General features: G+C 32.2%; 7 protein-coding genes, 1 non-coding gene and 1 pseudogene across 10 annotated transcripts; 6 read left to right on the top strand and 3 right to left on the bottom strand.

The window, feature by feature from the left end:
• Positions 1–2,538: 2,538 nt before the first annotated feature.
• Positions 2,539–4,488, bottom strand: LOC124912841. Its single transcript, XM_047453486.1, has 3 exons — positions 4,329–4,488; positions 3,514–3,588; positions 2,539–3,398 (listed from the first exon to the last, which is right to left on the bottom strand). The coding sequence occupies exons 1-3, from the start codon at positions 4,486–4,488 to the stop codon at positions 2,539–2,541; spliced, it is 1,095 nt and encodes a 364-aa protein (XP_047309442.1).
• A 19,915-nt stretch (positions 4,489–24,403) lies between these two features.
• On the top strand, positions 24,404–26,642 carry LOC124918319 (BAHD acyltransferase At5g47980-like). Its single transcript, XM_047458511.1, has 3 exons — positions 24,404–25,012; positions 25,656–26,167; positions 26,245–26,642. Exons 1-3 carry the CDS (start codon positions 24,461–24,463, stop codon positions 26,468–26,470), a joined length of 1,290 nt encoding a protein of 429 aa, XP_047314467.1. The 5' UTR covers positions 24,404–24,460; the 3' UTR covers positions 26,471–26,642.
• Positions 26,643–29,700: 3,058 nt separating this feature from the next.
• TRNAT-UGU lies at positions 29,701–29,772 on the top strand. The gene has a single exon. It is a non-coding gene; the product is annotated as a tRNA-Thr (tRNA).
• Positions 29,758–31,058, top strand: LOC124918312 (protein MHF2 homolog). Its single transcript, XM_047458505.1, has 6 exons — positions 29,758–29,884; positions 29,979–30,027; positions 30,327–30,367; positions 30,521–30,560; positions 30,627–30,680; positions 30,775–31,058. The coding sequence occupies exons 1-6, from the start codon at positions 29,864–29,866 to the stop codon at positions 30,876–30,878; spliced, it is 309 nt and encodes a 102-aa protein (XP_047314461.1). The 5' UTR covers positions 29,758–29,863; the 3' UTR covers positions 30,879–31,058.
• A 568-nt stretch (positions 31,059–31,626) lies between these two features.
• On the bottom strand, positions 31,627–35,318 carry LOC124920411 (protein SIEVE ELEMENT OCCLUSION B-like). The gene is made up of 7 exons (XM_047460898.1): positions 35,067–35,318; positions 34,868–34,981; positions 33,744–34,192; positions 33,553–33,662; positions 33,290–33,432; positions 32,714–33,196; positions 31,627–32,458 (listed from the first exon to the last, which is right to left on the bottom strand). Exons 1-7 carry the CDS (start codon positions 35,271–35,273, stop codon positions 31,841–31,843), a joined length of 2,124 nt encoding a protein of 707 aa, XP_047316854.1. The 5' UTR covers positions 35,274–35,318; the 3' UTR covers positions 31,627–31,840.
• Positions 35,319–36,762: 1,444 nt separating this feature from the next.
• On the bottom strand, positions 36,763–38,345 carry LOC124912818 (annotated as a pseudogene).
• Positions 38,346–43,509: 5,164 nt separating this feature from the next.
• LOC124920409 (serine/threonine-protein kinase AFC2) lies at positions 43,510–48,148 on the top strand. Of its 3 annotated transcripts, XM_047460895.1 has the most exons (12): positions 43,510–43,701; positions 45,543–45,732; positions 46,008–46,034; positions 46,121–46,274; positions 46,374–46,422; positions 46,518–46,632; positions 46,848–46,939; positions 47,025–47,181; positions 47,262–47,326; positions 47,419–47,516; positions 47,599–47,701; positions 47,780–48,148. In XM_047460895.1, exons 1-12 carry the CDS (start codon positions 43,600–43,602, stop codon positions 47,924–47,926), a joined length of 1,299 nt encoding a protein of 432 aa, XP_047316851.1. In that variant the 5' UTR covers positions 43,510–43,599; the 3' UTR covers positions 47,927–48,148. The 3 variants fall into 3 exon arrangements, with proteins under 3 accessions (XP_047316851.1, XP_047316852.1, XP_047316853.1); XM_047460896.1 differs by lacking the exon at positions 45,543–45,732 and having other exon boundaries at positions 43,562–43,701; XM_047460897.1 differs by lacking the exons at positions 43,510–43,701; positions 45,543–45,732; positions 46,008–46,034; positions 46,374–46,422; positions 46,518–46,632 and having other exon boundaries at positions 46,124–46,274.
• Positions 48,149–50,009: 1,861 nt separating this feature from the next.
• Positions 50,010–54,215, top strand: LOC124920408 (quinolinate synthase, chloroplastic-like). Its single transcript, XM_047460894.1, has 7 exons — positions 50,010–50,830; positions 51,192–51,476; positions 52,151–52,372; positions 52,457–52,636; positions 53,067–53,561; positions 53,696–53,857; positions 53,947–54,215. Exons 1-7 carry the CDS (start codon positions 50,081–50,083, stop codon positions 54,016–54,018), a joined length of 2,166 nt encoding a protein of 721 aa, XP_047316850.1. The 5' UTR covers positions 50,010–50,080; the 3' UTR covers positions 54,019–54,215.
• Positions 54,216–55,381: 1,166 nt separating this feature from the next.
• Positions 55,382–56,831, top strand: LOC124918302 (manganese-dependent ADP-ribose/CDP-alcohol diphosphatase). Its single transcript, XM_047458498.1, has 2 exons — positions 55,382–55,449; positions 55,686–56,831. The coding sequence occupies exon 2, from the start codon at positions 55,717–55,719 to the stop codon at positions 56,680–56,682; it is 966 nt and encodes a 321-aa protein (XP_047314454.1). The 5' UTR covers positions 55,382–55,449; positions 55,686–55,716; the 3' UTR covers positions 56,683–56,831.
• Positions 56,832–71,901: the final 15,070 nt, after the last annotated feature.

Here is a 71,901-nt window from a genome sequence, read left to right as displayed (position 1 = left end):
TAAAAGAAAATCAAAATTACTATTAATCAATAATTTTTAAATAAACATAATCTATATATATAAATCATTATATATAAATATAATGATGCTTAAAGTCAACAAGTACAAAAACTAATCAACGTCATTAATTCTTTAATGATATAAATAAACATTATTTAATTATTATATATTAAAAAATAAATTAGGTGAAAAATATTTTTAATAAGAATAATATATATATATATATATATATATATATATATATATATATATATAAAAGAGGAGAAAAATAAAATATATTTATATAATATTTTGAGAAAAATTAAGATAATAAATTTAATAATTTTTATTATATATATAATGTGTTAGGATCGGGATCGCCCTTGGAGGACCGGGGTTCCGGTTTTATAAGTGAGAACGCTTACAACACAATACACACTGATTGGTGATAGTCCGGTTAAAGACTAAAACCGCTAAACACTGCACAAGATGTCACAAACTCTTGAACCGGGTTCAAGGGCGAAAATGTCTATTTCAGCTTGAAGCAACACACAAGATTTGAATGATATTTATAAGGAATCGGTTAGAGAGGATAGATAGACTGGTTTGGTTAAGGAAGAGTATTATGTTTCAGTTTGATTTGAAGTAAGTGATAGTTCGGTTTAGAATGAGTAAGCTGGAAATAAAGAAAATAACACGAGACAAGATTTTTTATGGATGTTCGGAGCAAACACTCCTACGTCACCCCTTCTTCTTAGTTGATGAGAAGGATTTTCACTAACTTGAATGTTACAACACTCACACAATGCTGAACGAGTCTTAATCACTACTCGTCGGTTACACCACTTCACTCTGATGTAATACAATAACTCAATACAACAACAATGCTTTCAAGAATTGAAACTACTATTTAGAGTCGTGCGTGAGATTTCCTTTTTACTGTTGGATGTTTAATTCTCTCTCTCTCGTAAGATCAGAACCCTTGGCCTTTAATGAAGACCCTTTGTCTTCCTTTTATAGTGGAGAATATCCTAACGGTCACCTTTTTCTCTCTCCGTTGGATTGGTCATCTGAAGCCACGCCTGTTCAGATATGTTGCGAGCACGTTTAACCTTTCTAACACTTGGTAAACATGCGTGCACCGGTCAGGTTCTGATGACGTGAGCGGCTTACATATTTGGACACATGAAAAACATGCACGCTTCGGCCGTCTGATTCAGATTTTGCTTCGGATCTTGGATAAGCAGATCATCATTGTTTTTATGGCATGCTTCTGATCCGGATTTTATCTTCTTGTATATTTCCAAGAAATTTCTATCTTTGTCATATTACGTCATCTTATATTTCAAAGTTTTCCGTTGATCTTTTCGTAATATGAGCCGACTGGAATGGAAGGTTATTGATGGCCGGTCCGGTTAGAATATTGAAGTCGGTTCCTCTTGATCATGACTTGATCATTTGGATCCGGATTACTATGGTATGTGCTTCAGCCGGTCTATGCGGCTTGATCTGTACCTGCACATGGAAATTGAGATTAATTAAGTTCTCTGACCGGTTTAAAATTAACATACTTAATTTTCCTTACAATTTCTCCCTTTTTGATTATTTATTTTTGATTATTTAAAATAAATATTCAAAAATTGTAGTGTGTGCCCGGTTTAAAAATTAATCTACTTAATTTTTCTAACATAATGTTATATATCATTATTAATATAAAAATTATATTTAATATTAGTATAAGAGATATAATTATTTTTATTATATTTTTATGTGTATGAAAATTTTACATAAATTATATAGTTATTCAAAATCTAACTTATAATATATATATATATATATATATAAAGTTATAAAATAATTTCAACAATCATAAATGATCTAGCGGTTAAAGTGTTAACCTTTTATACTAGAGATTAGGGTTTGAATCCCTCCAAAAGAAGTAATTATTATATGTTAGTGCACGAATATTGGTAATTAAAACGGAAGCGAGAATGTTTGCTTGAGTAACGTAAATATTGGTGAAAAAAATTTAAGGATTTGGAGGAAATGTTGGCATGATTAATGCAAACATTTGAGAGAAAGCCTAAGGATTCGTCCACTGAGGGTGATTTCAGTGTCGGCCCAATATGTTTGAAGGCCTTGTGCGAGATATCAAATGCGGCCTAAGTACTCCAAAAAAAGAAAAACATCAAAACTACAAACATAATATCACAAATAAATATCTACGCATACCAACAATTAAGATCACAACAACAAAAAAGATAAAAAAAAATCAAGGCAAAATTTTATGGTAAAGCTTATTGAATTTACTTCAATAACAAATGCTCTTGTTACATTATCATCAAAAGGAATGTCCAAAAGTCGGAAATCTATTACAAAGACACGACATGCAATACAATTCTACTAGAATTTCACCAATTTGAATCAGCCAATGCAATACTATTTTCTGAAAATCGATCTTCTTGCACTCTTAAATGCGAAATCATCAATTAACCTATCATAGTCAAGCTTTTCCAAGAACTCATGTTCAATAAAAATCAAATCCAAAGCATTTAGTATTTATTGTGACATGGTCGAACGCAAGTAAGATTTCAATATTTTTAGCTTTGAAAAGCTTATTTCAGCTGATGCTACTGTCACTGGAACTGTTAACATAATTCTATATGCAAGACAACTAGTAGAATAACAATTAGCTCTTTTCAAGAAATTTAGGATTGCACTAGTTGAATCAAGCTCATTTGGTAAATGTTTTTGTAATAGTCCAAATTCATTTAATAAATCATCACCTGTAATGTCAGAAGTGTGGCCATTCTCCAGCTTCTTCTCAATGTTGTTGCAGCTTCTTTTTTGGTTAACAGAATCCAAGGACTTTAGCTTCTCTGCCGTAAATAAGAACCCAAATGTCTCCTCATGTTGCTCATATTGCTCAAACCTTTTCTCCAATGAACCAATTGCTTCATTAATTATGTATAAAAAGTAATGAATTCTGAAGGATTCTTGACTTGATTCTTCGCTAGGTGGTTCAGATGGCTGATTTTCAGAGTCAATCTCATCAAAATATTTTTTCTTAAGAACTTTTCTTTCCCTTTTCTTCTCTGGAAACACTAGATCAATATACAATTCAACAACAATTTCTTTGGCACAATTCAACGCATTCTCAAACCCTACTTCTATGTACTTTCTAAAGAATGCAATAAGTGTCTTCACACTATCCATTGCTACACCAATCCTCATATTTTCATACTGCAATTGTTTACTGACAATATTCACTTTAGCCAAGATATTATACCAGATAACCATCCCTACAATAAACTCAAATTTTCCAAGTTCATAATCTGCTAGACACTTGGCTTCACTTTTAATACCAGAATCTTTTGTTTTCTCGGCAAGCTGATGTAAAGCTTCTCTTATTTCAAGAGCTTGAGTAATTATTGCATTCACACTAACAACTTTGCTTTCCCACCGTGTTGTCGATAATGATTTCAAAGTGTAACATTTTTCTGATACATTTTCTCTCAAAATAGGTGTAAATACGTTGAACAACTCCAAAAAATTCTTCTACTTTTTGACAAGAGTTTGCAACATCAGATAATGTCAAATTGAGAGAATCTGCAGCACAAGGTGTATAAAATTCTCTAGGATTAATGTCTAGTAGTTTTCTTTGTACACCTTTATGTTCCCCCTTCATGTTTGATCCATTACGTAGCCTTGCCCTATGACATCATTAATATCAAGACCAATATGGTGTAACACATTCTTTAATTTTTCAAACAACCCTTGACATGTTGTATCATTCACAACCAAAAATTGCAAAAAATATTCTTGTACCTTTATTAGAACCGTGGAGACATCAACACACCTTATTATCAATGTCATTTGTTCTTTCTTACTTATGTCAGGAGTACAATCGAGTATTACTGAAAAATACTTGGCTTCTTTTATTCTTTTAAGGATTGTACCTTTGATTTTAGCAGCTATCAAGAATATCAACTCGTTTTGAATTTTGTGACTAAGATAATGAAACTAAATTTCATGATTTTGTTTTCTTCGTAAATGCTCCTTCAAGGTCGAATCCCATTCAGCAACCATTTCAACTAAAGCCATAAAATTTCCATTGCTTTCATCATAAATCTTCTCATTAGTTCCACGAAACGCCAATCTTTGTTTAGCTAAATATTTCACGACTACAAACAATCTTTGTAGTACCTTTCGTCAATGTTCAGTCTCTAGTTTGATTTGATCCTGCAAAACTTTATCTATTACTTGATTAGTTTATAGTCGTTCACGTAACTCAACCCAAATCAAGTAAAAAGTTATATGGTCTGAACTTCGTTCATGTTGCATCAAACTGTGAGAAAGGTGCCCCCAGTCCCTTATTCCATCATGTGCTAACTGAGAAAGTTGTCGTTTGGTCTTGAAGACTTTACAGCAGAAGCAAAATACTCTGTCAAGATCCTTACAATACACAAGACAATCTCGATGATGCTTTTGCCCATTTGATAAGTGCATAGTATAGAATTCAGATGTGAAACGTCTGTTATTTGATACATTTTTTAGACATTTCTCTGTCAACACATCTCTTAGAGGACCTTTTTTCACCAATAAATCCCTCAATTAAGGAGCAAGATTATCCCAATTTTTAGGATCAAAGATGTTGGGAATATCATCATTCCCTCCCAAACCAGGCTCCATAGTTTCTTCTACATTAACATCAATATCTACTTCAAAATGTTCCTCCATTTGATTCTCTATATTTTCTTCTAGGCCAATATCAACATCATCTTCCTCAGAAGGTGTTTGAGTCTCCATTGATTGCTCCACATTTTCTTCTACATCAACATTAATGTCTACATCTACCCCTATATCTCCTGAACATTGTGTTTCGTTCCCTTTATTGAAAACAAATTTATCCATAGCCCTAATTGACTTTGAATAAATTTATCTAGTTCCTTTATTCTTTTGTGTTTGGAACTACACGATTCATTCTTTCTTATAGTTATAGGAGCCATTCTAACATTTCAAATTTCATCACATTAAAACATAATTGACAAATGACAATGACAACAAAATAAATTGTGATGGAAGAATAATTAATTGATTTTTAAAATTGCAATGATTAAAGCTACCATCCAAGAAGTAGAGGTTACCAACAATTGAGGAGATGAGACGATGGTCGAACGTCGGAGTTTGGAGAGAGGACGGGGTTGGACTTTGGAGATAACCTTCGGCTGGTCACAATTCACAAATTGGGTGCTTGCCGCTTGGGTGTGTGGTGTTGGAGTGGATGGGTTTAGTTAGACGACCCTAGGATTGAGCCTCATTTTTTTAATATATATCATATATGTATTTAATTTTTTTGGTGGCCCTACATTTTTTGTGGCCCTGTGCAAGTGCATATCTTGCACAGTCAATGGGCCGACCCTGGGTGATTTAGGGCTTATGATAATGTTTAAGAATACACCCTCGAATTTAGTTATTAAATGATCAAAATCAGTATAGATATAAAAACTTAAATGAATTGGTTAGTTGATTTTTTAAAATATTTTTATTTTTTCAAATAAATATATTATAATAAGTAATATTATACTCAATATAACTTTATATTTTATTAATAACTTGATCCAAAATTCAATATTTGAATATTTGTTTTATCGAAATTATTTTCATTTCCACTTAATAAATATTTTCAATTTAAATGATTTGGGTAGTCTTATACAAAAAAAAAAACAAATTTAAATAAAAAAAATGAATAAAGGTAAATTTTATCCTATTTTTTAATAATGAGATAAAAAAACATTAAATTAAATTATAATGTTAACCTAATATTTTTTCTTATTTTTTTATATAATTGTTAGTGCAAATAAACTAGCTACATGTTAATTATTTAAATGTCCCAACTCAAAAAACCCTAACAATTAATGTGGGTGAGAGGGTGGAAGTTGGAGTTGGACCCACTTGAAGCTGATTCAAATTTAATATAAGTGTTTCCATACAAGGGGACAATACCGATTTGGATTGGGTTTAAGGGTTAAAAAAAATGATCGGGAGGGCATTTGATTTTGTGAAAATTATGTGAGGCAATAAAAAAAAAATCTTCTCTTTATTCATTTTTGTTTTTTCAACAGTGATATAGTGACAAGTTATTTACTTTCCCAAATTTTCTCCATCTATCACTCTTTTATTTTAAAAAAAATAATTCTAAAATATATAAAATATTATTAATATATATAATTAATAATTGCATAAATTATTTTGTAGATTGTGAAAAATTGTGGATATATTTGTATAAATAAGGCATTTTAAGTTTTAGAAATGGATAAAATATATTAGATTTATATGCGTTAAATTAAAGTGGATTATCACCCAATTATATTAGCTTCTTAAAATTACAAGATAATAAATATTCAATAAAAATTATTTATTGTTTTAACAATAATAATAAATAGTGTCCTTAAATTTTTGGAAGGAATACAAATAAGTCTTTGACTTTAAAATAACACAAGATTTTATTACAAAAATTATGGTGGATTATGGTCTAACAACTAGGGATGAGGGTGGGGTGGTTCGGGGCGGGTATGCATTTATCATTTCCGCCCCGTTTTTATTTCAGAGATTTTTTTAATAGCATTCCTGCCCCGTTCAGTTTCATTCGATTACGGGAAATTCCCGCGGGACATCGTTAATAAAATGTTTTTTAAAAAATATATAAAATAAAATTATGTATACAAATTTTTTAATATAATATATATTAAAATTTTATATTATTATAAAGAAATAAACTTACTACTCTTATAACTTTTATAAAATATAATGAATAAATAAATATATTGGTGATTTTATATATTTTATTGTGTTTATAGTGTTCGAGGCAAAAACGGGGTGAGATCGGTACAGGTCGGGACGGGGGACACAAATAATATTCTCGCCCCATCTCCGTTCGGTTTAGAGAAAAAACGGTCCCAAATAAAGCAGTTCAGTTCAGTTTTCGCGAGGCGGTTTCAAATTGTCATCCATACTAACAACATCCTCTATTTGAAGTTGTAGATAAAATCATTATCGCCTCAACTTACTCACATAATATATATATATTTTTTATAAGTTGTTTTATTAAAAAATAAATTTGATTTCTACTTTTATAATTGTTAATTTTAACCCTACAAATGTAGTTTAAGTGATGATAGTTGTTTTTAAGAGATTAATGTCAAGTATTTGGTTTCTGGTTTGAATTTGACTTTTTTTTAAATCATGAATAAATAAATTAAATTTGGTCAAATTATCATTTGAGGCTGTCGTTTTTATCATAAAGCTCTAATTTTAATTTGAGCTATATGAAGCTTAATTATCAATATTTTGGTAATTAATTTGAGACTTTTTATTAAACATCTTTGAGTCCGTTTATTTTATTTGACATGACATTTATTAAATTAAATGACAATTATCATTTTTAATAAAATAGGTGTAAGAAAAAGAAAATTACAAGCACCCTATCTTTTTTTCGCCCCGCCCGACTATGTTGTTAAACCAGTATGTTTCAGAAAACTCATATAACTAAATATTGAAAGGACATCTAAATTCTTAACATATGTTATTCAACCCAACCTAAACAAATTCCTAAAACAAATGCAACAACATGTTCATTATAAATAGGTTTGGGACAGGGTTCGACCCTTTTTATTGATAATGTTGAAATCATTCCATTCTAAAATCTCAGCTATAAAAAAGGATAATAAATCGATCTAGTTAACTTTAAACATAAATCATTATTTTGTTATCTAGTTAGTTAGGATAAGGTTAAATGTTTTAAAGATCAAAGAGGTCTGAATATTCGAGATCTTATTTTTTTAATAAAGTTTTCGATCAAAATTGTGTATTAGATTTGTAATGGAGCTGAATAGTTTTGAGGTATCGATAATCAGATGTAAGTTTGGTCATGATTGGTTCACCAAAATATCTAATTATCCAGCGGGGTGTAGCATTTGAAAGAGACTTTATTCTATATGAAAAAGTTTTTGTAAACAGTCTAGATTTATTGTGTGGATGATTCTTCGATTAGTTTTTGGGACGACATTGGATGTAGTGTCAAAAGTCTATCTACGACGTATCAAAAACTTGAATTCATTGCTATATATAGAAATGACACAATTAATGACATGTTTGATCCTCTGTCTAGTGGTTTCGTTAGCCGAATTAGATATAGAAAGAAATTAAACATTATAGAGACTTTGTCCCATAATAGAGTAAACTTTAATTTTAGTAGGACACAAATAAGTATTCTCGTCTGAACAAGTCATTATGCGTTGACAAGATATGGATAGTTATCATGTAAGACATTGTTACAAGTTATTCGCTAAGATGATTTCATATAATTTTTGTTGGAAAAAACTTTGAAAGTCAAAAATTTCATACAAGATCTCGTTTTTTTGGATGGAGCCTTATTCACAGTGAAATTCTTACGGATGATAAGTGCATGAAAAAAGTTATATTTTAATGTTGAATCAGCAACTCACTTACTTTTGTATTGTCGATAGTGACTAGTATTTGAAGTATTTTGTAGAGTATTATTGAAGTTTATTTGGTGATGCCCTAGTTTATGGATAGTTGTTAAAAAGTTTGGATTGATTTGCCTGATATGATAGACCTACATATTTGGGTTATCATCTCAATTAATTTTTGGTGGACTATCTGGTTTGAGAGAAATCATCCAACTTTTAATGATCATAGTCGTCCGATGTGTATTAATCATAATTCTATTATTATGACATTTTCTGAGATTCGTTAATGAAAACTAGTAAAGTCTATTGGATAGTTAATCATTTTTCTTGAAGATTTACGAGTTAGGTAACTTATTAGGTATATTTTTATTTTTAATATATATGAACTTTTTTTAAAAGATAAAATAATTTTAAACATAAATCAATATTGATAAAAGAATGTCCCCTTATTAGCCTTTGTTTTAAAAGAGTTCAGAACTCTACTTTGATAAAGGCAAGCTTCATTAATGGAACTCCAAAGTCTAATTGATTCTTCAAACATGTCTGACTCTGATCCATAGACAATTTAGGATCAATACTCCCATTTTCTAGAGACATTTTGTCAAACTAAGGAAAAGTTTTCAACTTTTGATGATATCAGGAGACCCTATGTCATTTTTATTAGTGATGACACTGGTGAAAAAGTGGTCAAAACCGAGAGTTAAAACTCTCGGTTTTGACCCTATAACTTTCGTTGAAGACACCTTACCGAAGGTTTTAGTTACTTTCGCCATCCCTCGGTATTGACTCTCTCGGGATTTCCACAAAGAGAAAAACCGAGAGTTATATGAAAACTTTCGGATTTTTCTCTTTTGGAAAAACCGAGGGTTTTACAAAGACCTTTCGGATTTATCTCTTTTGGAAAAACCGAGAGTTTTACAAAGACCTTTCGGTTTTTCTCTTTGTGGAAAAACCGAGGGTTTTACAAATAACTTTCGGTTTTTCTTTGTGTGGAAAAACCGAGGGTTTTGCAAACAACTTTCGGTTTTTCTCTTTGTGGGAAAACCGAGAGTTATTATAAAACTTTCGGTTTTTCTCTTTGTGGGAAAACCGAGAATTATTATAAAACTTTCGGTTTTCCTCTTCGGGTAAAAACCGAAAGTTTTCCAATATCTTTCGGTTTTTCTCTTTTTAAGAAAACCGAGAGTTTTGTGATAACTCTCGGTTTTCCTCTTTTGGGTAAAAACCGAGGGTTTGTCATATAACTCTCGATTTTCTCTTTGGCTAAAAACCGAGAGTTTTCTAATATCTCTCGGTTTTTCCACAAAGAGAAAAACCGAGAGATTTCAATATTACTTTCGGTTTTTTCCCGTAAATTTTTTAAAATGTGCGGATTATTTTGCTCGCAACCAAAACCTGTTCAGCCAAACCAATATATTAATGATAAAAGAAATGCAACATACATTAAACGATCACATTAATTGATCATGAACATTACAAAATTCGAAACCAAACTAATATTCCGAACAATCTGTTCTAAATTCAACCACTAATGAAAAAATGTTTTGAATCGAAACAACCTTAGCTTGTGGGGGGAGGAGGTGGTTGTTGCCTCATATACAATTCTATTCTCTCCATTCTTGCGTTCATCTCTGACTTCTCCCTCTCTATTTTTTATGTAATCTCTAACTTCTCCCTCTCCATTCTTTCCACAATTTGTTCCTTTTCCGATTGCATTTCTTCCATTCCGCGCCTTCTTTCTTCATCCCTCTTCTAAAGTTCCTCCAGCTTGAGCTTCATTATTTGATTCTCTTCTAACAATCGCTCATTGTTTCGCTGTGAACTGTTTCCACTACGACGATCCTCATGAAAGTGTGTGGGCCGGACGCCTGATCCCATTCCGAACACTACCCTGTGTTTTTGTTGTCCGAACACCCTCTCCGTCAATTCAAAATCCGATATTCCCGGTTCGTTACTAACAACCTCCTCCATCTCAGCCTGCACAATTCAAATAAAATATCATTTCTATAATAAAAAACTAGGCATATTCAATTCACTTACAATTTTCTCTTGCACGTGTTCGTCCGGGATGGGTGTTGGGTTTTCTTGTATCGGTTTTGGTGTACGGGTCCTCTTGAATACTTCAATTACAGACGGTGGCCGTCCCATTTCAATCGCCTGTTGAAATAAATGATTTATATAATTAATAACAATCTTTATATTAAGTTATTACAAATAATGTACTTACAAACTCGTCTTCAATTTGTGCAAACAGTCTACTTCCTGTTCGATGCGGGAATTTCAGATTCTTCCAGTTCTTAATATTTGTAGAACTGTGTCTCTGTATTTGAAATAACAAATGAAGTTAGATTAATTAATATCAACTTTTATTTGAATTATGAAACCGTACCTTAAACGTTTCTGTGAAGAAATGGTTGCGACACACAAACTCCCAATCATCTCGATCGTAGTCTGGTGGAGGATTAGCCAGTACCGCCGCCTCGTCTCCTTTGTGGATGCGGATATAATTCTTGTTCAAATCCGACCGCCATCTATCTCATATTTGATTGGCATGTCCCAACCCGGTCTTTCGAAAATACTCAATGTCACCATTAGTCGCTTCGAACGGATCTTGAAAAAAATAACATCCAAATGTTAAAAATAATTATTTAATGACGTAATGTATAATCAAGTAATAAGTATTACCTTGATAGCAGTCCACAGTGAATCCAATTGGTCTGCACTTAAAGCCTTCCACTTGAGAAGACGGTGTGAGACGGCTGCGGGGTCCCGGATAATCGACCCCACATGTCTAGACCACCGTGTTCTTCCCACGTCTGTACCGCCTGGCCTCCCATCCTTCTCTCTAAACGTTAGAGGGATCCTCGTCCCCGCTACCCTCTTAGACAGCACAATATTCTTATTCTTCCCCCGTCTCTTGCGGGCAGAAGATTCTTCAAAATTATCAAAATCATAATTAAATATGTCAAACAATTGAAACACTAACTAATTTGTAAACGAAATACCTATCGATGATGGGTCGGGAGTGGTCCCGTGCTCCTCCTCGCCATCCTGCTCCTCGATAGGCTCCTCAAGACCCTCGTCTTCAGCCTCATCGCTAGGCACCATATCAGCGAATGTGCTCTCTATAAACTCTTGGAGCTCATCATCGTCTTCAGCCTCGTCTGTTCGGGGAGGCGCAGTGGCTATCGGGACCACAACAATCGGTGGTTGGTCTTTAGAAGACGATCCTCGAAACTTTAATGACTCGGATTGGGGAAGTAGGTTTTGGTAGCTTTTATCCAATTTCTTGGGTGTCTTCCTCATACTCTTCCAAGTTGTTTTAGGACCTTCACACATTCTTAATTCACACCATTAATAAAATTGAGTGAATAATTGAAATAAAGTAGTAATAAAAATGAATATAAAGTTAAAAACATAAATCTACCTAATTAATTAATCTGAACTATATGTTTGTAAACCGCGGTTTTATTTTTGTCACAATCTTCCAACCGGGTCGGGCTGACATATCAGGGGCGTAGAATACTTGTTTTGCTTGACTCGCCAATATATACGGGTCTTGACTTTGGGTTTTCAAAATTCGGTTTACATTTACACTTACGAAGCCATATTTATCCACTTTCACTCCTAGTTCCCCTGAGTGTGTATCAAACCACTTACACTTGAATAAAACAACTCGTTTGTGAGAATAGTATTGTACTTCGTTTATATCCGTCAAAACTCCGTAGTATGACATAGTTTCAGATCCGTTGTACCCCTCAACAACCACCCCACTATTTTGAGTTGTCAAACCTTCGTCGTGTTTTTCTGTACATAATTTGAATCCATTTACTTTACACCAAACATACATAGACGAGTACATACTTGGACCTTCTCCTAAGATCTTGAGGTCTCTTGATATGTCGTTAATTTCTGCTAAATGGGCGACCTATATATGTATCCGAAATGAAGTTGTTAATATGAATAAAAAAAGTTAGAATATATGGTTTGTAATTTACTCACTCGATGCTTGAAATATGCGGCAAACGTTTCTCCACTGGACTCATTGTTATAATCTCTGCAAATAGTTCGAATATTAAATAGCACACTCTTTAATGCTAATTAGTAACAGCAACATTGAATCTTACATGTAAAAAGGTTCTGCTTCGGGACAATTTTTCAAAATGTAAGAATGAGCTGTCACTCGATCGATATAATCCAAGTTGTATACTTTTCCGTTAGATAGGTCTTCCAATGATGCAAATATTGAAATGCCCGAGATTTCAGGTTGTGCATTTTCTTGATCTTGTTCCTCCATATACCTGGCACATAAACTAATACTTTCGTTAACAAGATAGCTCTCGCTTATAGAGGCTTCGGGGTGGTTATTATTCCGCAAATATCTTTTCATTGTACCCATGTAATGTTCAAATGGATACATCCATCGATACTGAACAGGTCCTCCAAGCAAAGCCTCAAATGACAAGTGAACCGGGAGATGCATCATGATGTCGAAGATTGACGGCGGAAAAATCATTTCAAATTTGCAAAGTGTCAATGTAATATCCATGTACAATTGTTCCAGGTCCTCTTGAATCAACTCTTTGAAGCACAACAACCGAAAAAAACGAGACAAATTTACTAACGCATCATACACATACTCTGGAACCAATCCACGAGTTGCTAAAGGAATTAGATATTCCAATAAAATGTGACAATCATGACTCTTTAATCCCGAAAGCTTTTTCTCTTCCAAATTTATACAACCGCCGATATTTGAGCAAAACCCATCAGGCAACTTGAGATCTTTCAAGAAGTTAACAAGACGTATTTTATTTTCGGTTGTCAAAGTGAAAGGCGCTTCTGGATAATGAACAACTCCTTCATCATTTATAGGATGTAACCATGATTTTATGCCTAAGAGTTCTAAGTCTTTACGGGCTTTAGGACCATCCTTAGTCTTCTCTTTCACATTCATTATTGTTCCCAACACGCTATCACAGATATTTTTCTCATTATGCATCACATCCAAATTATGTCTTAATAATAGCGATTTCCAATAAGGCAGACGGAAGAAAATGCTAAGTTTGTTCCAATTGTCTCCCCGTGTTTCATGATATATCTTGGTTCTCTTGCTCAGATCCGCACTAAGAATTATGTCTTCTAGGTCTCGTGCTTGCTCGTAACATTCTTGCCCCGTTAACAATCTAGGGGGATCTCTATAATCAGTTCGACCATCAAACGACTCTTTATCCCTTCTGTATTTGTGCTTCGGTGGAAGGAAACGTCTATGACCCAAGTAACATTGTTTGGAACCATGAACCAATCGAAGGGATACCGTGTCGTTGTTACAACAAGGACAAGTGAATTTACCTTTCGTACTCCAGCCTGATAAATTGGCGTATGCGGGAAAGTCGTTAATGGTCCACAACAACGCCGCTCGCATGTTAAAGTATTGCGAGGTGTGTGCATCAAACGTTTTCATACCTGTTTGCCACAGTTCATGCAACTCTTCGATCAATGGCTGGAGAAATATGTCAATTGCATCTCCCAGACTCTTTGGACCCGGAATTAACATACATAAGATGAAATTGTTAGAATCCATGCAAGTCGTGGGTGACACATTATAAGGAACGAGAATAACCGGCCAAACACTGTATGATTTTTTTCCATTTGTAAATGGATGAAACTCATCGCTTGATAAACCCAGTCTTACGTTTCGAGATTCTGAAGCAAAATCTGTATAATTTTCATCAAACGTCTTCCAAGTTAAGGAATCAGCGGGATGTCTCAACGTATCACTATCAACTCTTCCTTCTTTATGCCATCTCATCATTGGAGCCGTTTTTGAGGACATGTATAGTCTTTGCAGTCTTGGTATTAAAGGGAAATATCTCAACACCTTTTTTGGAATGAATTTCCCGTTTTGCTTCTCCCGAACTGTCCCACTTATTTGGTCGACTTTCCATCTTGAAAGACCGCAAACTCTACAAGAATCTTCATTTATGTCGTCCTTCCAAAATAGCATACAGTTGTTCTTACATGCGTCTATCTTGTCATATTTAAGTCCGATATCAGTAATGAATTTTTTACTTTCGTAGTATGAGTTTGGCAATTCAGCGTCAATCGGTAATATGTAGTTTTTAAGCAGACGCAGCAACATATCGAACGAAGAATTCGTCCACTGACATACATTTTTTATGTGAAGTAGTTTCAGTAGTGCCGATGATTTCGTTATTCGAGCACCTTCATACAATGGCCGTTTGCAATCATCAAGCAATTTATAAAATTTATGCGCATCTTCGACTGGTTCATCGTTGCTCAGGACGTCATTAACGTTGGGGAACATATCGTTTATAAATTCGTGCATATAACGTTCTTCGTTGACCTCTTCATTAACTGTATTATTCATCTTCTGTCTCGCATCGTTGAATTCCGGCACGGCATCCTCCGACTGATCATCGTCGTCATCATCATCATCATCTAAGTCATCGGCATCTTCATCGACATCGTCATTAACCACTTGAGTAGTACGTCTCTTTTCTCCATGAAAATACCAATACTCATAATGAACATTTATTCCATAAATGATGAGGTGAGTCTTCACTTCGTCTATTTCCATAAACGGCGTGTTCAAGCATTTCACGCAGGGACATTTCACGGTTTGTCGGGATGTATTCCTAAGAGCATACTCGAGGAATTTGTCAACGCCTTGTTCGTAATCTGGATGATCTCGACGTAAAGTCATCCAGCTTTTATCGGGTACTTCCATATTTCTAATAAAATGGAAAACAACCCGCATTATTATTTACTTAAATTTGTCTAAATTAATTAGGCGTACATAATTGTAACATAATCGCTACCTAATCTATCATTATTCCAAAAGAATTCAACATAAATCTAACATTTTCTAACTAAAATTTCACCTAAACAAACAATAATAATCAAATCATTCAAATAAAGACTCTAACCAAATTCAACAGTAATCAATTGATTCACAAAACTAACATAAATCTAAACTAAATCTAACATTTTCTAACTAAAATTCCACCTAAACAAACAATAATAATCAATTCATTCAATAAATGACTCAAACCTAAATCAACAATAATCAATTCATTCACAAACCTAAATCTAACATACATAAACCTAAATTTAACATACATAAACCTAAATCTAACATACATAAACCTAAATTTAACATAAATCAAAAATTAAACTAACCTTGAAAGAAAAGAGCGACGAGGAAGAGCGGCGGATGTAGATCGACGGGCGGGCAGCGGGCGGATGAAGGTCCTAATCCAAACCTAATGACAAGAACTTTAAATAATCAAAATTAACCTAAAATCCAAATAAAACCTAAATCAAACTCAAATTAAACCAATATCAAATCAAACATAAATCAAACTTAAACCAATCCAATCTCAAATCAAACCTAAAATCAATTTCATTCATACCAAACTCAAATCAAACATAAATCAAACTCAAACCAATCCAATCTCAAATCAAACCTAAAATCAATTCCATTCATACCAAACTCAAATCAAACCTAAAATTAAATTCATTCATACCAAACTCAAATCAAACCTAAATAAAACTCAAATCAAACCTAAATAAAAACTGAAATCAAATCTAAATCAAACTCAAATCAAACTAAACTCAACTCAAACCTAAAATCAAATTCATCAAACCAAAATCTAACCTAAATCAAACCTAAAACTAACCTAAATCAAACTCCAATCAAACCAAAAAATCATCATATCTAACAAATTAGATAAATCAAACTATATAAATCAACTAACCTAAAATTATATCAACTAACCTAAAATTATATTAACTAACCTAAATCAAACCCTAAATTTAACCAACAAATAATTTTAATTCAAACATATAACTCAAACTGACCTTTGATGCAGGTGGTGGGCGGTGGGGCGGCGGCTGGGCGATTCTCCAATCGGCGGCGGCGGCAGGAATCCAATCGGGCGCGGCGGCAGTGCGATTCTTCAAGCGGCGCGGCGGCTCAGCAGTTCTTCAATCGTCGTCGAGGTCTTCAAGCGGCAGGCTGTTGGCGGCGTCGTCTTCAATCGGGCGTCGGGGAGAGTGAATCGGGCGGCGCAAAGGAGGAATCGGGCGGCGCGGAAGATGAATCGGGGAGAGAAGAAAGAAAGAAAGAAAGAAAGAAAGAAAGAAAGAAAGAAAGAAAGAAAAAGAAAGAAAGTCGCGGGATTTGTTTTTTTAATTGGTTATTACCGAAAGTTTTATGACTACCTTTCGGTTTTGATCAATTAATTATTTCCGAGAGTTAATCACAAAACTCTCGGTTTTGATGTTGATTAATTCCGAGAGTTAATCATAAAACTCTCGGTTTTTGATTTCCTTATTTCCGAGAGATTTGTATATCTCTCTCGGTTTTAATGGTTATTTCCGAAAGTTATATATTTAACTTTCGGTTTTACAAATTCACATTTTGTTAATTTATTTGTTTTTCACTCTCTAATAAGCTCGAAGAACATTAATTTAACAAATTTTAAATCCTCAAAACATTTCTCAATCCATATAATCAAACATTACACAATTACATAGGATAATCAAACATAAACATTCATATACACTTCTCTATATGATCAAACACATTCATTAACATTTTAACATTAAACACAATCTAAATTTTTAAAATAAAACACACACTTGATAATATTAGTTAGGAGTCTAGATTAAAAAGTAGAAAACCAATTAATTTAACAAATTGTGAAATGGTAATTCCGAGAGTTAATGGTATAACTTTCGGTTTTGATGGGTATTTCCGAAAGTTATACCATTAACTCTCGGAATTACCATTTCACAATTTGTTAGATTAATTGATTTATAAACTTCTAATGACCTTGAACATCATAAATTTAACACATTTGATAACCTTAAAACATTAGACAATCCATATGATCAAACTTTATACACATTAATGTGATCATCAAACACAAACATATATATATATATGCACACTTCTTTATATAATCAAACACAATCATAAACATTTTAACATTAACACACAATCTTAATTTTTAAAAAACAACACACAATTGATTAGATTATTTAGGAGTCTAGATTAGTAGGTGAAAAACCAATAAATATAACAAAGTATGAAGTGGTAACACCGAAAGTTTTTTATATAACTTTCGGTTAAGATGGGTATTTCCGAAAGTTTTAAATAAACCTCTCGGTCCTAACCTGAAACAGAATGTTTTTGGGAAGGGTAAAAACCGAAGGTTTATTTGAAAACCTTCGGTTTTTACCCTTCCCCATTTTTAGAAAAAAAATAGATTTTTTTAAACGTGGGTCAAAACCGAAGGTTTGTTTGAAAACCTTCGGTTTTTACCCTTCCCCCATACTTAGAAAAAAATTAGATTTTTTTAAACGTGGGTCAAAACCGAAAGTTTATTTGAAAACCTTCGGTTTTTACCCTTCCCCCATACTTAGAAAAAATTTTGATTTTTTTAAACAAATGTCAAAACCGAAGGTTTATTTGAAAACCTTCGGTTTTTACCCTTCCCCATACTTAGAAAAAATTTTGATTTTATTAAACAAGGTCAAAACCGAAGGTTTATTTGAAAACCTTCGGTTTTTAGCCTTCCCCATACTTAGAAAAAATTTTGATTTTTTTAAATGTGGGTCAAAACCGAAGGTTTTCAAATAAACCTTCGGTTTTTACCCTTCCCCCATACTTAGAAAAAATTTTGATTTTATTAAACAAAGGTCAAAACCGAAGGTTTATTTGAAAACCTTCGATTTTTACACTTCCCCATACTTGAAAAAATTTTGATTTTTTTAAACAAAGGTCAAAACCGAAGGTTTATTTGAAAACCTTCGGTTTTTACCCTTCCCCCATACTTAGAAAAAAATTTGATTTTATTAAACAAGGTCAAAACCGAAGGTTTATTTGAAAACCTTCGGTTTTTACCCTTCCCCATACTTAGAAAAAATTTTGATTTTTTAAAACAAAGGTCAAAACCGAAGGTTTATTTGAAAACCTTCGGTTTTTACCCTTCCCCCATACTTAGAAAAAATTTTGATTTTATTAAACAAGGTCAAAACCGAAGGTTTATTTGAAAACCTTCGGTTTTTAGCCTTCCCCATACTTAGAAAAAATTTTGATTTTTTTAAACATGGGTCAAAACCGAAGGTTTTCAAATAAACCTTCGGTTTTTACCCTTCCCCCATACTTAGAAAAAATTTTGATTTTATTAAACAAAGGTCAAAACTGAAGGTTTATTTTAAAACCTTCGGTTTTTACCCTTCCCCATACTTGAAAAAATTTTGATTTTTTTAAACAAAGGTCAAAACCGAAGGTTTATTTGAAAACCTTCGGTTTTTACCCTTCCCCCATACTTAGAAAAAATTTTGATTTTATTAAACAAGGTCAAAACCGAAGGTTTATTTGAAAACCTTCGGTTTTTACCCTTCCCCATACTTAGAAAAAAAATTTGATTTTTTAAAATAATTGTCAAAACCGAAGGTTTATTTGAAAACCTTCGGTTTTTACCCTTCCCCCATACTTAGAAAAAATTTTGATTTTATTAAACAAGGTCAAAACCGAAGGTTTATTTGAAAACCTTCGGTTTTTAGCCTTCCCCATACTTAGAAAAAATTTTGATTTTTTTAAACGTGGGTCAAAACCGAAGGTTTTCAAATAAACCTTCGGTTTTTACCCTTCCCCCATACTTAGAAAAAATATTGATTTTATTAAACAAAGGTCAAAACCGAAGGTTTATTTGAAAACCTTCGGTTTTTACCCAAAGATTTTTAAAAAAATGGGTCAAAACCGAAGGTTTTCAAATAAACCTTCGGTTTTGGCGATGCCGTTTTTTTTAAAAAAAAGATGAAAAGTCAACAAAAACATAATTATTTAACAACATATTAAACCAAACCAAACCAAACATAATAACAATAATTCATAAATATTAAAACATAACACATAAAAATATTAATTGTCATAAACCCATAATAAATCCATAATAAATCTAGAAATTAATTATTATATGGGGTGGAAGGAGGGGGTGGTTGATTCAGTCGACTCATCAACAATACAAGTTCCTGTTCGAGATTCTCTAATCTCTTTCGGCCCGGTCCGCTTTGATTTCACTGAGCAAACGACCTCTTTCCGCATCCCTTAATCGGATTTGTTCCATTTCCAGCGTCATCTTTCTTACCTCTTCCTTACGTGCTGCAATTTCTGATTGTGCTATCAGATTCTGGTAACACGGATGCAGTTTCTCCGGTGTACGCTGAAGTCTCTTCCATGTCGAATCACCCATATCCTAAATGCATTTCAGATATCAAACAAAATAACGTAAACTAACATAAATCTAGATCTATAATATATATATATATATAAACTTAAGAAATCTAAATCTTATAATAAACAAAACAAAAAAAACCAAATGAAACAAATTACCTGAAGAGAGGAGAAGAACCGGCTTAGAGGAGGCAGGCGGCGGCGGAAGAGAGAGAAAGGAGAGATGAGTGGAATGAAAAAGAGAAGGGTTAGGGTTTGTATTTATAGAGGTTGATGCCGAAGGTTTTCATAAAACTTTCGGTTTTGATATTAGTCAAAACCGAGGGTTTATTAAAGACCCTTCGGAAAAACCCATTACCAAATTTAGAATTTTTTTTTTAATGAGCAAAACCGAAGGTTCTTTGTAAAACTTTCGGAAATGAAATTTTCAAAAAAGGCAAAACCAAAGGTTCTTTGAATAACCTTCGTAATTAAAAAACCAAGGGATTTCAAAACCGAAGGTTTTTACAAAAACCTTCGCAATTAACCCACATCCAACACTTAGAATTTTTTTGGGTTTTTTGGGAAGGTAAAAACCGAAAGTTCTTTGTAGAACTTTCGGTAATAATGAATAAACCCGAAGGTTTTACACCCCACTCGGAATCTATTTTTAATCCCGAAGGATTTGTTCCTCTCGGGAGTATTTAGGAGAGGTTTACAAAACCTTCGGGAAAAACCGTCGGTAAAGGTCCTTTTTTTACCAGTGTGAATCTTGAACCCAAGTTAAAATTACGTCAAATAATATCTACCCCATTATCTGTTAATGGAAACTCATTCACATAGCTCATGAATCATCCTTCTTGCACAAAAGAAATTCTATCATCAAAGGTATCAGACTCCATTCTTTTGAATCATAATAAACTTTGTTTGATTGAGCTAGAAAAGCTGTATGACATTACTGCTTTATGACTTATTTACCAGGATTATGACAAAGATTATCATCCACATATATCATACATATGGAGTTTAATTACCTTAAAGATGTGATGAACAATGTTGTAGGTTTGATAAAAATGACCAACTGTCATCTAACTTAAAAAACAAAATTAGAAAAAGAGAAAAGAGAGGGTGTTTGTAAAAAAAATTACACATTCTATTAAAAATGTCAAATATCATCTACTTTGAAAAACAAAATAGCACGTCTAATAAATAAATGGACCAAACGAGACGTTGTAATTTTCCAAAAGTTCGTTAATTAGAGCCCATATGACTCAAATCAATCAAAGTTCGAGTCTCATATATATATATATATATATATATATATATATATATATATATATATATATATATATATATATATATATATATATATATAATAAAAACGTCCAAAGTTCGAACTCTAAATGGTAGTTGGGCCAATAAAAATTGTAATGATTGTTTATATGATTTTATCGAGATGGATTTTTTTTAGTAGAGTGTATTAATATATAAAATAAATAATGTATTTTTGATATTTTAGTAAATGAATTGAGGAATATGATAGATGAGAAAGAGATTGAAATGATGTTTAATTAATTTTAATTATTTAAATAACTCAGTTTGAACATTACCTTAAATGAAAGTTGAATTTGTGACTATAGAATATCAAACTAACTTTCTACGTGGTGTCATCCTATCTTTCTAAAATAAAAAAATTATAATTGATTCATATTTAGTCAGATGTGTAACATATTAAACATGTCATGTAAATGTCATATAAGTAATATAGAACATGAATGTGATTTATTTATTATTTGTTAGAAAAATACAATTTGTATTAAGCTAGTTGCTAGAGACATCACACGAGTGTACAAGTCACAACATTTAAGAAAAATAAACATGGAAGTTGGGTGTTGGATAAAGAAGATAAACATGAAGTTGTCACAATATATGGAATATACAGCTCACAATATTTTTTTCATTAAATTTGTAAGTTTCACAATTTCTTAAAACAATTTTAATATAAAATAATATTTTTTTGGACACTTAAAACTACTTTAATGTGTTTTTCTTGAACTAAATACGGAATGAAAGTATTGATACATGTTTCTCTAAGCTTTATTCAACCACCAATTCCATTAGAATTAATTGCTTGTATTTATTACATACATTTAATTAAACACCTATAGTGTTACTATCCATCTACCATTTTATGGATGGGAATATCAATTCAAACTTAAAATACATGTCAATAATAACACTGATTACGAATTTTGTTGTTACGGTGTTTGACCTCTTTTAGACTAACCGATATGTTATCAACAAAATAGACAATATTAATTTATACAAATTATGACAATTGTTTTGTGAATTTCCAAAAGTATAATAATGTATGATTTGATGTAGTTTAATATAACAAAAATGACTTAATATAATTGGTTAATTTGTAAGTTAATACATCTTCAACCTACTAAGATATAAGATAGTTCTAGTACAAAAATAATTTTTAAGAGACTAAATATTATCACGGGTTTGGTTTGATTCTTACTTAAAACGTTTTAAGTGAAAATGAAATTTATGAGTATAAGATTTTACTATCTTATAACATTATTATTAAAAAAATCCTTATTCTCAATCTTCTTACCGTGATTGGATTATCATGATCATCTAATATGACATTTATTTCTTCTTATCACGTTATCATGATCATCTAATATGACACTTATCTCTTCTTAACATAATTCTCGCACATATCATATGTCACTTTGGGACATTAATTTTCTACCTATCTTTATATTTTATTTGAAGTTATCAAGATGTTCATTTTTTTTTCAAATTGGGAAAATCATTTCAATAATTCATTATTTTGTGAAGGTCCAACAAATAAAAATCAAACAAACATTTTAGTACAAGACCATCCCTCCCTTCATATCATAATTCATGCCCAAGTGTGTTTTATATATTTATTTATCATCACTTTTTTAATTCTCTCCAAATTTTATGATGTTTTCTTAATTTTCACTTAGCTTCTTTTTTAAGAAAAAATCATTCTATTAATCAATTATCTATGAGAAGTTACATGATAAAAAATATGGTGAAAAGCAATTAAAAACAATTTATTATAAGTTAAGACAAGATTTGTCATAAATTATTTACAATTCAAGGTATGTCATAAAAAATTTATTCAATGTTGACTCTTTCAAAATTACTTATTTTTGATAACATTGTATTTGAACCCTTTTTTTTCATTGTTCCAATTCATGTTTCATTTATTCACAACTAATTGTTATCATAATAATCCATCCTTATAATGTAAACTACCTTAGATGTTATTAGATCTTTCAAGAAAATAACTATGTTTTGGATTAAATGCTCATATAGATTATTATCAACATTTACCACAACATTTATTCTCACTAAGATAATTAAGCATACCCAATAAAAAACAATAAATTTATGAAAACTTATGAGCAAAATTGATTTTATTATTTAATAATGGAAAGTTAGTCAAACAAGAAATGTCAGTTGCTTTCAAATTTATTTATAACACCCAATTAATTGAGCAATTAAAAATAACTTATATTAAAATTTAAGTAGGTGGTTGTGAAAATGTATTGGGCCATCGCATAATAAATAATCTCAATTTAGTTTAAAGTAAAATTAAGTAATACTTTATTTTTAAGTAATTTATTCTCATAGTTATCCTCTACTTGGAATTAAATTCTTACCAAATTTTAATACGTGACCTAAGCTGTTGATAATTATTTTTTAAAATTAATTTTTTTTAAATGAAGTAAATTTATTAAAATGTTTTATATTGACATCACTTAGCATTAAATTTCTGTGAAAATTGTGGGTGAATGAAACAGCAATAAGTATGGGACTTAAATTGTTTAGAAAAGATATTTAAATAATTCATCATTCTTATTCTTATCCATTCATTAATCAAATTTATTAATATTTACTTATTATGTAAAAAAATATTAAATATTAAAATGTTTTATTTATTTTTTTGATATTTTATCTAAAATTCAACCATCAAATCATTTTATTTATCAACTTAAAAAATACTAAAATATCTTTACCTTAATTTAAAAAAATAAATTTTAAATACAAAAAATTATTATTTAGCAAATTAAAAACTCAAATAACTTATTTTTATAAAACATTTTTTTGGGATAAAATTCCTATAAAAATCTTCTAAATAATCATCAACATCAAACAAGCTTCTTTCTCCCAATAAACTAATTAAGATCTTGTTTTTTTTTATTAAAATTAATCCTAATCAAACATCATTTTACTTTATTTATCAACATTCTTTAAATATTTTTATCAAAAAAATAAATCCTCATCAAAATCACCCTCTCAACATTTTTTAAACAAGACTATATATGTTTATTACAATAAACCCAATGAACAAGTTCTAAGGCAGGCATTAGGCATGGTTCAATTTTGTTTTTTTAATCCAACCATAATTCAAAATTATTTAATTAATTCTCTTATTTTTATTAAAAAAAAAAAACTCACCTCTTTAAAATCACACAAATGTCACATTTTTTAAATAAAACCCACAACCACAACCGAAGAACCTCTAAACTTTAAATAACTTGTACAAATAAGATTAATTAAATAATAAAAATTCAAACAATACCTTAATTATTGATTTTCTCTATCTATAAATAGGAGTATAACATTCACAACATAATTATAAAACCACACTTTGAATCCAAAAAAGCTTTCAAATATCTCTCTATCTAACATCATGGATGGAATCAATGTTAACATTGTTTCAAGAAACATCATCAAACCAAATTCTCCAACCCCAACAAGCCAAAAGACTTTTAAACTCTCTCTCATCGATCAACTCACACCTGAATTCTATGGAGCCACCATTTTCTTCTATACCTCCAACGTTAAATCAATAGAAACAACATCGGACATGTCAAAATCATTACAAGATTCTCTCTCTAGAATCTTGCCCAAGTTCTATCCATTAGCTGGTCAATTCAAAGATTCTAGTACCATCGATTGCAACGATGAAGGAGCTTATTTCTTTGATGCCCATGTTAATTGTAACATCCGACAAGTTTTGGATAAACCAGATTCTAATTTCCTTAAGAAACTTCTTCCGACCGACCCTAAAACGGTTGAGTCTTGCTCAAGAGCCGTGGCTATTTTTCAATTCACACAATTTGAATGCGGTGGTGTGGCTTTGAGTGCTTGTATTTGTCATAAGATGGGTGATATTAGCACGTTGTCTACGTTCTTACGATCGTGGACCGCCGCCGCCACTAACGACCCCGGGAAGGATGAGGTTTGTAGAATAATTAAAGAAAAAATGAACTTTTCTTTCATTAGGAGATCATTTCATCTATTTTTTTTTTAGATTTTTGTTTGAGATTTTACCTATTTTTTTATATTTTATTTCGATTATATTACTATCGTTCTAACAACGAATCCATAAATTAGAGTTGCGTGAATTTAAAAATATTGTGAGCTTAAGAAAATAAATGAAAATTTATGGATAAAATTAATAAAACTAAGGTTGGTTTTGACATTTTTTTAATTAGATAAATTAAATATTTTTAAGAAATTATGGATTAATATTTCACATATTTTTAAGAATTTTTAATTTTTTTTTTTTGGGTAGGTAAAGGTAACATAGATGAGCTTATATGTTTTTTTTTCTACATTTTTATCAAAAACTTGTAAAAAAAACCCTAGTAAATTAGGGTTTATATCATATTTTTATCGTAAAAAATTATAATAATCAAGGGTGGGTAACATAGAAGCCACTTATTCTAATCATCAAATCAACTAAAACAAATGAAAATAAAATAATGTTTTCATAAAAAAAAATTTTTTTTTTACAAATACACACCAAAAAAATAACTAATATGGAACCAGCTTAGAAGCATATGTTTATATAAGTTTTTTATGTTTTTGTTTTCTACAAGGTTCCGGATTTCATTGGTGGGTCGCTGTTGACTCACAGAAACCTACCGATGATGTCTAACGTGGGTTTGGCTCGTGGTAAGTGTCGTACACAAAGGATCGTTTTTGACGGATCAAAGATAGCTTCTTTGAGAGCAAAAATCACCGACGGTCGTCAAGCACCGTCGCGTGTGGAGGCTGTAGTAGCGGTGATACTAAAGTCCGCCATCACGGCTTCGAGGTCTTTGTCGGGGTCGACGAAATCGGCTATATTCTTCCAAACGGTGAATGTTAGGAATAGGATGAGTCCTCCGATATCGGAGAACTCGATAGGAAACCTGCTCTGGCAGTTTCCGGTGTTCATTGAGGAAAAAGAGATCAAAGTGTACGAGTTGGTGGCGAAGATAAGGAAGGAGATGTCGGAGTTTTGCAACACTAAGGCCCCGAAGTTGAAGGGTGCGGAAGGGTTTAGGGAAATTATGGGTTGCATTGGGAAATGGGCGTTCCACTTCTTGACAAATAAGGACATATACAGGTTTATATGATTGTGTGGAGTTATGATAGTTATTTATTTGAATCGGGACTTATTAAAATTGTCATTTTTATAAACAGGTGCTCGAGTTGGTGTCGAACACCATTGTATGAGACGGATTTCGGGTGGGGAAAACCGATATGGGTGAGTAGTGCGGGGCAAGACATAAGGAATGTTATGATTTTGGTGGATTCTAAAGATGGAAATGGGATGGAGGCATGGGTGACTTTGGATTATAAGGAGATGGATGTGTTTGAGAAGAATGAAGAACTCTTAGAATATGGGTCTCTAAACCCTAGTGTCTAAATCATCTTATTACAAGTTGTATAAAACAAAGTCTAAATAAGTGTGATATTATATGTTTTAAGTAAGCAAACAATAAAGAAAATAAATAAGTGAAGCAAAATTGGGAAAGACCAAAATGTCTAAGTGTGGACTTTGGTTAAGCTAATACTTCAACTTTATTTTAATATATTTATATATTTATGGCTTAATTTTTTTATTTTCTTTATTTCACTTTTAATTTATGGGTTTAAGTTTAATATTTCAAGAAAATTTAAATATATTTAAAAAAAATTTATGAAAAAATAATAAATCACGACGTATATACTTGTATTTTACTTGTATTACACGATTCATTTAAACATACTAATTTTAAAAAGTTTATATAGACGATATACTATTCAAATTGACTTGTTTAACGTTATTATAGTGTTAACTTTTATATATATATATATATATATATATATATATATATATATATATATATATATATATATTAATATTTATATTTAATTTATTATTATTTTTATCTATTTCATTTTCGATCATATATTTTGTTTTCATGAGTTTATTTTATTTTTCAATATAGACAAAGTTCTTCAATCAAAATTATTTAAATTTAAACAATGGTGTCCAAACTAGGGCTGCAAATGAGCCGAGTCGAGCTCGAATTTGCTTGAGCTCGAACTCGACTCGATTTGGTATTTATTAGCTCGAACGAGTTTATAAATTTGAGTTCGATCTTGACTCGACTATTTATCTATAAGCTCGGCTCGACTCGAAAAGCTCGAATTCAAGATCGAGTTCGAGCTCAAACTCAAGCTCGAATTCAAGCTCGAACTCAAACTAAAATTTATTTTCAAAATGAAATATCAAACTTTCATACATATACAACATTTTAAAAATTGAAAATATGAAAAAATGAAAAAAATTATAAATATTTAAAATTCCAAAATCATAATAATCCAAAAAACATTCAACCACGATTACTAGTCAAAATTCTAAAATATAAAATTCTAAAATTAAAGTACAATACTATATAAATTGTTTGAAAATTTAATATATTAATATTTTTTAAGTCACGTTCTTCAAGCATAGCACAAGTACACCTACCTGCATTTAAATATAAAAATAATTAATATAAAAAATACATGTTAAAACAAATAACTAAAATTTAACTTACTTTAAGGTTTAAGGGTAGATACGGACAAAAACAAATTCAACCTATTTTTTATTAAATATTATTATATAATTAAATTATTTGGGTACAAATATAACAAGAATTTATTGACTTATTTATAAAAAGAATCTATTAATTTATTTATATATTACAATATATTATTAATATTATAAATTCATTTTTTCTCTCAACATATTATATATAATATATACTAACATTTTTATCTCTTCATAATATATACAAAATATATACTAACATTTTTTTAAATCTTTTATTATATATAATATATTAATATTTCAATATTATATATAATATAATATAATATTATTTACCATAATAGTGTTTTCTATATAGATCTATGATCAATATATATTAAAAATATTTTTCTATAGATCTATGAACACTATTAATATATATAATAGTGTTTTTCCATATAGATCTATGAACAATTAATATATATAATAGTGTTTTTCCATATAGATCTATAAACATATAGATCTATAAACGATCTATATAAGCACAAATTTCTCATAATACAAAAAAATCAAAGTTATTTAAAAGTATGAGCAATAACCTGTAGGTTTCTTGTGAATGAAGAAGAGAAATAGTGTAGATGAGAGATAACATAAAAAAATGTATTAACCTATTATGAATGAGTGAAAGTAATGATGAAGACGAAAGAAGAAAAAATAGTGAAGAAGGAAGAAGAAGAAATGGTGAAGATAGAGGAAGAACAAGAAGAAAGAAGAAATGGTGAAGATGAGGAAGAAGAAGAAACGATGAAGACGAAAGAAAGAGAAGAAAAAGAGATGAAGAGTTACTTATGATTGATAAATTAGAAAGTAGGGTTTTGTTTTATGACAATATAATATAATAATGTGGATTATGGGCCTTCTATATGGGCTTTGAAAATAGAGAAAAAAATTGTTTTAAATTTTAAGTTTTTTTATATTAAATAAATAAATATATTATATATTATTAGGCTCGAAAAAGCTCGACAAGCCGTCGAGCAAACATTATATGAGCTCGAGTTCGGCTCGAATATTAAACGAGTCGGCTCGAGCTCGGCTCAAACTCGATCAAAGTCAAGCTCAAGCCGAACTTTGATCGAGCGGCTCGCGAGCAGCTCACGAGCGGCTTAACTCATTTGCAGCCCTAGTCCAAACCATCTCAATTTACAAGTTGTACGAAAGAAAGTCTAATTAAGTGTGATATTATATGTTTCTAAAGTAAGGAAAAAATAAAGAAGATACTTCAACTCTGTTTTATTATATTTCTTAATTTGTGTGGATTTTAGTTAAACCAATACTTCAACTCTATTTTATTATATTTATAGGCTTAATTAATTTATTTTCTTCTTTTCACTTGTATTTATGGATTTAAGTTTATTATTGCAAGAAAAATTAAATTTATTTAAGTTTCTTTATAAAAATTTTTTTTTGCTTAATGGTTAATTTGTTGGGGTCAATTTAATTTTAGACATTTTCTTTTAAATCTTACTCTTTGTAACTTATTATTATTAAAATGTTCAAAAACAAGTTTTTCTTCACGATTTAAAAACAATAAACTTATTATGTACGTGACATTTATATTTAATTATCGAATTTCAGCGAATTAAGATTTTAGTTATCAATTATCTAAAATTTGATAGTCAAAACTCTTAGTTTACTAAAATTCGATAATTAAATTAATAGTATTAATCTTTTTATTTATTTATAACTGTCACATAGATAATAAATTATCGTCGTTTGAAATTATTAAAATAAAATCTTATTTTTGTATAATTTAATAATAGAGAACTCAAAATTTAAAAAATTTATCCAAAATTGATCCAATAAACAGTCTCAATTTCACAATTCATCATAATTTGTTTTATAGTGTATGTGATCAATTTGAAGAGATTTATTTACTAAATAAAAAGACCAAGCAAATAAAAAGTTTATTCTTAGGACTTTGATAGATAAAAGCTAAATTCTTTAGGAAAAAGATTTAAATTATTAATATTTAATAAAAAAAAAAATCAAATAATTATTTTTCATGATTTAATATAATAAATTAGGTTTGGTAATCAAAAGCCCCTATAGCTCAGTGGTAGAGCGCCAGTCTTGTAAACTGGAGGTCTGTAGTTCGATCCTGCATGGGGGCATTCTTTTTTCTTCCATTTCCTTTTGCCCTACCTTCTCTCCTCTTTCTCCGTTCTTCGTCTCTCTCCCGCGTTATTCATCTTCATCCTTCTAATGGAGACTACTTTTGAGCCTGTAAAATTCCTCTAGCCTCTTCTTTCTTCATCTTAACAATCATTCTGAGTTACATTTGTCTCTCTTTTCTCTCACACACTATTTTGCCTCGCAGGATCTAATTAACGCTATCTTCAAGATCATCTGGAAACGAAATGCTCTAAGTACGTTTTCTCCACTTTATCTTGCTCAAATCTTCGTAATATATGTATTTTCCGCTTTTTCTTGCTCAAATCTTCGTAATTATATGTATTTTCCGCTTTTTCCTGCTCAAATCTTCGTAACTATATGTATTTTCCGCTTTATCTTGCTCAAATCTTCGTCATTATATGTATTTTCAGCTCTATCCTGCTCAAATCTTGTAATTTTATGTATTTTCCGCTTTATCTTGCTCAAATCTTCGTAATTATATGTATTTTCCTCCGCCTCAGTACCTTACATGTTTCGTTTCCCCTCAATGTAGAGCGCGAGAAGAATGAAGGAGCTGGTACTTCTGAGGCCGACGTATGGCTTTCTCCTTCCATTCTCATATTCGTTTCATTAGTTTGATCGCGCTCGGCAATGATTGCATTTGTTTTACTGATATTGCAGCTTAATCTATCGCATTTAGAGTAGAATATGAAATTGCTTTGTTTTAATCACATTTCTTTGTTTCAGATGGCAGTTGGAATGCTGAAAAAAACTCGGCCCACCTCTGGTAAGCATCTTATAGAGATTATAGAGAAATTTTGTTATTCTGATCATATTTTCTTTACGAATGCAGCTAATGCAAATGCTCTGAAGCTTAGCTGTGAACTCATGCACATTTTTGTCTCAGGTTTTAATAGCTGCATAAAAATTCCTATTTTTAGTCTATTAATCTTCAACATTGTTCTTGAAGACTCATTAAAGCTATTGCAATATTGATTCAGAGGCTGTTCAGCGTGCTTCTACAATTGCTGAAACTGAGGGCGCCAGCAAAATAGAAGCAACACATCTCGAAAGGATCCTTCCACAGTTACTTTTAGATTTTTAAGACTGCAACAATTTCTAAATTTTAGATCTGAGCAGTTTTTTGGTAATGTTTGGATAGTTTGCATAACAATGACTTTGGATAACAGTTTTACTAGGGATTTTTATTTAGAACTTAACTACAACTGCAACTTTTATACTGTTGCTCATTTTAGAAATAATTTGCTTGTAGAAAGGTTTAGCATCATTCTTGTGTTTCTCAGTGATATTCTCCTCGCAACAGAGGCTTCTTTTTCTCTTTTCTATGAATTCCTTTCTGTATAATTCAAACTCAGTTTTGGCTGGCTCATTCCATCTTTCCTTGGTGTTTCATAGTCTTATGAGCTGTGATGATTTAAAGGATTAACGTTAAGCAGGTTGAACCGTGATAATAATTAAGGAGTTACTTGCTAGATGGCTCTTGGTTCTTAGAAGATTGCCTTTTCTCTACCAAGTTTTAGGTAACTTTACTGGTTATTTTTTGTTACTAAAATAAATATGGAGGCTAATCTCAGTGCTCATGCTTTTTATCTTGCAGACAATGAGATCCAAAGTTGGTTCTGGGCTACTTGATGCTGACTTGACATGCTGGTAAGTTTTAAAGATGCTAGACTTCTTATAATAGCGTTGATACCATGTGTGTTCTCATGTTTTCCTAAACCTATTCACTTTGACAAACTCATATATAGTTGGTAATATGTCACATGATAGAGCGTCTAAATCCATTTTATCTGTCTTATAAATATAAAGACGGGAGGAACATGAAGATTACGTTAGGATAGATAGGAAGCCTTATATTTCAACACAACCATATAACTGCTGGAAACACAACATCTTATGTTATCATACAAACATGTTTGAAGTGAACATAACAAAAACCACACAACCTTACCTTGAAGAAAATCAAACACGCACATCATAATTCATACATGTAATAACAACAAAAAGAAGACACACATAGTTATATAGCCTTCAAACAGATACCAATCAGTCTGTGCAGCATCGATACATGAAATACTTCTCCATTGGACGGCTACACTCTGCACAGATGACCATTTCAGGGACTCCCCCTGTAATTCCTGGGAGAATAAGACGGTTACAGTGGTGTGCCGACTGGTGCTGGGCAAGATTATCATCCAGAGCGTGCACAAAGCCTTCATTCCTTGCATTCTCCTCCCAGTTACCAAACTGATCCAAGCTTGCTATTAAAGTGTCCCCCTTCGACTTGGCCATCTTGCTTGATCCCTTGCTAATTAAAGCCCATCCCTTGTCACTACCATCGAAACTGAGCATGGTTAACACTTCCTGCATCACAGGGTCATTCTCCACTTTCTTTCCATGCTGCGTCTTGGAGTGAAACATGCTCTCCAGACGGGTCCAGAAGTACCAAATGGAGGTAAGATCCACCCAACAGTCGCATAACTTTTCTTTGTTGATTGTGTCTATTATCCTTCTCACTCTTTCCTTAGGGCTGCTCTTCCCCACATAAACCATTTCCAAGGATATTCCAACAGCCTTAGTAACAGCTTTTATTTTGTTGGTAAAATTCCGAATCCATCCCAAATCTTCTCCTCCCAACAAGCATATATACTTTTCCTGTGCAATCTGATATAGATTTTCAATCATGATTAGAAAGAATATATAACACTAGTCGTTTCTGGATCTGAATCCGGATCCAAATCTAAATGAGAAAACGCCAATAATGTTTTGTGTCTAAATAAGTTATATTTCCAAATGTAATCTCGTATTGATCCACATCCAGGTGAGATGTCAAAAAACTGTTTCCAAATCAATACATATGTGAAAGCCGAAAGGGAAGGGAAAATAATGCAATGGAGTTGTTGAGACTTTTGTGCTTACCCATTGAAGGATGGATGGATCAATATTGTCCACCAACAGCTCAAGCGTCCATGTCTCATCCTCCCAGAGTTGTTTTTCTCTCACAGCAGAGAAAGGGTAAGCTGCATTTCCCCATATCCATACCATGTTTAGGGCATCTTGGCAAACAACTTTTCCATGAGGATCCAGTGTCACCAGAATGAGTTTCTTTGTGAAATGCCACACTTCTGTTATGTACTTGATGACCGCTGGATCAAGTAATGAAGGATGGTGAAGCATGTACCAGGGCATCTTATTTTGGAGGTCCATAAATCTGTGTTGGTCTGCTTCAGTCCAGGGGTTCTTTTTCTTCACTATTGGAAGCCACACAATTTCATAATGCAGCTCTGGCCTTAGCTTTGATTCTTGGTAGATGTGGTTTAGAATAATTATCTGTTCGTGCAAGATGTCCAGGTCTGATATGAGAAGCATCACAGTCTTTTTCCTTAGAACCTCAATCTGAACCTGTTTTTTTTTTTTTTGCATCAAAATATGCTTTGTCAATCATTAAAACATTCAAAGTGAGAGATAGGCTAGATAAGAAATTTGTGGACAAACCCTTCTCTTGGAGTTGCCTTCCACAAGTGGAAGCAAATCATCCTTGGCGTAAATCAGTGCTTTCAAAATCTTGATGTTGTCTAAGTGTCCTGTCTCGAACAACCGGATCAGATTCTGGTATGTCTCCACTTGTTTTTTTTCATCTACACCAGTTGAATAAGAAACATATATTGGAACCTATTCAGGGTAGCTCAAGTGAAATGTTTTCAATTAAGAGACTTGCATGTCTCAGTTATGATTCCAATGAAGAATTGAGTGCTCACCAATGTGCTGATAGCAAATACCAAGCTGTGACATAAGGTGACCATGTATGTTATTGACCTTATGAGCCAAACTGGACAGCTCCCATGCCTCAGTTGTAGAGGAAATATATCTACAAGTATTTTTTAAAACTGTTATTTATGGATCAGAATTGAGATGTCCAAGAGAGAATATATGAATATGTGAAGCTTACTCAAAGCCCATGCCTAGGAGGCTAGTGATTTGGGAAGCACAAGCCACCATGCTTCGGATGGTCCAATAGGCTGCAGTAGGAATATGAGTCATGGCGGTCGAGAGTGGTGGGGTGTCTTGAGAAATATAGTTAGGGGGAAGCTCCTTGAGATCAATTATGCATTTAGTGACATCCAAAATGGCCTTGATAAGAGTATTGACTGCATCGAATCTGGGTTTTAAGGAATTGGAATGCTCCAAGATGTCTGGAAGTTGCTTGAGAAGAGCAAGGGATTTTGCTAGAGGGTTTGTGGCGCCAAGTAAAGCGACGAGCCAAAACTCACCATAGTTCACTGAAAAGGCTGCTAGTGAAATCACCACTTTTGCATCCCATGGATAGCTTGAAAGCAAGTTGAGTATAGAGATTGTTGTCCCATGAGCATCTCCACCACCCAAACTCTTGCATGAGAACTGCCAAAACAAACATTTGTTTTTCCATTAAGCCTTTTTGGAAATTATTAAAAAACAAAAACCAGATCAGATTTTCCCGTGGAGGAAGCTAGGCAACATTTCATTGTCAATTAAGGTGTTCTTAATAAGAATCTAACCCAATACCTCAACCTCTTAGTGTAAGACTTTTACTGTTTGAACTATCCTTAGTGGTGTTGAAAACGAGATTTTGTCATAAATTCATTGAAAAATTGTCAAAAACTAATATTGAAAGTGATTTCTTTTTGAAAGTTAGAGTATATTCTTTAGACTAAAAGCTAGCATGATCCTTAGAGTCATGACCTCCCATTTCAGTTAGGACGTTCTTAGTGTAAATTAAATCTGAGACATTTGATCTCATAGACAAGATTATTTTCACTTGAGCTCTCCTGAGTTATTTTATTCGTGTGGTATAAGATTTTTTTTTAAAATCCTAATGAGATTATTTTTCAATCATGTTGTATTTTTGGCTGCTTTCATTTGGTACAAATTATTTTCTGATCATTACTCAAATTAAAGTGTATTTTTTATTTATTTATTGGTGTGAAGATCATTGTGACTTTTTAGTAGACTTTTCAGAAAGCGACGAACTTAACAAAACAACATTATCTGGCAAAGGATGTCTCTCCTCTTCAGTTTATTATTATGTGTTTGTACCTCACAGGAAACTTTGTAGGTAATGTAGGGAAGTGCCTCAGGAATTCCGTCAACTCCATGAACAATCGCCTTGCTTGCCAATTCATCCACAGCTTCATGATGAACTTCTGTTGCCTGCATAACATAGAAAAATGACCCAAGTCATTATTGGCCAATAAAAAAAGATTGAAAAATATATGATGATAGATTATTTATATACATGGATAACACCGTCAATGTTTGGGCTGACTCGATGAAGCATGTCCTCAATTATGCGAAGCACGGGCTTGGGGTCAATATCACGACCATCGGGTGAATGAGTGGCTAGGATTTGTTTCATCATGGCGCCATCATCAGATGCAGAGAACATTCTCCTGTCACTTTTCATCGAGTTAAGTGACCTATTTTGATTTCCATAACTAGACATTTTCTTTTCTCAAGAAAAAAGAAACAAGTAATGAGGTTTAGGTGTGGTGGTCTGATGATCATAATTGGAGCTTTATATATAAGGGTAAAAAGATGGAATAAAGGGTAAAAAGAAAAAAAAGGGTAATTAAACAAGTACCTTACTTGAAGGTTGGGGTTTAAATTAAAGCCATTCTTGTCTGAATATTATTTTTACCTTTTTGGATAATGTAGTACATCAATCCCAACCTCGTATATGGTTTTTTAATACATCAATCCTTACATGAAAATAAATGTACTTAAAATTCTTTCTTTATTTTCATCTTTTTATAAGCAGGGTTTCGGGTCAACTTATCGGGGGAGTTAGTGAGGTAAGTACATTTAATTTGATTTCAGTAATAACTTCATTGATTTAAGGATGTTTTTTTTAGCTTATATTATAGACATGCTTAGAAGGTGAGACCCAATTCTGTGGAAAATAAGTACAGAACATTCTTTAAGGATAACATTCTTCTTCTTTTCTTGTTTTAGAAAAAGGTAAAGTTATTATTCTTTCAAAATAAATAAATCTATAAATAACAAATAGACTATTCTCATGCCTAATAAGTTTGAGAGTAACAAATGAGCTACTCTCAAAGCCAAAACCATCATCTGAAAGGATTTTATTTATTTTTTTTGTTGTGATCGGGGTGGTTAACATGACCCATTTAATTAAATCATAGCGTTTTAGTGGAAATTAAGCTACTCTTAAGATATTTTATCAATTAGAACTACCCAATTATCCTATCATTGTTCGAGACCTTACTTTTAAATGTTCTTTTGATTCTTTCCCCCAAATGATCCATCAAAGGGGAATCGGAATCATCTTTTGTTTCTTTATAAATTTGGTTGTTTTTGTCTAGTTAATCCTAAATCCCCAAAATCTTAAAAAGAACATCTTCTACAGTTCTACTACTAATGGGGAATTATTTAGGTTTGAGCCTATCATGTTACTTTTATAGTGTAGTGATTTATTTTCTTAGCCAAACTGACTTACTACTTTTTAAAAGTAGTATTCCATATTCTATAAGATAATGTTGTTTTTCATTGCTAGTTGTACTTCATGATTTTAATTGTTTGGTATGAAAATTCTCTCTTTAAGAGATTTTTAAAAACAAAACAAAAAATTGCAGTTTTATGTTGCCTATTCATATCTACTTCAGTTATGAATTTTATAATCCATAGTTTTATAGGTATGCATGTAACCACCCATTTGTTTATGCACACAGATAAATAAATAAATAAAATCACTGCAGATTTGGTTATGTTTTTGTAATTCCTATTATTTGATCTTGTATTATTTGAAAAACAAAATTCAAACACTTACCATATTATTTTGTTTTGGGAAAACCACTTACCATATTATTATTATCACTTACATTACAAAGTTCCCCAGAGTGTCATATCACAGGCTTATTTAATTAGATATTTATATTACACAATATATGTATACATTATTTATATGCTATAATATTATTAGCCACCATAAGGGGTTGCAACAACCACCAAAGGATTTTTTGTATGAGTAACTAAACCAGACATCTCAGTCATGTCCAAATCCTCTCCTCTTTTTCCATTGGCCAAGGAGAAATCAAACTTAACAAGAATATTCGCTAGTGTGAGTTCATCCATTCTCTTCGCAAATTGAATCCCCGGACATCTTCTTCTGCCCGTGCCAAACGCTATCCCATCATAGTCTAGGTTGGTGTTGTTCTTCCCATTAAGGAATCTCTCGGGCCTAAACTCTTCAGGATCATCCCACAACTCAGGGTCCCTTTCTATCGCCCATGCGTTAATGATCGTATGAGTGCCAGCTTCGATTCTATAACCCATCAAGTTCAAGTTTTCAGATAGTTCTCGGGACACCAACAAGGGTGCAGGGGGAAACAACCGCAGTGTCTCTTTGAACACCGCTCTTAAGTATTGCATTTTCTCTAGATCCTCCTCAGTCACAAATGATTTTCCATATGCCATTTCACGCAACTCTTTTTGCACTTTTTTCATTATATGTGGGTATTTCATGAGTGATGTCATTGCCCAATGTAGGAGTGTAGATGAAGTATCTGTTCCAGCTAAAAATATATCCTATAAGAAAGTCGAAATTTGTTGTTAATTAGTATTCAAATGCAAAACAAAACCCTAGATACAAAACCCTAATTCTTACCAAGATTATAGCTTTCATATGATCTCTAGTTAGTTGAAATCCATTATAATCATCACCCCTTAGAATTTCTAGGAGAACATTAATGACATCTTGTTGATTATTCTCACCAATGTCTTTTTCTTTCAACCTCTCTACATGTTCTTCAACTAAGTCTTCAAGGAATTGATCAAACTTCCTAGCAATGACTTCCACTCTTCTATAAACACCATTTACTCTATTCACCCAACCTAGCCATGGAATATATTCTCCTACGTCGAAAATGTCAAAACAATCGAGAAACTCCCTCGTAAGATCGATTAGCTTTATGTCTCCTTCGTAGGGGTACTTCCTCCCCATGGTCACCCGAAAAATGACATCACATGTCAATTGTGAAAACATTTCTTTCAAGTTAACCATCCTCGATTCTTTTATATTCTCCATCATAAGCTCTATTGCTTCTTTCCTTATACAATGAAATGACTCTACCATTTTATTGTTAAGAAGGTTCCGAACGAGAATGCCTCTCATTTGCTTCCAATGATCGCCATTTGAAAAAGTAACATCTTTGCAATTGTAGAACAACTTGTTGAATATTGTGTTTTGGGGCCTGTTTGAGAAGGCGATATCGTGAGTTTTAACAGTCTCGGAAAGCACATAGGCAGATGAGATTACTAGTATTGGTTTTGATCCGAAGTGAAGCAACATGAGGGGGCCATACTTTTTCGAAAGGGTTTGGAGGGATCAGTGAGGTAATGAGCCGATTTGATGGAAGTTTCCGATGATAGGAAGCTTTGGAGGTGATGGTGGTAGTTTTGCTTGATTTGTAAAAAGAAAGTTAGCCAATTTTAGGAAGAGGGCTAGGAAGAATAAGGAGGAAATAATATAGAAGAAGGAATGCATTTCAACCAACATTTTCTTTTGAAGATTGATGAGTGTAAAATAAATCTCATCTTCATCCTTTTATAATGGTTTGATGATTACTATTCAAATTAGTCAATTTGGTCGAAACGTAAATTCAAATCTTTAAATTTCAAATCTTTAAATTAGTTAATAATACAATTTATAATTAATATTTAACTCATAAATAATTTAAATTAGTATGAAGTTAAAATACGTTAATATTATTCATTTTGATAACACAAAAATATTATCGAGAGCTTAAAGTATTTAAAGAACAAAAAGTGACTAAACAAAATTATACATATAGAATGAACATAACGAAATTTTTTGCTATCACATATTTAAGAATTAAAATATTTTGAAATAAAAAATTTGATTAAACACACAAAGTTTTATAAATAGAAAATGGAAACTTGTATATTACAACTTATATGGCCTATACCAAATAATTAATAAGATTTGTTTACAGTTTTATTTTTTTTTATTAAAGATGATTTTCTTTATCACTTCTTACATTTTTATCTTAATTTTCATGACTTTATAATCATACTCGTAACCTTTATTTTTATCTTAATTTTCATGACTTTATAATCAAACTCGTAACCTTTGTTATTTTAAAAATTATTTAAACTACATTAAATTTACATAATCATATTAATATTTATAAATAAAAAATAATTATTTTCTTGACAATAAATATAACCTAACTTATATGTCCATATCAAATCATCTACTATTTAAATTTACTATCTAAACAAACCATATTTATTTATAAATAAAATACCCAACATTTTAATTTCAAAATAAACTCACTTATATAATTCATTCAAAAGTTTAACATACATAATGAATGGATTAGTAAAACTAGGGTTTAAATCATTTGCTATGTTTTGGGTAATATATTTTGAATTTTTACATGTTTTGCAAGTAAAAAAGTATATAAAAGACATTATATAAATAATATATTTTTTTAAACTGTTAGTTTTATGAATAAATTAAAAATATATATACATAAACACCTTTTCCTTCTTTTTCATTTTTGTGAGAAGAGAAAGATATAAAAACTACTAAAATATAATAGTTACCAAGTTGCCTTCTAATTTTGCAAAACAGGATGGTTTACAAATAGTCCAAAACTCTCTCAATATGAATTATTTAATGTCAATTAAAATTAAAATTGTATTTATAAATTTTATTTTTAGTTTCTTTATTCTCACGAAATGAGAGTCAATCATTAAATATTTTTTTTTAAATGATTTAATATATCATTTTTTTTCTCTATGCTATTTATTACTTTGATCTATACTGACTAATATTTTATTTATAGGTAAATAAATAAAAATCAATTTAAATTTATTATTCTAATAAAAATATTAATATATATATAGGGGTGATAGAGAGAGGGAATTTGATGAGGAAATTTGGTGAGGAAATGACTTGGCATCACCTTGGTTGGAAAATGTAAAAGTGGGAGGAAAGAGAGAAAATAGAGAAATTATTTGATTTTTTCAGCGAATAAGATTATGCCAAATCATTCCCTCACCAAATTCTCACACTAAATTCCCTTACCTAATCATTTCTCATATATATATATATATATATATATATATATATATATATAATATAAAACAAGCATATAACTCATTCTTAAAAATAATTATAATAATATCTCTTCTTTTCTTTTCTCTACATAAGAAAAGAAAAAAGTTATAAAGAAGTTGAAATAACATTTTTTTTATTCCACTTATAAATTTTTTTTCATCATTCAGATTTGAGTTAGTATTATATTTTATTCGATGAGACATCTTATTTAATCGGATCGAATTTTTTATTCCGGATTTTTATAATCCGAATAATTTTCTCAATCTTCGATGGATTGTTTGCAGCTCATATCATTCGATTGTGTTTGTGATGTTTTCTCGAGTCTGTGTTCGTCCTCTTTTTAGCCACAAATGAGATGAAATTATCGAATTTAGAGTTATTTTTCATTTTTTCAATAAAGAGTAACTGAATAAGATCATTTAGTCGAAGGCTCTCTTACAAGAGTCCACCCATTATTTCTACGGGTTTATCACTTTTTTGATCATATATGTAGATGGTCAGTTATCACTTGACATGACTTTTTTTGACATTGCTTACCAACCCTCGGTACCGCTCAGAATATTTTTTAAAAATTCTTCCAACACCATTTGATTGGTTTGTTCGGCTTGTTGTACTTCATCTACTTCATCAGTCATCGTTAATAATCTTTGGAGTCACCCTAAAAAAGTACAAGATTAATCGATCTTTATCATTAGAATTTTAATTATTACAAATATGTCATATTATTTAACACTTAGACTTTTATTTAATTGTTTTGATTTTGTTGACATTATTATGCAATTTAATGATAGAAAGCAATAATTTGGTGTCATGATGTGGTAATACATGATTGAATTTAAATCTAATAGGAGAGAAATTTCATTTTTATTGTCCAATCATTACTCTTTGTTTATATATATATATATATATATAATTAAAGTATACTTTATATAAAAATAGTTAATGTATATTAAAAATAATAAGAATTGTATAAATATAACGATAAATTATAACATAAAAAATTAAAACTAATATAATAATAAAATAAAGCAAAATATATAATAAGTTATCGAACTCATAAGTACTCGAGAATAACGATTAACTCCTCGATCGAATTCATCAGTTTTCCGCAACGAATCTATAAAAACATTATAATAATAACATTATAAATGATACACATCGAAAAAATACGATCATTAACTGTTTGATGATTTCTCTCTTATTAAATAGTCCAAATTAAAATAATTTGTTTGATAACCAATTAGTCCAAACTTCTCAAAACTCAACATTATGGTGAATTCAATCATTTATAGTATTATTAGATTAAAATATATTTATATATTATAAAATAAAAAATGTGGCCACAAGAGGATTAAACTCATAATCTCGCAAACACATTTAAACAGACACATAATTTGTCACGTGACGGACTTGAACTCATTATCTTTCAAGAAGGTTGAGAATATCCAATTCTTGTTGTAAAAAAAAAATAGTCAATAAATACCTCAACTAAAGTTAAGTTTAAATGAAAAAGTTATTAATATAAATATATATAATTAAGATATATTTAATAATTTTATCTTATTAAAATTAATTTTTGAATGAGCTATTTGAATTTATTATTATTAAAATAAATTTATAATTTTTTCGGCTTAATTTTTCCAAACAAGACCTATTGATAAATCCATTATAAATCAATCAAATTATATTTTGTATTATTATTAATTTATATATATAATTTATAATAAAAGAACTTGGGTCGTTTTCAAACTAACTTTGGCCCAATTTCTAAAGTTGGATCGTCTATTAAAAATTATCAAATAAGAATTGGGTCAATTTAAAAATCAGTCAAAAAAAAAAAACTAAAAAAATATCTAGAGGTAGGAAAAAATACCGATATTAAAGGTATATCAAAAATACCATATGAAAAATATCAATTTTTAAGGTATACCGAAAAAAATGTAAGGTATAATACCGAAATTATTGGTATGGCAAAGATATGAAATTTTTAAAATTTTGGTATATCGAGATAGACCGAAATAATAGTATTTATAAGTTAATATATATATATATATATATATTTATAAGAAATAAGAAAATAATTAAATAAATTTGATATTAATTTAATTATAGAAATATAATTTTTGGAATAATATCAAAATATAATTATACTGAAATATTATTCTATATATGTTTCTCTACCTCCTTACCGATGAGATTGATTTTTTTTTAAATTAATATGTTTTTTAGGTATAAATGTATCATACCTACCGAAATTAAGATATACCTAAATCAAAGTAGGATAAATGTATGCATTTTTTGTATACCAAAATTTTAAGTAAAGTATAAGGTAGGTATAAAATATTAAGGTATACTATACCAGCACACCTAAAAATACCGAGTGGAGAAAGTTAGCTGATGAAACAAAGGGCTAATAAACAGACACGTGTACGGCTGGATCACTCCAATTTAAATTACCACTTTCTATCGTTATTTTTTTATATATATATATAATTAAATTATATATTTTATAAAAAAAATAATTAATGTATATTAAAAATAAATAAAATTTTATAAGTATAGCAATAAATTATAACATAAAAAAGAAATTAATATAATAATAACAATAATAAAAAAATAAAACAAATTACATAATTACTCGAAAAGAACGATTAACTCCTCAATTGAATCTTCCCGTTTTCTGCAATAATCTAAAAAAAATCTTAATAATAACATTATGAACGATACGCATAGAAAGAATACGATCATTAAATATTTAACGATTTCTCTTTAAACAATTATCCAACCTAAAATAATTTGTTTAATAACCAAAATAGCATTTATCCAAACTTCATAAAACTCATCATTTGTGTGAATCCCAATAATTTGTAATAGTCAAATTAAAATATATTTATATATTATAAAATAAAAAATATGGTTATAGGAGGGTTAAACATATAGTCTCATAAACACACCTAACAAGATACAAAATTTGTCACATGACGGACTCGAACTCAGAATCTCTTAGGAAGATTAGGAATATCAATTTCTTGTTACTACTTGGAAAATAATAAGACAGTAAATACCTCAACATGACTCAAATTAAGTTTAAATGAAAAAGTTATTAATATATATATATATATATATATATACTATATAATTAAGATATATTTAATAATTTTATCTTATTAAAATTAATATTTGAATTTATTCTTATTTTAAAATAAATTTGTAATTTTCTCTGCTTAATTTTTTCCAAACAAGACCATATTTATTTGATAAATCCATTATAAATCAATCAAATTATATTTTGTATTATTATTAATTTTTATATATAATTTATAATAAAAGAACTTGGTCGTTTTCAAACTAACTTTGGCCCAATTTCTAAAGTTGGATCGTCTATTAAAAATTATCAAATAAGAATTGGGCCAATTTAGAAATTAGAGTCCAAAAAAAAAATAAAAAAATCACAAAGTGGAGAAAGTTAGCTGATGAAACAAAGGGCCATAAAACAAACACGTGTACGGCTAGATTACTCCCACATGTGACCTATCGGAAAATCTTAAGATCAGGAAAGGGTTGCGTTTGTCCTCACCTTCTTTACGCATCCGATTCTCTAATCGATTTCTCTTTCTAGATTTCTCCTTCTGCAGCGCTATCTATCTCTATTCTCTGCTCAATCATGGAAATGGAACGTGTGACCGAGTTTCCTCATGCACACATGGATCGAAGACCGAGGAAAAGACCGCGTCTCGGCTGGGACGTTGCTCCTCTTCCATCTAAGGTATCAGATCTCTATTTCTCTTTTCAATCCTCTTTTTATTCACATCGATATCGTCTTTCTTGCGTTTTCCGATATGTGTTTAGCTAGATCCAATCGCATCAGGTACGGGACAATTCTGATGATCTCTTAATCGATCTGTAGAATTTCTCTATCGCTAGCGTGAACTGTCGATATACATAGATATTTCAGTTGTTTCTTGATGTTTTTGATTATTTCGCGGATCTAATTCTTTCTGTATCCGTTTTTCCTAATTCTGTTAAGCTAGATCCAATCGCATCAGGTACGGAACAATTCTGATGATCTCCTTATCGATCTGTAGAATCTCTCTATCGCTAGCGTTTACTGTCGATATACATAGATATTTCAGTTGTTTCTTGTTGTTTTTGATTATTTCGCGGATCTAATTCTTTCTGTATCAATTTTTAATCGATCTGCCTTTAAACCTGTAGAATTTCTCCGTCGCTAGCGTGAACTTTCGATGTACATAGATATCTCATTTGTTTCTTGTTGCTTTTGATTATTTCATGGATCTTAATCTTTCTGTATCAATTTTTAATTAATAGCATCAGGTACTGAACAATTCTAATGATCTCTTAATCGATCTTCCTTTAGGAAAAAATTAGATCAACGTCTTTAAACCTGTAGAATATCTGTATATACATAGATATTTCAGTATATACATAGATATTTCAGTAGTTTAGTTTCTCGTTGCTTTTGATTATTTCGTGGATCTTTATTTCTCTTTTCAATCCTCAATTTATTCACATCGATATTGTCTTTCTTTCGTTTTTTATAATTCTGTTAAGCTAGATCCAACCGCATCAGGTACGGAACAATTCTGATGATCTCTTTATCGATCTGTAGAATTTCTCTATCGCTAGCGTGAACTGTAGATATACATAGATATTTCAGTTGTTTCTTGTTGCTTTTGATTATTTCGCGGATCTCATCTATTGGATATTCTTTCTGTATCAATTTTTAATTAATCAATGTGGTTTTATCTTTAATCTCATAATTTGAGCTTCTGCTGGATATGAAATTTTGTGATAATGTAGATCTCTTAATTTGAGCATCTGGTACAGAACAATTCTGATGATCTCTTAATTAATCTGCCTTTAAACCTGTAGAATTTCTCCATCGATAGCGTGAACTTTCGATATACATAGATATCTCATTTGTTTCTTGTAGCTTTTCATTATTTTGCTGATCTAATTCTTTCTGTATCAATTTTTAATTAATCGTGTGGTTTTATCTGAAATCTCATAATTTGAGCTTCTGCTGGATATGAAGTTTTGTGATCATGGAGATCTGCTGCTATATTAGTCTTATATGATCACTTAATCGATCTTCTTTTAGGAAAAAATTGGATCAACGTCTTTAAACCTGTAGAATTTCTGTATATGCATAGATATTTCAGTAGTTCTTGCTGCTTTTGATTATTTCGCAGATCTCATCAATTGGATATTCTTTCTGTATCAATTTTATTAATCGCGTGGTTTTATCTGAAATCTCATAGTTTGAGCTTCTGCTGGATATGAAGTTTTGTGATAATGTAGATCTGCTGCTATATTGGTTATATATATGTATTTTTTTATTAGGTTCTAGTTCATATTCGATGCTGAGATATTTCCTAGCTGATAATTTCTTGTTTTTTATGCGTTAGTAGGTTCATTTCATGTTATTTGTTGTGAATTGTGATTGGTGGTTTTACTTGCTTATGCAATGTTGTTGATTATATTGTATTATTATTGAAGAGAGTACAATTAGGGTATACTGTTTCATGGAGGTAAAAAACTGTGTTTTTAACAATGAATGAAACAAAAATGGATGCCTGTGTGTAGGCTCAGCTAGGTATATTATGTGGACAAGAGATTGGGAATCTGGCAAGCCTTTCATCTTCGAAGACTTCTTCCAACCAAACTAGTTCTTTCTTTCTTAAGGGTGTGGATGGAAATGGTTCTCCCCCATGGCGAGAGGATGACAAAGATGGGCATTTCATGTTTGAGCTTGGCGAAAATTTAACTTCTCGCTGTAAATACACTTTTCCAAAATTACATATTGCATAGCTTTAGAGAAAACAAATCTCTTTATATATTGAGATACCAAGTGAGGTTATGTTATAATAGAAAGTAATCATATTAATTTCATTTTGTTTTAATAGTTATTAAAGCTACTATACTAAGACCTTTTAAACTTAATGCTGTGAAGATATAACAATATTAAAAGTCATTCGAGCTATTGTAAATCCTATTTTTTGGAAGTTTTGTTTTGATGTGTTGCTGATCTCTTTTAAATTAACTTTGCAGATAAAATTCACAGTAAGATGGGAGAAGGTACATTCTTGACTGTGAAAGTTCTGTATCTTTTGTATCGATGTTTTTATGACCTTGGTCTGATGTTCTTGTCGTGTATTGTGCAGGAACATTTGGGCAGGTTCTGGAATGCTGGGACAGGGAAAAGAAGGAAATGGTTGCCATTAAAATAGTTCGTGGGATTAAGAAATATCGTGATGCAGCTATGACAGAAGTTGAGATGTTACAACAGCTTGGTAAACATGATAGAGGGGGCAACCGGTGAGTGCCTACTTCATGTCCTTCCAAATACTAACTGCAACATTTTTATCTTTTGTTAAAAATGTATTTTTCGAGGTTAAATGAGTTCATTCCTTGCAGTTGTGTGCAAATACGGAACTGGTTTGAGTATCGTAACCATGTTTGTATTGTAAGTATATGATTGATTTGGTGGATTAATCCCCCATTATGAGAAATATCTCTCTAGGGTTAAAAGTTTTGGACAATTTGAAATGGCTTCCACAGGTTTTTGAGAAGCTTGGACCAAGTTTATACGATTTTCTCAAGAAAAACAATTACCGCTCTTTTCCCATTGATCTAGCACGTGAGATTGGAAGACAACTGTTGGAATGTGTAGCATGTGTGTAGTAACTGATTACTGATAATCTCCATTTTCATTAAAGTTCATTTTTATTCTTTATGCTTCTCCTAATAGGAAAAATCAAAACTGTCGTGCTCTGCCAATAGTTTAGTTTAAGTATTAATTTACAATTTATTCAGAATCTGTTTTCCATGATTTAGTTCTTGATCTGAATTCAACTCTTAACACTCCTGTTCCTTGTTTGATTTCTGCAGTTATGCATGACTTGCACCTCATACATACAGATTTAAAGCCTGAAAATATTCTTCTAGTTTCTTCAGAGTACGTTAAAATCCCCGATTACAAGGTAATAAGCAGTGGAAAACATTTCAATTTTGAATCCTTATATGGTTTTCTCTTGACATTTCAAGAATTCAATCACACTTGATCAGGGTTCTTCACGATATTCAAAGGACAGTTCTTTCTTCAAGAGAGTACCAAGGTCAAGTGCCATAAAGGTGATTGATTTCGGAAGCACTACTTATGAACGTCAGGATCAGAACTATATTGTCTCAACCCGCCACTACAGAGCGCCCGAGGTCATATTGGGTATGTTAATATTTTATATTTTGCTTATTTCAGTATTCACGTTATTACCCATTTAAGCAGAGATGAATTATTCTTGTTAGGCCTTGGCTGGAGTTTTCCTTGCGATATTTGGAGTGTGGGTTGCATATTGGTGGAGCTGTGCTCGGTATTAATCTATACACTAATTGCATGTTTGATCTTCGCTGTTTTCCAAAAAAACCTTGGATATTTACTGTTTTGTATTATGTATGGGTTTAGGGAGATGCATTATTTCAGACTCACGAGAATTTGGAACATCTTGCGATGATGGAACGAGTTCTGGGGCCTATCCCTCATCATATGCTGAGAAGAGCAGAGTACGTGTATTTAAAAAATTGCGAGTAAAAAGGAATTTCAATGTTTTATTTTCTAATAAAAACTATATATTTTATTTTTTAGTCGGCATGCGGAGAAATATGTGAGAAGGGGAAGATTAGATTGGCCAGAGGGTGCTACATCGCGAGAGAGTATAAAGGCTGTTCAGAAGCTTCTCCGTCTTCAGGTCCTTTTTTATATTCTTATTTTTTCGTGTATAAATTGTAACATGGATTGTTGACATGTTATTTCTTTGATGTTACAGAATTTGGTAATGCAACATGTAGATCATTCAGCTGGGGATTTGATTAATCTTTTGCAAGGACTTCTTAAATACGACCCGAGTGAGAGAATAACAGCCCGAGAGGCTCTTAGTCATTCATTTTTCACGCGGGATTATCTTAGGAGATGACTCCGAAGAGACGACGATTTTGATCATTGATGACTGAAGTGTGTATTTACCAAACAATGGTTAAGGTATGACAGACCAATACACATTACATAAGAAGATGATTTATTGATTGAAAAGCTAGGGTTTTGTTAGATCTGATGCCTTTTTTTTTTCTTATGGTATTTCAGTTGCTACTTATTGTAAATACATGCTTCATATTTTAATAAACACTCTTTTTTAGTATTTTTTCTATAATAAAAATCCATTGTTTTTTATTAATGTTGTTTGGTTCATGCAAGACTTGAACTGGTCTAGACGAGTTAAGTTCCAAGTCCAAATATGGGTCTTTAGTTTTAGGGTTTAAAACTTAAATTAATATTTTTTTAGGAATTCGTTTGTTTTATAAATTAACTAAATGAATATTACGTTTTATGTTAAAAAAAGAAAAGTGATCTCTATTTTTTATTATTCCGAGTACCCACGGATCAATAACCACATATCCGACCCGTTTTTATCCAAAAAATTTTGGTTTCTCATTTAAAGAAAGGTAGGCCATGTTTTGGAGGCTTGAAAAGGCTTAAATTGAGTCAACTATGAGATGCGGAAAAATTAAAAGTAATGGGTCATCATTTCTATGGTTTTCTTTTGACTAGTTGAAAGAATTTTGTATTAAATAAAATTTTTATTTGGGTCAAATCATTTCTTTGGATAATCTTTTTATTCACTTATTATTTTGGTATCAATAAATTTTTTATAAAATAATAGCAAGAGATTATTACAAATATAAAATTCAGATAGAGACATCCACCACGTTTAAATAGAATATGGTTTGAATCTTGGCACAATCATATTTATTATTAATTTTATTTTATATTTATTTATTTTTTAAAACTTATTTTAACTTAATTAATATTATAATATATTTTTTAAAATTAAATAGTTATTTTATTACATAATTTATTAAATTTATTTTTAAAAATATTCTCAATTAATTTATTTATTATATATGTATTTGTTATTTTTTTCATTATTTAGTTTATTAGATTATATAATATATATATAATATAATTTTGTTATTTTTTAAACTATTAAACTGATAAATCGAATTTTAGGGATGATAACGGGTACCCTATCCGCCGGATAGTGAAGTACCTATCCCCGAACTCAATTTTTATTTTATTATCCGACCCCAAACCCAACGGGTATATCTATTTGTATCACCATTTCCGATTCGCCGGGTACCCGATACCCGACGGGTACCCCATTACCCGATTAAAATATGAATTTTTATTTATTATTTTCTAAATATACTAAATACTAAATATTAAAAATACATATAAAAATATTACTTGTATAGTTATACATCGTAGAAATTGAACAATATGCATACATGAACTTTAACAAAGATTAGAAAGAAATTCAACAAAAATTAAAAAAAAATATTGAAACAAAAGAAACATAAGAGATGTTAATCTTGAAAATAAAAAATGAACAGAGAGCGAAATTTTTGTTATTAAAGAAAGAAAAATTAAGAATAATGGATAATATAAATTAAATTAATTATGGCGTGGGGAGTGGGTGGTTGAGTGTTGGTATAACTAATTAATTAATATATTTAATGTAAGTTTATAACGATGGTAGTGATTTAAAATTTGAGAAGTCAATTTAAATTTTAATATATATATATTTAATTTTAATATTTCGGGTATCGGGTTTGAGTTTTGCATACTCACCATCCCCGAACCCGATCGGGTAATCATTTTCAGTCCTCATCTCCAACCCCGACTTAAAATACCCAAACTCAAATCCGACCATCGGATACTCACATGTATCGGATATACAAGTACCCATTGCCATCCCCTAACCGACATCAACAATTGAGATGAGTTTTTTTACCGAACCCTAATTCACTATATAAGTATAAGTCCTATTTTAGATGTTCTACTCAATTTTAGGGTTAGAATATATTTCTAACATTTCACTTTTTATTTCCTTTTCTTCCTTTTTATATGGGACCAACCATTTTCTTCCTTTTTCGCGCGTAATTATGTATCCTATTATATTATATATAAGAACAACAAAAAAAATAAAATAAAATCTCTCACTCAGTGGAGAACACTTTGCATCTTCTCCATTTCTCACTTTTCAATTTTCACCCCGCCGCCTTTCTCACTCATGGATTCTTCTTCTCTACCCATGCGAGCTTCTTGTTCATCTTGTTCATCCTACTCTTCAAAGCTTCGAATTCCAATTCCCTCTCGACTTTCATTCAGCTTCTTCGGATCTATCAAATGTATTCACACCTCAAATTTTGATTCAAAATCATCCCTTTTCGTTCCCATCAAACCAATTGATCAAAACCCCACTTCTTATTCTTATTCCCGTGCCGTTACCTCTTCTTCATCGATCTCCGATGTTGCCGTATCAAAATTGCAGTTTCTCGTATCAGAATTTGAATCTATATCCGAGAGTATCGACCGTGTTAAGCTTCTTCTTCATTATGCAACCCTTTTGCCTCAGGGAGATGATTCACTGAGGTCTGAGTCGAATCGGGTGATGGGTTGTACGGCTAGGGTTTGGTTGGATGCGAAGATGGATAGTGAAGGGAGAATGAGATTTATTGCTGATAGTGATTCGGAGATTACTAAAGGATTCTGTTCGTGTTTGATTTTGATTCTTGACGGTGCTTATCCTTATGAAGTTATGGGATTGAAGACAGAGGATTTAGTGCCTTTGAATGTTGTTGGGTTACAGGGGAAAAGTAATTCTAGGGCGAATACATGGTATAATGTTTTGATTGGTATGCAGAAGAGAACTAAAGCTATTGTTGCAGAGAAAGAAGGGTTGCCGAGGAGTGATCTGTTTCCGTCTTTAGTTATAAATACAGATGGGATACAAGCAAATGGAAACTTTGCTGAAGCTCAGGTGAGGATTTAGTACATGAAATATGTATACCCTCTATTTTAAACTTATGTTCATGCTACCAAGTTTATGGGTTCTGTGCTGGATGATAATAGACAAGAATCTCTTTTTTTAACATTGTTATTAAAGGGAGATTAAAAAAGTTTTTCTTGTGAAGTACACTTTGTACTTTGTTATTTGGACTTTTGTGTAGAATTGCTCAAATTGGTCATGTTGTTTTTGTTTTTTTGTCTGTAGGAGTTAGCCACATGGGATGTTAGCTGGTCCCATTTCTTTGAAATACTAAGGATTTTCTTGTTTGTAATATTCTGCTGCAATTAGATTCATGTTGTTTCTATTGGGTTCTAAGTATGTGTTATTGCAGGCAAGATTCTTGTTTCCTGATGAGTCGAAGGTTGGTGAACTTGTTAATGTGTTGCGTGAGAAGAAAATTGGTGTTGTTGCACATTTCTACATGGATCCTGAGGTGCAAGGTGTCTTGACTGCTGCAAAGCAACAATGGCCTCACATTAACATATCTGACTCATTAGTTATGGCAGATGCAGCAGTCAATATGGCTAAAGCTGGGTGTCAATATATCACAGTTTTAGGTGTGGATTTTATGTCAGAGAATGTGCGTGCTATTCTTGATCAGGCTGGCTTTACAGAGGTAGAGTACTATCCAGATGTCAAATTTCTATGTAGCTGAATGTTTCTCTTATCTGAGATCATTTGTATTAAGAAAGAAGCTCATTGTTTTGGTTTACGAATGTTTTAATATCTTATTGTTAGCTTGTTTTTTTTGTTAGAGAATCTTGACTAAAGAGTAAGGACCCCATTGAAACTTCAACATGAATCTCTACCTATGACTGTTTGAAACATCTTCACATAAAGTCACTTTATATAGTTGTTTTTTTAGTAGACACAAATAGCATGGATAAACCAATTAGATTGGATTTTCCTTTGTCTCAAACTAGCCACATACAATAAACATTTGTAGAGCTTGTTTGATCTGGGTTTTTCTTTGCCAAAAAGAAAGAAAGAAATGGAATACGTGTTTGATTTGGGTAAAATGACCAAAATATCCTTACTATTTTAAATGTTATAAAGGTTAAAGTACTTGATTTGATGGAAGAAGTGATTGGGATTAGATTCTTCATATGTAGTTAACTATTAGCTTTTAATTCTCACATTCTTGATGCCTTTCCTGTATTTTTGTCGCGACCTTCTTTAACTTTTCATAAAGAGGGTCAAAATAGGCAATCATTTTATGCCACATAATTTGCAGCATTGAACATCTGTAATTAGTTGTTGTATAATTAATGAAGGGCTTAATTTCTCCAGGTGGACGTGTACAGGATGTCAAACGAGCAAATCAGTTGCTCTTTGGCAGATGCTGCATCTAGCCCTGCATATACGAAATATCTTGAAGCAGCTTCTTCTTTATCTTCTCCTTCTCTTCATGTTGTCTATATTAATACCTCTCTCGAAACAAAAGCCAACTCTCATGAACTTGTGCCCACAATAACCTGTACATCATCTAATGTCGTGCCCACGATTTTACAGGTGGGTTAACTTATGCCTTTTACCAGTCACATGCTCGCAATACTCCTATTTATTGGTGTGTTTTTTCCTTCCTGTTTTTTGTAGGCATTTGCTCAAGTACCTAATTTAAATGTGTGGTATGGACCTGATACCTACATGGGTGCAAACATCATGGAGCTTTTCCAGCAGATGACTATAATGACTGATGAAGAAATTGCAGAGGTCCATCCGGAGCATAATAGAAGCACAATTAAGTCGCTGCTGCCTCACCTGAATTACTTTAAGGTGATTTTAGTTCTTCATGTTAGCAATTCAGGTTCTAACGCGAATGTTATAGCTATAATCCATTTTGTGGGCTTTTAAAGTTTTCTTGGTCAGACATTACTATGCTATTATATTATCTATTGTTTCTGTATCTGGATACAGAAACATTTGGAAACTGAATTTAGATAGATTCAAATTTAATTTTTGTTCACAGAAACAAAAAGTGTTTCCAAATGGGGGTATTATATAAAAATTGGAATTAAAACTACATAAATAATAACAGATAATCCATGAATTTAGTCTATCTTTCATAAAAAATCACCCCATCGGCCCGATTTTGGAACACATTCATTATCGTTGAAACCATCATCCCAAAACAAAAACACCTCAAGCATCCATAGAATAACATTTGTCTCTGTTCTTATGATGTGTAATTAATTTATGATGATAGGAAGGAACATGCATAGTACACCATCTTTTCGGACATGAAGTAGTGGACAAGATTCGCGATGTGTATCCAGATGCATTTCTAACTGCTCACTTTGAGGTCCCAGGAGAAATGTTTGCTCTAGCCATGGAAGCAAAAAGCAGGGGAATGGGAGTAGTTGGTTCTACTCAAAACATTCTAGATTTCATCACGCTGAGGCTAAGAGAGGCTTTGGACAGAAATGTTGTTGAACACTTGCAGTTTGTCTTGGGGACAGAATCAGGAATGGTTACATCGATTGTAACTGCTGTTCGCAAATTACTTGTTGATTCAGAAGAATCCTCCGGTGGGAAGGCCAAAGTCAGCGTCGAGATTGTTTTTCCTGTCTCGTCAGAATCTGTATCAACAACAACAGAAAGGGATTCCCATGGCCTTATTCTGAATGAAGTTATTCCCGGAGTTGCTAGTGGCGAGGGTTGTTCAATTCATGGCGGATGTGCCACATGTCCATACATGAAGGTCAGCTAATTTTCTATTATGATGTTTTTTATTTTAAGTACTCTCAAAACCATAAGGCTCAAATATGTTTAGTTATTTTATTAACATGCATTGAAAAAATTATACAAGGCTCGGTTTTGGTTGTAATGTGACAGATGAATTCTCTGAACTCCCTCCTGAAAGTTTCCCACCACCTACCCGAAAACAAATATGGAATCTCAGCCTATGAAGCAGCACGTTTCAACTCAAAGACAGCTCAAGGAAAATCGGTGGCTGACGTGGGTTGTGAACCAATCCTACACATGAGACATTTTCAGGTTAGATCTTGATGGAATATTCCAGTTACCCGTTTTTAATATTATTAAGGCATGCCATTTTATGTTAGTTTATCGGTTTACTCTTACAGGCAACAAAAAAACTGCCCGAGAAGCTTGTGGATCAGATTCTTCATCTCTCGGGTAATGGTAAGTCCACATGAACCAGCTCTTTGTAAGGTTTGTTGCTTTGATGAAGCCGAAATAGGTTTCTGAAGAACAATTATAGTTATTGGTTATTGGTTATTTACACATATTAATCTCTATATTATATTGAATTGGTGGTTGTGTTACAATAAACTCAAGGTGTTGCATATTTTCGATTTTTTTAGACGATTGAATTATATTGTGTCGATTTGTCTCCCAAGTTTTACGACTTTTTTAGCGAAAATAAATTTTAGTTTAGATTCTATTCTAGCAAACCATATGATTGGTTCTAGTTTGTTATTTCTTTGGATGGATTGATTCTATATTTTGGAGGTTTTTTTGGGAATATTTTTCTCATAGAGAATAAAGACAGTTGATTTGTTTCTGGTCTTCCTCTATGACATAATATGTGTGGTGTGTTATGCAACTTTTAATTTTTTAAGTTTTTATATCCCCTTTTAAAAAGAATGTTTTAATTTTAAGATTAATAGGTATTTTATTTTTGTTAATATAGTTAGGTTATTTAAAAAATTATAATCGGTGGTGATTTTGAAAAAATAATATAATAATAAATTATAAATAATAATTTAAAATAGAAGTTATTTGAGAATTATAAATTAACGTATAAATTATTAGGTTGAGATTATTTAAATAAGTCAATAATTATTATCTTATAAATTAAATTGAGCTTATTTGTTATAATTTTATTTTGTCAAAATTTAAAATTAATAATATTAATTTTCTTATTATAATTTTATTAAAAATATTTTTTTATTCTCTTTTTTATCTTAAATTTTACTATTTAATTTAATTAATTATTTATATAAAATAAGAAAATTAATTTTATTTTATTTTTAATAATTAAAAAAAATGATTGAGAAAATAAATTATTATTAATATCAAATAGTTAGTAAAAAAATATATAATTAAAATAGTTCTTGATAAATATTCTCCCATTTTTTTAATTTTTTCCTTCTTTCCTCACATTTAAACTTAATATTATAAAATAAAAAATAATATTTTAAAATATAATATATATTTTTTTAAAAATATTAATGAATGGAAGATTAATAGATTTGAAAAATATTAAAAAATATTTTATTATATTGATATTAATTTAATTTTATTTAATTCGGTTAAAATTCAGTCATGTTAATTCTTTTTTATAATTTAATTAAAAAAATTATATTAAATAGGAATTTTTTTTATTTTTTTTGGTAATATAAACAATAGTTTTTAAATAAGCAAATAATTGAGAAAATAAATTATTATTATTAATTAATATAAAATAACTCATATGAATTTATTCTTCCTTTTTTAACCCCCAAATCTAAAGCGAACCCTATATATAGTTTTCATCATCAAACGATTCAACCCCTTTTCCAACTCGCTCGCCCGATTCTTCATAAACCTCGAAGATCGACTCAGTGTTCTTTCGTCTCTTTCAGGTTAGAATCTGAATCCTAATTCGTATGTATTTCAATCCTTTTCTCCGTAGATCAATCGGTTTTCCTGATCAAAACCCTATTAATCGCTTGAATTTCTGCTGTTTCCTGTTTCCTCTATCTACAATTGATTTGGAATAATCAAATATGATCATGTTAGTCCTGTTTTAGATTTACATCTATCGCTATTTGAATTTTACTTACTTATCATGATATCGTTTAATTCTTGGTTGATCTAGGGTTTAGGGTTTAGGACTGGATCGTTTAACAATGAGCATTGCAAATGGATTGATTAGTAGAAAAGAACAACCTCTTTTCTCTTTTGGAGTAATTTCAGATGTTCAATATGCTGATATTCCTGACGGCAGGTCATTCTTAGGAGTTCCTAGGTTTTACAGACATAGCATTCTAGTTTTGAGAAGAGCTGTTGAGGATTGGAATAGCAGAAACAAACCTAAGCTGAAATTTGTCATCAATTTGGGAGATATTGTAGATGGGTATTGCCCAAAAGATCAATCTTTCACTGCTGTTAAGAAAATTGCAGATGAATTTGCCTCTTTCGACGGTCCAGTCTATCATATGATCGGTAACCATTGCTTATACAATCTAACTCGCGATAAATTACTCCCGGTTTTGAAAATCCAAACACCTGAAAACCTAGCCTATTACGAATTCTCTCCTGTCCCTGAATTTCGATTCGTTGTTCTAGATGGTTTTGATGTCAGCGCTATCGCTTGGCCTCAAGATCATCCAAACACGAAGGCAGCCGTGGATTTCCTTGTGGAGAAGAATCCTAATCTTGATAAGAACAGTCCAATTGGTTTGAATGGTTTGGAACGAAGGTATCTTATGTTTAATGGTGCTGTTGGGAAAGAACAGTTGGAATGGTTGGATGGAATTCTTATGGAATCGACGAAATTGAATCAGAAAGTCGTGTTGTGTTGTCACTTGCCTTTGGATCCGAACGCGTCTTCTCCAGAAGCTTTGTTGTGGAACTACGACGAAGTGATGAATTTGGTTCATAGATATAAATGTGTTAAGGCTTGTTTTGCTGGACATGATCATAAAGGAGGACATTCGATTGATTGTAATGGAATTCATCATCGCGTTCTTGAAGCTGCTTTGGAATGCCCTCCAGGAACCGATGCCTATGGGCGTGTGGATGTTTTTGACGATAGGATATTGCTTTATGGTACCGATCGGATGAAGAGCACGGAAATGATTTTCGCGCTATAAAAGAGTTGAAAATTGTACATTATTTTTTCTAGGATTTGAACAGCATAAACAGCTATTAGCAGGCTTGTTTATAGGTAATTAATTAACAATGATTCTTCATATTTAACATATAATAATATTATCTTGCAATTTTAGCACTTTAAATAGCTTTCATGTAATCATCTTCATACAAAAAAAATCATTTGAAAAAACAAGTTATGGAGCCACATCTTTAACAAGAAAATGTCATTAAATTTATAAATATATATATAATTGTTATATTATAAAATATTATTTTGTTTAAATCAAACATTTAGATAGACGTGATAATGAATTTTAGATTAACAAGATTTATACACTTAGAAATTTAGTTTCAATTTGAACATGATATAACAAATTATTAATTATGCTAGATTTTATTTAAAATTTATTCTCATATAATTCACTACCAAATAAAATATTATTTCTTTAATTATACCTTTCAAATCATCAATTAAAACAAAACAAAATATTTTAATTTATTTTATAAAATTTTTAAATATTACTTTTAAGTTTATTTTGACCATTTTGTCAAAATAATATAAATATCCATTTTTACACAAACTATATATATTTTTTCCAAATAACCCATATCAAACATGATTTGACTATACTTAATAGATTAATATTATTAACTAAACTTAACTAAAAAAATACTATATTTATTCAAATTAAGTGATAAACATCTAGTTTGATCAACTATGCAAAGTGCGTTTTAAATATTATAAAAGTAAAAAAAAAACAAACGAAATAAGAAAATAATGTAAAAAATTTAAATGTCAATAAGATCGAAAAATTATCATCTCATACAGGTCCCAATTTTTCGGATTGAAATTAACGCGTGTAACATTAATCTTTTGAAACGATCGTATCTATAACTTTTCCCTTCGAATACTCTTTTATTTATTTTTTTCCAGTTCGGTCACTACATGATAAATGAATTGGTTTCTAGTCGTCCGCGATATTGTTGCTAGAATTTCATTCAATCAATTTGATCTAAAAGTTGGCGAGATTTATTGGTGTATCCCATTGAAAATGAAGGAGCCCATTGAAAATGAAGGAGGTTCTACAAAAGTACTCATATATTTTTGATAAGGTCACAAGGAAGAAGAATATGATTAATTAATTATTCACTCTTTAAACAAATGTTGTATCTCCTAGCGAGATGAAATTCAATTTTTTCAGTTTGTTATATGTCAAGACCCTTCCACATAGATTCACAACCAAGAAATAAGATTTTTGATAAAAAAATATTTTCACATATCTTCCCAAGGAAACCGGGATTGAGTCATTTGGAATGACGCATAATAAATGTAACTAGTTTTGAAATCGGGAGAGTTGGTCAGATAAATTTGTCGACGAACTCCAAGTCAAACGAAACATGAGTAAGAGCATCCACGAAGAAAGTCTGCCTCCCTTCTCTTTGATAAAAAGTCGTCTATTTAAAAGAATTCTCCAAATAATTTGATTAGATGTGAGACAAAAAATAGTTGGCCACTTTAGCTTATTTTTATTAGAAATCTCAAAAAGGTCTCAAAAAGAGCCTGACAAATTTTGTTTGAATATCAAGGATCATTTCATAAATCGATTTTTTTACCATTGTCCATTGTAAAAGTGAGAAGGGAAGTTTCTCCCATGTTTGAGTGATACGGTCCTAGATGTTTTTACTCATAAACTTTTTCCTAATCATTCGTTATCTCGAAGTTCGTATTTGGTGATGATTACTTTTTTCAAGAGACATGCATTGTCGTTGAGAAATCTCCACCACTATTTACAAATGACTGAAATGAGCAAATTATTGAAAAAAGAGAAGTCCTTAATTTCGAGTCCGCCGTCAACAACGTCAAACTTTGTTGTGTCTCATCTCACTAAGTGAGTGACTTTAGAAGAGTTGGAGATGCCAAAAAGAAGTTCCTAATAATTGTATCCATTTAGTGGTCACCGAAGTAGAGATAAGGAATAGTAACATAGTGAATATTTGAATTGTGGCGAGTGAGTTCTTGAGTCAAACTCGAGCTCGAACTTGAACTCGATTCGAACTCGAACTCGAACCAAACTTATTTATAAAATTAAAATATCAAACTTTCATACATATTAATAATTTAAAACTTGATATTTTAAAATTAAAATATGAAACAATCATAATTATTCAAAATTCTAAAACATAATAATCCAAAACATTAAATCGCCATTACTAATCAAAATTCTAAAAGAAAAATAATTGGGAGCACGACTTTGGGGGAACGACTCGTACAACGAAAGTGACCTCGCTGTTATACGAAAGTGACCTCGTTGTTATACAAAATAGACTTCGTTGTTATACAATAGGGACGAGGTCTCTTTTATATAACATCGATGTCACTTTCGTATAACAACGATATCACTTTCGCTGTACGAGTCGCTCCTCTAAAGTCGTGCTCCCTATCATTCCTCATTCTAAAATATAAAATTCAAAAATTAAAGTACAAAACTTTATTTATAAAATTAAAATATCAAACTTTCATACATATTAATAATTTAAAACATGATATTTCAAAATTAAAATATGAAACAATCATAATTATTCAAAATTCTAAAACATAATAATCCAAAACATTAAATTACCATTACTAATCAAAATTCTAAAACAATAAAAATTGTTTGAACATTCAATATATTAATCTTTTTAACTTATGTTCTTCAATCATAGCACACATACAACTACCTGCATTCAATAATATGAAATGTTTAATCTTAAAAATAATTAATATAAAAAATAAATGTTAAAACAAATAACTAAAATTTAACTTACTTTAAGAGGTAGATACTGACAACAAAATTTCTTGATATAACTTCTGAAAAAGTGAAAAATTAATTAAATAAGTGATAAAATTCTAAAATTTAGTATGTAACATAATAATTTAATAATGAAAACTTACTTTAGTCTTCTTTTATTAGATATTATTATAATATATTTAAATTATTTGGGTGAAAGTATAAAAAGATTCAAACATTATAGTAAGAATCTAACTTATAACAATAATTTTTTTTTTATATATATTATAATATATATTATTAATCTTATAAATTATTTTTTTCTCTAAACATATTATATATAATATATATATCCTTTTTTTTCCTTATAAATTAATATATTTATTTTTTATAATGGAACGAAAAAAAGAAGAAAATGAATAGATGAAGAGTGAAAAATATGTGAAGAGTAAAGAATAAGAGATTAAGAGCTAAAGAAATGGTGAAAAATGAATGAAGAAAAGATTAAGAGTGAAAGAATGATGAAGAGTGAGCAAAGAAATGGTGAAGATGGAAGAGAAAATTAAGGAAGAATGAAAGAAAAAGCGATTAGATAAAGATTAGGTTAAATGAGAATGAAAAAGAGGCGATTAGATGAAGAAGATTAGGTTAGATGAAGAGATTAGATAAAGAAGATTAGGTTAGATGAGAATGAAAAAAGAGGCGATTAGATGAAGAAGATTAGGTTAGATGAAGAGTCGTAGATATGTTAAAATTAGGGTTTTACTTATGGATTGTGGGCCTTCATACGAGCTTTGAAAAGAAAGAGAGGGAAAAATATATTATTTCAGTTTTAATATTAAATAAAAAAATTATATATTATATACTTAGACTCGAAAAAGCTCGATAAGCCATCGAGCAAGCATTATATGAGCTCGAGCTCGACTCGAATTTTAAACAAACTAGCTCGAGCTCGGCTCGAGCTCAATCAAAGTCAAGCTCAAGCTGAGCTTTGACCGAACGGCTCACGATTAGCTTGACTCATTTACAACCCTATTCTTGACCCCGAAAAATGTGACATTACCCCTTATTTTTTAAAAATATACATTTTTTACTTGTTTTATACAAAATTTTATCGTTATTTATTTAAACCCACCATAATTTTTTCAAGCCCACCCCATTTCCGATTCCTAGGTTCGTCCCTAACGAGGACCAACATGCCACCTTAGAGAGAAGTTTGTTCTTCCAAGAGCCAACATGATTCTCATTTTCTCGACAATAGGATTCCAAATCTTCTTGCAACTGAATTTGGTTTCGAGAGAGAAACCGAGATACTTCAATGGGAGTGAACCGATTCTAAACCCCAAAATATTGGTTAATAACTGAGTGTTGGGGACGTTACCGATGGAAAAAAGTTTAGACTTATTTTTATTAATCTTCAACCCTGAATACACCTCAAAGAGAATAAAAATATTTTGAAAAAAATGAAAGTTTTCCGTTGCATGCTTAGTAAGAAAAAAAATGTCATCAACAAAGGGAAATTTGATCAAATGACCCTCAGTCATTCCCAAAAGAATAATGATTTGGGGGCCGAGGGTGGGGCTCAGATCTTAAAGCGAATCTATGTGACATTTCCACGCTGGATTTTTTGAATTTAAAAAAAAATAAATAGCTTTAATCTGTGACTCTTCGTCTGCCATTGAATTAAATTGCTTCTCTCTTATTACTCTCTCTTCTCGCTCTCTCCTATGTAAACCCTAGTCAAGCCGTCAATCTAACCATTGCTTCTCTCTCATTACTCTCTCTTCTTGCTCCCTCCTGTGTAAACCCTAGTCGAGCCGTGATGTATTTCCTGTCTCGCCGTGGAAGCGCTCAACCCTTTCCATCAATCTCTTCTTGCCGCCACTTGTTATCCGTCTCGCTTTGGAAGCCCCTCGCCTCCTAATATTTCCCTCAACTCGCCTCCTCTTGTATTCTCGCCGTACATATTCTTCAATATCCAATCGCTTCTTGATATCTATTCTCTAAGATCAATGAATTCTTCTATCGATATCAACATCCCATCTACCGTCCCCCTAATTCCGACATTGTAACGACTCTGAATGCACGAAAGAGGAAGACCATCCCGAAGACACAAAAGAGGAAGACCAACGATGTTGACAACCAAGATTTTGGAAGGTAAGTTATCTTTTGCGTGTTATATTTCGTAATAACTAGTTATATTGAGCGTAAAATATAGTTATATGAAGCGTAATTAGTAGTTATATGAAGCGTAATAAGTGGTTGTATGGAGTATAATATGTAGTTGTATGGAGCATAATATGTAGTTGTATGAAGCATAATAGGTAGATATATGGATCGTAATAAATAGTTATATGAAGCGTTCACCTTTGTCATTTTTTCAGTTAGAAGTTGTCAAAAAGAAGATTGCCGAAAACAACGATTCTAAACATCCGCACTTCTCCTCAGGGCCTATGTAAATTCGTGAATGGACTGTCGGACCTCCAGAAGCAAGTTGTCAAGGACATCGGCTTCGGCTCTCTCCTTTCCTTACGTGTCTCCAAATTGCCATCCTCAATTGCAATGTATTTGTTTGAACACTTCGATAAACTAACGTGTTCCCTGAGTCTGAGCAACCATCAAAATATAATTATTGACGAGGATGATGTACAATGCATACTAAACATTCCTAGAGGAGAGATCGACGTAACTGAGTCCATTGGTAAAAATAGTGACGGACCCGAGTACCTCGCCATACTTAGGGCTTGGAGGATGAGATGGGTAGGGAGTGAAACCAACGGTGCTCCCATTATTTCCTCTATGCCAGAGGTAATTCTAGCAAACACAACTGCCAATGAAAAAATGGAATTTACGGGAGAATCCGAAAGATGCTGCTGATAATATGCATGGGTTGAGGATTCATTACATCACCAAATTGTTAAAATCCCGCATCAACACCTACGACAATGAACGAACCATTTTGAATTTATACCTTCCAAGTCCTAGTTAAATTGTTTAAAATATTTATGCTCAGTAAAGCTAAAAGAAACTTAATATAATGCCGAATTATGCTCTATAGTTTATTATTTGTGGTATCATAGTCAGATCATTTATTTGAGATCTATATAATGAGGCAATCAGCTCAATATAACAAAGCAACAAGTACAATATAACGAGTCAATGATCTCAATATAACAAAGCAATAAGTACAATATAACGAGTCAATGATCTCAATATAACGAAGCAACAAGTACAATATAACGAGTCAATTAACTAAATATAATGAGATAATACATCAATATAACTAGGCAATGAGCTCTATATAACGAGTCAATGATCTCAATATAACGCTGAAATAAGCTCAATATAACTACTATAACATAAACACATGATAACATAACTACAATAATGTGGTAAAAGAGAATTGAGTGGAGACTATTGTTTGTGGTATAGTAGTTGGGTCATTGAATTGTTGCGCATCTATTGGTTCATCTCACATTTTTTTCTATAACAAAATTTAACAAGGCAATTAGTTAAATATATTACATCAATATAACTAGGCAATGAGCTCTATATAACGAGTAAATGAGCTCAATATAACAAAGCAACTAACACAATATAACGAGTCAATGAGGTAAAACTAACCTTTGTTGAATGTTTGAACCTGTTAATTACTTTTTCTACGGCAGATAATTTTCGTTTCGTTGGTGGCCTACCTCGAGCCCTCACTCTAACCAGAGAGTGAATCACTTTCTCGGTTGGAGGAGTAGTTGCTAGTGTGGAACTTGTAGATGCATTATTAAAATCCAACATCAACTTTTGAATCATGTCTTCCAAAAGTCTAGACGCAACTGAGGTCTTATCTTCAGATTATGATACAAGATGTTGGAACAAATGCATCATTGGAGTTAGACCGTTATACCTTTTTCTTTGACTTTCAGACACATTAGAATCATAAATATTGGTGATGCTTTGATAACCTCGTTTCAAATCTTTGCGCCAACGGTCCAAGACATATCTCTCAGGCACTTGATCCACTTTCATTCTTCTATACACCATAAGAATATGTCTGCACAAAATTCCCCTAAACTCAAACATCTTACATTAACATTGTACAAAATTCCCCATCGCGGTGTAGTGTACTTTCAACCAAACGTCCCCCAAGATTTCTCCTGCACTTCCCAGAATGTTCTCTAATACATCAAAAACATGAGTTGGACCTTCCTGTTGAATATTTTGGATTTCGCAATACAACATCCCGGCCACTTCGTTATGGAATATCCTCAAAATGTCGTTAGTGTACAAACTATGAAATTGTCGTTCCAAGGGATAGCCACAAACAGCTGACAAGCTTGAATTATATGACTGAAAATCTAGTTTCATTTCTTTCTCGATGTTTCTCTTCAACGCCCTATCATATTGCTCAACAAACTATTTGAGGGAGGTTTTTGAATGAACAAAGGTAGATGCTGGTGATCTCGACTTCCCCATCGTTTCTAACAGCAACATTAATTCTTGCTTTACAATTCGTATTGATAGAGGGTCTGGGATGTAAAATATTTTCCCCCTTGATGTAAAAACACCATTTTTTGCACAAGCTAGCGAGAACCACTTTTGTTTGCCATCCGGTCCATTTTTTGTTCTGAGCTTACTTATACCGAAACCAGTACCAAGGGAATAGGCATTGTAATACAAACGAATCTCCGTTTCGGATGGAAATATCATCCCAACAGTCGGGATTTCAATGACTGGAGCATATTGAATTAGATGATCCATGCAGCTGAATAATAACAAATTTAAATTAAATTAGAAGGTTTGAATTAACAATAATATAACCGTGTATTGTGCTTAATATATCTCTATATTTAGATAAATATAAAGGTGTAATGAGCTCAATATAAAGGTGTATATATTTGTGTATTGAGCTCAATATAAAGGTGTATTGAGCTCAATATAACTGTGTATTTAGATCAATATATATGTGTATTGAGCTCAATATAACCGTGTATTTAGATCAATATATCAGTGTATTGAGCTCAATATATCCGTGTATTCAGCTCAATATATTCGTGTATTGAGATCAATATAAAGATGTATTGAGCTCAATATAACAATGTCAATATAAAGTTGTATTGATTCGAAGATAAAGTGAGGATAACGATTAAAGATAACGATGAAAAAACACAATATCAAAACATAGTAGTCATATGGAGTTATCCGAACAATGTCAAAATAAAGTTGTATTGATCTGAAGATAAAGTGAGGATAACAATTAAAGATAACGATGAAAAAACACAGTATCAAAACATAGTAGTCATATGGAGTTACCCGACCACCGTCGATATGGTTCTCCGGAGCAGCCACCGTCGAAATGTATTTATATCGAGTTATATCCTGGCCGCCGTCGATAAGGTTCTCCAGAAGAATCGAATCTATTCTAGAGTTTACAAGAAATTTGTTGTTTGGGAGAGGATAGAGAAAAGAGAGAAAATAGAGAAAGTGATTCTGTGCGCTTACATTTCTTTTTATATAATTTTTTTTACAGCCTGGCAAAGCACACATGGCAGCCACGGAGGATTCGCTGTATGGTCGGAGGCCCAGCATCGGACTCCCTATCACTGCTCTTCCTAAAAATAACCTCACTAATTTCAGTTTTTATATTTAACCTTTTTTTAAAATTTTGGACACTTTTACCCTTACTAATTTTTTTTTCCTTCCTCTTCCTTTTCCTTTCCCCCATTTATGCCAGTTTTTTCTTTCCCCCTCTCTTCCCCTAGCGACGGTTGCTCCCCCGATTGCTCTCCCCCCTCCCTACGATCCCACGCCCCAAGCCGACTCCCCCATGACAGTTCTAGCCCCAGCCGACTCCCCCACGATCATCGGACGCCTACCCCTTGAGCCCGACTAGCCGTTGATCGCCAAACACTTCCAGGACGATTCCCGACGATCACCAAGCCCCGGAGACGCTAAGCCTGATGTTCTCCCAACATAACTAAGGTTAGTTCGACTACTCCCTGATGATTTTACTGTTTTTGCATGTTGAGTATGAAGGTTTTAGGGTTTTAGTTTAGGGTTTAGGCTTTAGTTAGTTATATTGTTTTGGTTTGAAATGTTTTAATCCAAGAAATATAGTCTTTCCTTAATCTGAATGGTTTGTGAACATTTTCACGTGGGTCGTGGGGTGGGGCGTGGGGGTGGTGCGTGGGGCATGGGGCATGGGGGTGGTGCGTGGGGCGTGGGAGTGTTGCATGGGGCGTGGGGCGTGGGTGTGGGTGGTGCGTGGGCTTGGGCGTGGGTGGGGCGTGGGTGGTGCGTGAATTCAATTGCAATTCAATTGCGTACCACGCAATTCAATTGAGTACCACTCAAATATAAATGCACTGCGTCTGATATTGTGTATATGATTTTACTGTTTTGCAGATGGCACCAACCAAAACCATTATTAATGATTTTAATGGACGTGTGTCATAGAAATTCACCGGCCCTAGCTTGGCAAAGATAAAGGAGAGGTTTACTCTCCATGATCTTTTAGATAGGGCTTTGTAGACCCAATTCTAGTATCTATTCAAAACCCCGACATTATTTTTTTAGGAACTATACTCCATCAGATGTTTATCAGAAAAATCAGCTCAAATTCGAAGGAGATAAGGTTCTTGGTCAATGGTGAGGAGGTCTGCTGGGGCATGAAGGATTATGCATTGGTGACAGACCTCAATTTTGGCAAATTTCCTTTGGTGGAAAACAAGGAGGTTGAAGAAGAATGTTCACCCTTGTCCGCAAATATTTTAAGGGTAACAAGGATGTTAGACTGAAAGAGCTTAAAGCCATTTTCGTCAAATGCTTTGATAAGGAGGATTCATGGAAGATGGAGCTCATATTTCTCATTTACCAGTATCTGTTCGCATCTGATAATAGGAGGAAGGTAAGTTTCAGAATCTTTCGCATGGTGGAGGACATGGATATGTTCCTCCAATTTCCATGGGGAAAGGTGTCATTCAGAGAAACCATGTAGGGTATTGACAAAGATATGAAACACTTCTGTGGGTTATATCTCGCCAAGAAGAATGTCTAGGACAAGAAAAATATTTGTGATGTCGCTTATACTTTACATGGGTTTTGCTAGCCTTCCAAGTGTGGACCCATGAGCTTATCAATACATTCATCCCCAAATTTGCTGAAAGGACACAGCAAGATCCTACAAGCCCAAGGATAGTGCTCTATTCATTCTTGAGGAGTTATACCATACCGGAGGTATCCACAACCATCTAGAAGTGCAATGTTCTAAGCAAAATTGACGATTCTGAGGAGGAGAAGCGAAAGTACTCTAAGGACGACTTTGAAGATATGAGAGGCAACATTTATGATGAATTATTTGAATTGGATGTGAGGAAGAAAAATATTGAAGGTTGTGAAGAAGATGAAAAAGATGAAAGGACTCCCAAACCGACGGCCAAGAAGAGGAGACTTATTAGTCCCCAGCTCCCTAAAGTTAACGATGAAACTAGCCAAGACAACTCTCAGCAAGTCCCTTCTACGACGACTCCTCCAACTGATGAAGACAATTCTATATCTTGTGCACCCAATCGAGTGTCTCAAGCCCATACTGATGCCAAACTTGATGAGCTGAAAAAGGATGTAAATGAGATTAAAACTGAAATCAAGCTCATCAAGGAGAATCAACAACTTATAATCACATTATTGGGGGAAATAAAGGAACAAAAGAATGGTGGAGGAGAAGAAAAAGAAGAGGCAAGTACTGCTGCACTTGATACTGAGAAGAGGACAAAGAGGAAGAATGATGAGGTTGCACTTGATACTGAGAAAAGGACAGAGAGGAAGAATAATGAGGTTGCCCTTGATACCGAGGAGAGGACGAAGAGGGAGAATGATGATGTTGCACTTGATACTGAGAAGAGGACGAAGAAGAAGAATTATGAGGTGATGAAGAAGAGGAAGAATGATGAGGAGATGAAGAAGAGGAAGTAGGATGAGGTTGATGAGATTAAGAGAAAGAAGGATGAGAGGAAGGAGAGGTTGACGAAGTTGGCCAATAAAAGGAAGGCGTATGAGAATAAAAGGAAGGTGGATGAGTTGGCCAAGAAGAGGAAGGCGACCAAGGTATAATTGCACACCCCCACACACTACCCCACGCACACACTTGTTCCACACGCACAACACTTGCGCTCCACGCACTATCCCACGCACCCCCACACCCCACGCACAAGCCTACACCCCACGCCCCACGCACTACCCAATGTACCCTCCACGCACCCCCACACACCACACTTGCACTTCGCAAAATGTATATTAATCTCATTTTATTTTTGATTGTGTAGGACGAGGAAGAGGAGGAGGAGAATGAGGAGAAGGACGAGGAGGAAGAGGAGAATGATGAGGAGGACGAGGAGAATGACGGGGAGGACGAAGTATAGTTGTGCACCATGCCCCATGCCCCACACACAATGTATATTAATCCAATTTTTTGATTGTGCATGACGAGAATTCGTGCCCCACGTCCCAAGCCTCTCACAAATTGAATTTTGATCGCCCAGAGGAGAAGAATGATGATGTGGAGGAGGAGAAGAATGATGATGTGGAGGAGGAGAAAAATAAGGTAGTGGAGGAGGAGAATAAGGTGGTGGAGGAGGAGAAGAATGAGGTGGAAGAGAAGAATAAGGTGGAGGAGAAGAATAAGGCGGTGGAGGAGGAGAAGAATGATGTGGTGGAGTATGAGAAGAATGATGAGGTGGAGGAGGAGAAGAATAAGGAGGTGGAGGAGGAGATTGTGGAGAAGGAGATGATTGTGGAAAATAAAGAGAAGATTAAGGAGGATAATGTGAAAGAAATGTCTCCTTCACAATTTAAAGGAAAATCATTTCGGAGAAAGAAGTCAAAAAAATTGGGGGACTACACCGACCCTGGTGGAAAAGGGTTTAAACTCAATGATCTGGTTACGGTTAATCGTATATTACGATATGACGAGGAAAAGATGAAGGAATTGAGGAAATGGTTGAAGAGTACGGATAAAGACTTCAAGGATTTAAAAACTTGCAAAGCAGATCGTTCTTTATTTAACATATTGCTCATGCCTCAACAATGGTTTGACGATACTGTAAGTATTTTTGTTCATTATTTTTGTGTAAGTATCTTTGGACCCACGCACTCTCCCCACGCACAACGCACCACCCACGCACCGCCCTTGCGCTCCGCGCACATCCCCCATGCACAATGCACAACCCCCCACGCACAAGCCTACGCCCAACCCCACGCCTAGCCCCACGCCCCACACACCACCCCCACGCACAAGCCCACACCCCACGCACTCTCCCCACGCACAACGCACCACCCCCACGCACAACCCCCACGCCCATGCACTCTCCCCACGCACAAGCCCATGCCCCACGCAAAGGCCCACGCCCCACGCCACACGCACAAGCCCACGCCCCTCGGACAAGCTCACGCACAAGACCACGCCCCACGCCCCACGCCAACTCCTGCACATACATGAAGATAATACCTTACAGATAAACCAACACCTAGACATATATGAAGCCAAGACCTGACAAATATTAAACTAACACCTAAAAATTCATTACAAAACATCATTGTTCATTAAATTCCCACAAAAGAGAACGGCTACAGGTGCCAAAGGTTGTGCCAAAACATACAATTTAACCAAAAGATACAAAAATTAACCAAAAGAAATGTTGTCTAGAGAATGTGGAAAAGATGAAGATGGTGAAGGTTGGACCAATTGTGAAGGTTGTAAAGGTTGTGACACTTGTTGTCTTGTAGTAGATGGTGCAGGCATCACTACTTTGCATGTTGCCCTGTTATGGCCTCGACCGCCACATTAGTTGCACTGTCTTTATTCCTTACGATACTCACCTTGTGTTGGCCTACACTTTATTGTTATCCAACCCTTCTTAACCTTGACGGGGGTTTTAGGCAAACTCGTTCCTTGATATTTTCTGGAATATCTCAAAAACCTTCATTACAAACTGGATAACATTTATCTACATATGCCATGCACCACACTTCAGTTGTGAAAAACCTGAAAAATGTTATTTAAGTCATATAAATTCAATCTTAGAATTAAACAATACAATCATTCTCTAACCTTGAGCAGTACTCATATGTAATAGTTTTTCGGGAACAGACAGCAATAAGAGCATGTTTACAAGGAAGACCAGATATATCAAATACCCTACAAGTACAAGTTCGAGTTTGGAAGTCAACTTGAAAACCATGTTCACCGTCGTTCACATGAAACTCGAATCTGTTAAGCGAATTAACGTTGTAGAATCTAGCCTTCTCGGCTTGTTCACGTAAGAACTTTTCATAATATAGAGATAAATGTTTTGTGTGGTTGAAAGATTTTTCTCTTCTATTATGAAACCAATCTTGTAGTGTTAATCATAAATACTTAGCTAATATTGATATGGAATATTTCCTAGCATTCCTGCACTGACTATTAAAGCTCTCAGCGTAATTGTTTGTCATTTGATTGTATCGCGAACCGGGAAAAAATGCACGACTTCATCTCTCCACTCCTATTTATTCTAGATAGGCAGCAATCCGAGGGTCCTTAGTCTTGATCTTGTCAAAATGGTGCTGAAACTGTGATACTGTGTATGCGCGTGAAGCCATATCAAACTCAATGTGGCAGTTATCGGTTTTAAATTTGGCCATAATATCCATTTTGATGTGGTATGTGCATGCAACGTGATGTGCTTCTGGAAAAATAGCGGACAATGCATTGGCAATACTTGAGTGTCTATCAGATACAAAGACGAGATCCATGACCACTCCAATTGCCACTCTTAGTTGTTGCATGAAATATGTCCAGGAGTTATTATTCTCTAAATCAATGACGTCAAAAGTAACGAGATATAGTTGTTCATTCGCATCCAATGCAATCGCAACCAATAGTTGACCTCCAATCTTGTGCTTAAGAAAATTGGCATCGACGCACAATACTGGACGACAATGCCTGAAACCTCTAATTGAGCAGCTTAGGGACATTAACATATACCTGAAGTGGTTATGCTCATCCGTCTGAATGTCAGTTATGGTACATGGGTTATTCTTCGCCAACATGATCAGGTATGAATCAATACCGTATGATGGCAATTTTCCATAGGATTCCTCCACAGTTCCTCGCACCGCCATTAAGGCTTGTTTCCTAGACCTCCAAGCCTTATTATAGGTCAGCTTAAACCCATAATTTGTCTACATGTCTTCCATTATTTTCTTAGGCATGTGGTCATGGTGATGGTCCATGTACTTACGTTTGATGCACTCCGTAATTACCCATGATGGTGTTTGCCTCACATTCTCTTGCCTCGTCAAAATTGAGCATCCGTGTTCATTTACTAATTTTCGAATCTCAAACATCTCCTGGAATTTTCCTTTCACAACAGACAATCTCCATTTGCAGTTCTCATTCACACATTTCACAAACCAAAGATCTTTTGTTGACTTTTCGACTTTGATTTCAAAATGATTAGCCATCGCATATCTATGCACCCTCAATTGAAGTTCTTTTTTGTCTTAAAAAAAGTTCCCACTTCCAATATGTTTTCAAGGATTAATTGAGCATGTGTTTCAACCTGGACTGGTTTAAATGAATCAAGCAACTCAATATGGCTGGATGTTTTCCTCATAGGGCAAGTGATGGGTGGTCGGGGTGCAAAAGGAGGGGTACTAGCAACCAATTCACTCAAACGCAAACATGAGACTTGTTGTTCTTCATCTGCATGGTGTATGTCATTTTGACTTTGTAAGACATCCTGCTCAAATATAGGGAATTCATGAACCTCCACTCTTTGGATTTCATCAGTTGGGTGTGAAGGTAGTGACTTCTCTACTAAAGAGACACACAGAGGAGTGCAAAACTCGTGTGGTGAAGTAGAAATATAAGTAAAAAACATAAAAAAGAAGAAAAAATATAAAGTTAAAATAATTAATGACGATATATATATATATATATATATATATATATATATATATATATATATATATATATATATATATATATATATATATAAAAGATAAAATTAAAATATTTTTAATAAATACTCATATGAATAATAAGAAATTTATTAAAAAGATAAAAATAAAGAGTATATTAATATTTTAATAAATAAATATATAAATAAAAAATAAAATTTAACTATAGTTTACTCTTAAAGACTAAATAAGTCTATTTTTAATATTACACATGTTTAAATAATTTTTTTTTTAGTACATATAAATGAACTTTTTTAGTCTAAAAGTAAACACACATGTATGCTTTATATTTTTTAATTAGAGAATAAAAGTAATACATGTGTAATTTATAATTTTTAGTTAAAGAATAAAAGTAAATACGTGTGTAAATATAATTTTTTATTAGTACATATAAATGAATTTTTTTAGTCTAAAAGTAAACACATTTTTTAGTCTAAAAGTAAACACACATGTATA

This window comes from Impatiens glandulifera, chromosome 1, assembly GCF_907164915.1.
Source record: "Impatiens glandulifera chromosome 1, dImpGla2.1, whole genome shotgun sequence".
Classification (NCBI taxonomy): Eukaryota; Viridiplantae; Streptophyta; class Magnoliopsida; order Ericales; family Balsaminaceae; genus Impatiens; species Impatiens glandulifera.
This window is presented reverse-complemented; position numbering and strand designations above follow the sequence as displayed.

Coding starts and splice junctions, on each gene's coding strand:
- LOC124912841 (XM_047453486.1), bottom strand. CDS start 4,488: ATGCACTTATCAAATGGGCAAAAGCATCATCGAGATTGTCTTGTGTAT. Junction 3,589..4,328: donor CTGGGGGCACCTTTCTCACA/GTTTGATGCAAC, acceptor CTTGTGCTGCAG/ATTCTCTCAATTTGACATTA. Junction 3,399..3,513: donor ATTTTTTGGAGTTGTTCAAC/GTATTTACACCT, acceptor TAATTACTCAAG/CTCTTGAAATAAGAGAAGCT.
- LOC124918319 (XM_047458511.1), top strand. CDS start 24,461: ATGGATGGAATCAATGTTAACATTGTTTCAAGAAACATCATCAAACCA. Junction 25,013..25,655: donor ACGACCCCGGGAAGGATGAG/GTTTGTAGAATA, acceptor GTTTTCTACAAG/GTTCCGGATTTCATTGGTGG. Junction 26,168..26,244: donor ACAAATAAGGACATATACAG/GTTTATATGATT, acceptor TTTTATAAACAG/GTGCTCGAGTTGGTGTCGAA.
- LOC124918312 (XM_047458505.1), top strand. CDS start 29,864: ATGGAGACTACTTTTGAGCCT. Junction 29,885..29,978: donor TGGAGACTACTTTTGAGCCT/GTAAAATTCCTC, acceptor TTTGCCTCGCAG/GATCTAATTAACGCTATCTT. Junction 30,681..30,774: donor CATGCACATTTTTGTCTCAG/GTTTTAATAGCT, acceptor ATATTGATTCAG/AGGCTGTTCAGCGTGCTTCT.
- LOC124920411 (XM_047460898.1), bottom strand. CDS start 35,273: ATGTCTAGTTATGGAAATCAAAATAGGTCACTTAACTCGATGAAAAGT. Junction 33,663..33,743: donor CTCCTAGGCATGGGCTTTGA/GTAAGCTTCACA, acceptor AAATACTTGTAG/ATATATTTCCTCTACAACTG. Junction 33,197..33,289: donor AAGGCAACTCCAAGAGAAGG/GTTTGTCCACAA, acceptor AAAAAAAAACAG/GTTCAGATTGAGGTTCTAAG.
- LOC124920409 (XM_047460895.1), top strand. CDS start 43,600: ATGGAAATGGAACGTGTGACCGAGTTTCCTCATGCACACATGGATCGA. Junction 46,423..46,517: donor ATCGTAACCATGTTTGTATT/GTAAGTATATGA, acceptor TGGCTTCCACAG/GTTTTTGAGAAGCTTGGACC. Junction 47,327..47,418: donor TATTGGTGGAGCTGTGCTCG/GTATTAATCTAT, acceptor GTATGGGTTTAG/GGAGATGCATTATTTCAGAC.
- LOC124920408 (XM_047460894.1), top strand. CDS start 50,081: ATGGATTCTTCTTCTCTACCCATGCGAGCTTCTTGTTCATCTTGTTCA. Junction 50,831..51,191: donor GAAACTTTGCTGAAGCTCAG/GTGAGGATTTAG, acceptor GTGTTATTGCAG/GCAAGATTCTTGTTTCCTGA. Junction 52,373..52,456: donor TCGTGCCCACGATTTTACAG/GTGGGTTAACTT, acceptor TGTTTTTTGTAG/GCATTTGCTCAAGTACCTAA.
- LOC124918302 (XM_047458498.1), top strand. CDS start 55,717: ATGAGCATTGCAAATGGATTGATTAGTAGAAAAGAACAACCTCTTTTC.